This window comes from Chlamydotis macqueenii, chromosome 1 (genome assembly GCF_036417535.1).
Source record: "Chlamydotis macqueenii isolate bChlMac1 chromosome 1, bChlMac1.mat, whole genome shotgun sequence".
Taxonomy (NCBI): domain Eukaryota; kingdom Metazoa; phylum Chordata; class Aves; order Otidiformes; family Otididae; genus Chlamydotis; species Chlamydotis macqueenii.
Genome location: NC_141556.1, coordinates 125681431 through 125753519, shown reverse-complemented (window position 1 = coordinate 125753519; position 72089 = coordinate 125681431). Strand labels below are relative to the sequence as shown.

The window sequence follows — 72089 nt, the reverse complement described above, 5'->3', positions numbered from 1 at the left end:
TCAACTAGATCAGCTTGCTCAGAGCCCCGTCCAACCTGCCCTTGAATGTTTCCAGGGATGAGGCATCAACCATCTCTCTGGGCAACCTGTGCCAGTCCTTCACCACCCTCATAGTAAGTAATTTCTTCCTTATATCTAATCTGAATCTGCCTCCTTCTATTTTAAAACCATTGCCTCTTGTCCTTTCACAACAGGCCTTGCTAAAAAGTTTCTCCCCATTTTTCTTACAAGCCCCATTTAAGTGTTGGAAGACTGCTATAAGGTTGTCCTGGAGGCTTCTCTTCTCCAGGCTGAACAGCCCCAACTATCTCAGCCTGTGCTCACAGGAGAAGTGCTCCAGCCCTCTGATCATTTCCGTGGCCCTCCTCTGGACTTCCTCCAAGAAGTCCATGCCCTTCTTATGTTGGGGTCTCCAGAGCTGGATGCAGTACTCCAGGTAGGGTCTCATGAGAACAGAGTAGAGGGGCAGAATCACCTTCCTTGACCTGCTGGCCATGCTCCTCTTGATGCAGCCCAGGATGTGACTGGCTTTCTGGGCTGCAAGTGCACATTGATGGCTCATGTTGAGCTTCTTATCCACCAGTACGCCCAAGTCCTTCTCCTCAGGGCTGCTCTCGATCCATTCTCCGCCCAGCCTGCATTTGCTCTTGGGATTGCCCTGACCCATGTCCAGGACCTTGCACTTAGCCTGGCTGAATTTCATGAGGTTCCCATGGGCCCACCTCTCCAGCCTGTCAAGGTCCTTCTGGATGGCATCCCTCCCCTCTAGCATGTTGACCGCACCACACAGCTTGGTGAAGTTGGTGAATTTGCTGAGGGTGCACTCTATCCCACTGTCCATGTTGCTGATAAAGATGTTAAACAGCACTGGTCCCAGTACTGACCCATAAGGAACACCACTCATCACCCGTCTGCACTTGGACATTGAGCCATTGACCACAACTCTTTCAGTGCAGCCACCCAGACAATTCCTTATCCACTGAGTGGTCCATCTGTCAAATCCATATATCCAGTTTAGAGACAAGGATGTCATGCGTGACAGTGTCAAATTCTTTGCACAATTCCAGGTAGATGACACCACTCGGTCGTCCCTTGTCCATCAATGCTGGAACCCCGTCATAAAAGGCTACCAAATTGGTTCAGGAACAATTTGCCCTTGTTGAAGCCATGTTGGCTGTCACCAATCACTTCCCTATTTTCCATGTGTGTTAGCATGGTTTCCAGGCAGATCTTCTCCATGACCTTGTCAGACACAGAGGTGAGACTGATTGGCCTGTAGTTCCCTGGGTCTTCCTTGTTTCCCTTTTTAAAAATGGGGGTTATGTTACCCCTTTTCCAGTTGGTGGGAACTTCACCAGACTACCACAGCTTCTAAAATATGATGGACAGTGGCTTGGCAACTTCATCCGCCAGTTCCCTCAGGACACACGGATGCATCTCATCAGGTCCCATGGGCTTGTGTACCTTCAGATTCCTTGGATGGTCTTGAACCTGGTGGGCAGTGCTTCATTCTCCCAGTCCCTGCTTTTGCCTTCCACAACTTGGGTGACGTGGCTAGACCCTTCGCTAGTGAAGACTGAGGTAAAAAAGTCATTGAGTACCTCAGCCTTCTCCATGTCCCAGGTAATGAGGACTCCCGTTTCCTTCCAGAGAGGGCCTACATTCTCTGTGATCTTCCTTTTATCTCCAATGTTTCAGAATTTCAGAATCTCTGAGGTAACAGAGAATTTCATAAATGTGATCTTGAAGCCATTTAAAATCCTTCTAGTCACTGCCAGAGTCAAATATAAAATTTTAATAAAGTTTTTCTAAAGAGGGAAGAAGTAGCTGCTTTTAGTAAAACCGTAAACATTGAACAAATTTTTGTTAATGTTTTGTGTGTGAAAATTATGGTAGCCTTGAAATGTTCTTCTGCTTGCCTTTGAGGATAATAAAAAGCACTACAGCAATTGCAGAGTACTTGAGGTATTCTCTCTTTGCTCTGTGATATTTCATTTCACAGACACTTAAGGAATTACCACAGTTATTTCACGGCTTCAGTACCTGTCCTCAAAAACATTACAGAAGTAATATAATTTCTAACTCCTCTGGTATCATGGTGGGTGTGCACTTAGAGGGAAGGGGGTTCTAGATATTCCTTGATATAGTGGTGTAGGGTTAACGTGAAGTACAAAAGAGTTTGAAAAACTATTCGTATATGATGATGCAGCACACCAGTAGAGGTCATCTTTCTCATCAGAAGTGGGGAAGTGTCAGACTCTAACCCAGAAATACCATAATAAAAGTATTTCTTCTCAAGATAACCCAGTCAACTAGGTCACTACAGAAGCCTGTTGATGAAATTCAGCTGGAATAAATGGGCAGGATCTACCACAATGCACTTCTCCTGGTTTTTGCCCTCAGCAGTGGGCCTGGCTCTCATTTCTAGATTAATGTTATATTGTGTAATCAAATGTTTTTTATGAGGTAATCTTTTACCCAAAGTGAATGAATAAATCTCACCGTACAGCACTGCCACAAGGAGAAAAAAAATTCGTCCCATAATATCTCAATCAGAACACAAGCATACCTGCACTAAGAGCAGGAGGGAGTACACAGTAGGATGATACACAAAAAGGAGTATTGCTAAGACTAGATTTCTGCCCAGGATTCAGTTCTTCTAAATGAATGTATTGTAACAAAGCAGAAAGAAAGACTCACTCATGTATTTGCAAGAATTTCTTTTTAATCTATGACCGGGGAGCCAATGGCCAAGTACCTTTCCACCAGTCTATATAAGGGGTTTTGGTAGCTCTGAAATTAGAGACTGTCTGAGGGGAGGGAGCAGGAAGAGAACTATTCACCAGTGCTGGTTAAGTGGAGACCCAAGAGCATGCTTTAGCTCACATGATGGAGTTTGTGGAGCTGCTCTTTTATTAGCTAGGATATCAATAAACCAAAACATATTCTGACTCAGAGGCCTTCTTAATGCTTGGAAGTTGTTTTCTCAGATGAATCTAACATTCAAGAAAATGTAACCAACACCATGGCATATGAAATTTGTATTTTCAAAATGCTTAAATGACTTTTATTTCTTCTAGTGGACCAGATGGACAGACCTTTTCCTTTGGCTTCACTGCATTGTTCCTGTTATCAGTAATGGAACAGGTCTTTAGTTAAATCTTTTTAACAAGGTCTTTTCTTAGTCAGTCTTCTGTTAAAATTAGCATAGATGGTTTAAGGCAGCCATTTCCTTTGAAGGTAAGCAAAAATGCTCCTAAATCTTTATTTTATACAGAGCTCACAGTAATTATATCTGAGTTCTTATTTGGTGAAAAATAGTTTTGGGAATTTGATAGCTTAGGGAATACTCTTAGGTCTTCATTTAACCAGCACTAGTTAATATACCTTCTGCTTCCACCACCTCAGCCAACCTCTGATTTCAGAGCTACAAAAGACCTTATGTGGATTGGTGAAAATATACTGGATCATTGACTCACTAGCCACAAAGACAAAAAAAAAAATTTCTGCATAAACTGTTTGTGAATGACTAGTGTGATGATACTTTTGCAAGAGACACCTGCAACTTCACAGTTGTGGAAAAAAAAAAAAAAAAGAAAAATACTGATAGAAGTCAGGGAAACTTCCACCAATACACAGATGTGCTACATGAGTGTAGTTTTATAGAGTTAAAATAAGTATTTTTCATCTGCATTGTTTTGAAACAGGTTTTACTTAAAAGTCATCAGGACAGAGATTCCTAATTCTTGAAAAGAATGAGAAGTTAAAAAATTACAAAACCTAAGAGAAAGGTAAGAAATACCTAAAGCAAACAGTAAAATTCATGAAGCAATTAAAGCTTTCTGCCTATGCCAAATTATACGCCAAGTTGAGAGAATAAGATCTCGTTTGTAATACAGAAAAATGGGCACCCTGAAGCAAAGACAATGGATTTTAGTCAGTTAATTGGAGCAAAGATTCCCATAGAGCATTTTTTGTTTCCTGAGATTTCTTTATGAAAAGATTCTGGAGCTAAAAATCTTTGTATGGCATATCAAATTCAACTTTAGTAGGTATTGCCTGAGAATGGACCACTTGAGAAACATTTACCCCACATTTGAATGAAGCTCATGAGAATGTTTGTTCATTAAAAGCTCAATTAATTCAGTAAAATATGACTTTTGCTTCAAAAGCACAGCTACTTGCTCTGGAATGAACAAGATGGCAATTAAGCCGTCACACCTTTGTAAATACAATGGTAGATTCTTTTTTTCATTTTCTAACAAAGGGATATTTTCAATAAATACGGAAATATCATACTAAGTACTATGAGGAGAACATAATTCTGGAGAAAATTATTTAATAGGTAATTATCACAGCTAATTTTCTTTCCTGAACATAAACTCCACATACATTTCTAGCTACAAAAAGGCAGCTGATTTGTACCAAAGCCTGAAAATTTTGAAGGCAAGTCTCTTTTGATGATACAACTTCTTTCTCTATCTAAGGTCTGATGATTTCCTGCTGGAAAAGACTGGGCCATGCTGATTCCCCAAAACACTTTTCTAGAACTGGAGGTGTAGCGACTGTGAAGAAATTTTCATATTAAAACATAGACCATGGAAAAGGGGCAGGGAGGGGGCATTCACATTCCTCTTCCTTCTCCTTTTCCACACTGACATCACTTTCTGATCTTCTCAAAGAAAGAACACCACACAAAAAATGTCATCAGGGAAGCCACAGTGAACAGCTGGCAAACTAAAAGGCAGCTATCATATCAATTACAGACTCTGGCTAAATCTCTACTACCAACCATTAGCAGCCAAACAATCAGCTGAGTAACAGATACAGACAGGGGAAATATGAAAGTGCAGGTTGTTTCTCTGCTTGTTTTTACTATTAATGTGCATATGGGAACCAACTTTTTAGTAGTCTCCTAAAAGAAAACACCAAATTGTGAGTGCTAAGGTAGACTGTGCCATCAATTTAAATTATAGAAGCAAAGATGCCTGGGTTTTCACTAGTTAATATTTTGTTCAATACAAAGCTGAGCACAAGAACATCTGCTGTCTAGAAACTGGCATCAGTCAGTGAACCTTGAAGATATGCAATGACATGCAAATGACAGATAAGGCAAAGGAGGAAAAATTATGGTGGAAATTGGCACCACTTCATGGCACTGACATTGCACATTTTAGGGTAAGAAGAAGCAGTCTGCTGCAGTAGCCAAACAGATCCATTTTTCTCCATTTGGATAGTCACCTCAACATGGCTATACTCCCATGGGAAACAGGTGATGTACCAGAACAGGAGATAAAGGGCAACAAGTTTAACATTTTTGCCTGCAGATAACCTCAGGCTGGCAAGAAGTAATGGTTGTTGGTGTCCTGGAGAAGTTGGCAGTCTCATGCTAGTCACACAGTGTCACCTTCTGCTTCTTTCATTTTTTTTTTTCACAATATCTGGTCACACCAGATCCACTCAACATTACTATTACCGTTATACAGGCATGGCTAGAAAAAGGATGTGTGCTTAGCAGGTGAGAACAATTCTTGGGCTGAGTTCAACTCAGGTGTCAAACCCATAAAACAAACTCCTTGCTTTGGAATATTTTCTGTGCAACCTGTGGCTCACTTCAAGACCATATCAATATCTAAATCATAATAGCCAAACTTCCAAAATTAACTAGTGTTTTTTTTCAAGTTTTATGACATTCCCAAGCTCTTTACCAAAACCAGCGAACAATAATTGTTTGGAAAAAAAAAGGATACAATGGTTTGGGGAGGGTAAAACTGAAATGTCTCTTGATACTAAATAATGTAACTTGACATGTTATAATTTGAAGAATTCAGTGCTATGACAGAAGTCTGATGTAAAGAAGGGGAAAAGTTTCCTCTTTTGCCTCACCCTCACTAGACTAGATTGCCAGTCTTGCTCTTGTTCTGTGCCCCTAATGACCTAAGCAAGGCAGGTGAACGAAAGAGTGAAGTATCTCCAGCAGACAAAAGTTGGCTTGGTGAATAGTTTCAGGCCTAAGTGAATTATTTATCAGTGACTCAGCACATCTATTCTATCAGAAGGAACAGTGCAGCAATTACAACAGGTACTGGCTTATTTTTGCATCCAGGAAAAAATACCCAATTAAGATAAACAAGTAAGAAACAAAGTTTACCGCTTACCTCCAAAGCTATAAATAACATCTGCAAATGAATATCTACTGGCACTGTTCCTTGAATATATTTCTAAATGCTTTACACTATCTGATTTAATCTGAAATGCATTATACAGCAGTCAAAAATACAAAAGGGTTAATAGCATTAACTTTAGCTTCCCTTAAGTTTCCTGATACCCTATTTGTACTTCTGGGTAAGGGTAGGAATATCCCGTATAATGTTTAGTATGTTGCAGAAATAGCATGGATAATCCCAAAATAAAAGGTACTTTGAATTTTGCTTTCCTTTCCCCCATAACACCCAGGCTGTTGGAACACAGGGCAGCATAGAAGGATACATATACTCCAAGAGAAGTCATTCCTTGTCTGTGTTAAAAAGGAAGTTTTACTGTTAAGAATGAGGGAGGCTTTTAACCGTGGATCATACATGTTTTTATCTTCTGTGACTAAATAAAAATATTCCCTAGGTACTCAGATACAGTACTTGGCCTTCTAGACCTAGAATTTGTATGAGGTTTCCTTTAAAATAAGCAAAGCTTCCTCTGTTATACCATTTGTTTCAAGAGCAAAGCAAAAAAAAAAAGCTCGAGGCATTGGCTTTGAATTTTTTCAATTGTATAACATAGGTACAGGTCAGTTAAATAAGAGCTCCAAGAGCCTTTTATGCTATGGAATGGCAAGTAAGGAAGTTTCCTGCACTCAGACCAGTTTGCGCTACAGTAGTACTTTTCCATGGGCTGGGTAGTCAAGCAATGACTAGGAGAAGCTAGGAGAAGACAGCCCATTTCTGCTGTCTTACCTCAGCAGGTGTTCAGACGAATTCACACAGCGGTACAAAAAGGACTGGGCCATATTTAGGAATGTTTGCTGAAGGGATCCCAAAGTTGTATGAAATACTGATTAACAAATAAGCTGCCCTGTGCTTAAAGGCTGAAGGGCCAACTTTACTCCCCTCAATGCGACGGTGGATGTACACAGTACTGCCATCACACCCTTGACTGTAGCTAACTAACACTGCTGCTGGTCTCCTCTAAGCCCCAGAAATGCGGAGCTCGGCACTGGCTGCTAAATCTGCATGCAAAAAAGTGTTAAATCAGGCAGCAATAAACCTCATGTTGTCAGGGCTAGGATTATTACCATATCCAATCAACCCATTTAACTGGTGGGATTGCAATGTACACATGCTTTTGTTTTTTCTCCATGCTCAGCAATCCAAGATCAGAAATTACGCAGCCAAGAGCAAGAAACCTCCAGCAGTGCTTCTGACCACACATTGTCATTCCAAACTGATCATTTGACCAGCATGGACAGATGGAAAATTCACTCAAAAGACCCAGGTGATGGCTGGTGCTCTAAGCAAGACTCAGACATTTTGTATTTCCACCTAGCCTCTGGTACCAGCTGCAGACATACCAAACAAGCTCCTGTTCACAGGGAAGGTGAAGGGAGGTGCCCACATCCTTTGTCACCACTCAAGAACAGCACTTCCTTGTGATAGGTTATACAAACATATAGGAAAAGAATACATCTTTTTCCTGAAAAGTTCATAATCTATAAAGCCAAGATAAAGACAAGGAGAACAAAAAGATGCAGAGAGAGGTGAACTGATTTGTGCAAGGAAGTACTAGCAGTGTTGTTCCAAACATATTTTAAGCATTCTGGTTTTGTTTTAGACCCAAGGAAACACTTGTATATCCATAGCTTGCCCCTTTTCTGGTCTAATAAAATCTATTTCTGTACATATATGTAGAGTTTTCCATATCAACCTTGCTCTAACCAAATAGCTAAAGCAATACAATAACATCAGGAAGGGATCAACCGTTTTTTTTTTGCTTACAATCTAACACTGTTTCCATAGCTTCCCACATTAATCAAGTGTCTTTTAATACTCTGGACAGATAATACCAGGGAATGAATTTATACTGGGACTGTAACCTTTTTTTCAAACAAAATCAACCATTCAAGGAACTCTGGGTGTAGAGGCATGGGTTGTTTACAAGTGCTAGTGTCTGAATTGTAGTGAATTATATGCCTAAAACTACAAAAAAATAGGAGTTAACTGTGGACATAAAAGAAAGCAGAGTCAAGCTCTCATGTAAAAAACAAGTATACTAGTACGACATGCTCAAAGCAGCCAATGATTACAATCTGTTTTCAGTCTGGGTTTTCTCTCCCTACTGCAGTGCATGGTGGTCCCACAGCCACTGTAGTGATGGAGATTGTGTAGGTACACTTCAAACTGGGCACTTGTTGGCATCCTAACCACAGCAGTACAGAGCTCAGCATGAGCTAATCTCCTCAGCATTTACCCAGGTTCTCAGGTGGGTTTTACAGCTAACTGTGCTCCTTGTTCTAGAGGCACAGAGCTATTAGCAGCAGGGAACCTAGTTTAAAGCTAGCTGAGCTATATCACCTGGTACTGCTGTCGTTGCTTCAGAGAGGTAACTTGAGACAAGCTTAAGTGCAAGAGGTGTTCAGCAAAGTGTTGTGAAAATCAGAGACCTTTCAGGAGCTCCCAATCAGTTCTAAAAAACCTGGAGTATTGCAAATAAACAAGTTAGGATCCCAGTAAGCAAAAGAATTGTGCAGAGAAATTGCTGGTGGGCTTTTGTGGAATTTGTTTAAAGTACCAAACCCCAAAATTGTTGTTCATGACAATAATAAAGTAAAAGCAACAGAAGAGTTGAACCATCCAGACAAAAACTGTGGCATACTACTGTAAATGCAAGGATTAAACCAGTGAACCACTAACTTTGTGGGTTACTTTGCACAACCTAAAGAAAAATGAGAATAATAGAGAGAAATCACTACATTTATTTTTAAGTAATATTAGGGGACAGAGTTGGTGAGGCAAGTATCCATAATTAGACCAGCTCTTTAAAGAGGAGACCATTAAGCCTTGCTAGCAGAAATACAAGACTGATAATTTAACACAGTAAATTTCACAAGAATTACTGGGTAAAAATTGAATTAAGGCAATCAATGGTGAACAGGGGATTTCTAGGGCAAATAGGGTTTGGGGGTGGTTTATTCATTGTTGTTTTTTAAACTCAGGAGAAGCAACACACATCGGGATAGGGAGAGGGGAAAGCCTATTAAGTGATCACAACAAGTACCACTGGCTTGGAGGACAACATTGTGTTCATATGCTGTATATTACCTTTTGGTTTATGAGCCAGTTTAAAAAGAGCTTTGCACAAAATGCTTTAGGATCTACACTGGATTAGGATTGATTTGTTTAATGGCCACAGTAGAGCAGGAAAAAAGAATGAGTCAGACAAACGGAGGACCACACAACCAGCATTACATTTTACAATACTGTTTTGTACCCGTAGAGTACTCCAACTTGCAGGCGATGCCAGTATTAGGTTTCAATTGACTTTTTACACACTGGCATGACACTTAGCTACTAAGGGCACCAGACTGCACTGTACCAGACATATTCCCCTACGTGAGATTTGTAACGCTCCCAAATAAGTGAACTGTACTGTGTAGAAAACTTCTGAGAAGTCATCACAAATCACTCATAAGTCAGAAGACTTGAACAGTAAAGATGATCTTTTCAAGATCATTCACTATGAGACATTAATTTACACAAAAAAAAAATGTCTAGCATCATTAAGGAACAAACATTTGGTAGAGACAAACAACTCGCTTCATTTGGCAAGCGACAAAAAACCTACACCATAATTCTGGAATACATTTCCACATTCTCTCCTAAATCCCGTTAAGTAGACAGGTGTTACAGGATGACTGGAAGATAAAATATTCAAGGACATGCAAGAAAATAATTAATTTTTAAAAGAGAGAGGCAGAAAAGAGCTTCTCTTTTAGAAGAAGAGTTAGACAGAAAGGGAGCTGGACAAAGCTGAGTTCACTCTGTTGCATTCCACAGCCACTGGCTGCAATCTTTCAAAATAATCATCTCCTCTGTTTGGGGATTAAAAGGAGGAAAAAGTAAGTAAATGCACTTCTTTCAGGCAAGTGATGTTTGTTCAGCATTTAGAAAGACTGCATTAGATAGGATCTGTCTTCTCTAGATCCAAATAAGTGTCCCAAGAATGAAATTTTATCCCTGCAATCTCATAGAAATGAGAAAAAAAAAGGTGGTAAAAGGAAAATGCACCTCAAGAAAAACCAAACCAAAACAAAACAAAACAAAAAACAACAACAAAAAACCCAACTTCTGCCTGAGTATCTTGTTTGAGACAATGGAAGTTTTATCACTGTCTTCAAGGAAACCTGAAGCAAGTGTGCCCTGTGGCATGAAAGCAGGAGTCCATACAACTCTTAGAACACACTGGAAGACCACAGTCAACACATTTTCTGCAACTGAGATGACACAGAGCATGCTGGAGGGATTGTAAGGACTACAGTGGTGGAAGGCACAGGGAGGACAAGTGATAGAGAGGAGTATAAGTGACATATAAAGGTGTTCACAATGGAAATTTATACTACCTAGCAAAGGTCCCTCTACACCTATGCTACTACATTCATCTTAAAACAAAAATAGAGCTGGAAGCTACACATTTAAATAAATTGACACAGAGTACTTCATCAAGTTGTCTCATAAGCAGCTATGTAGTTTTGTTTGTGGTTTTAATCTGATTGTACAGACAACCCACATTCTTCTAGCAATACATAATTATGCCTTATGTAGTTCTGATCTTTCAAAAAGATCTCAGAATTCACAGTGTTAAACTACTGCAGAATGACCAGAAGACTTTTATCAGCAGTCATAAACATAAGAAAGAAGCTTCATAGTTCCTGAAGCAGCTGTAAAACTTCACCTGATGCATAGAGAAGCTTTTAGTAAATAATGACCAGGTGTGTTCATTTTCAGCTCATTAGAGGAGTTTTCACTTTCCACACTAGAGCTTTGCTAATGGTTTGTCAAGGTGGAGTGTTATTCTTGGATATTACATCAGCAGTAGTACTTGTATAGATCACCACTTCTGTAAAATACTTTACAACAAAACAAAGATTTTTCACAGTGACTAGTCCTAGTACATCTATGCTATTTTTGATACCCTGCTTGAGACCAGTTGGAGAGTTTCAGAGAAAACCACCTGTCACTTTCTAAAGAAGGGATTTTCTTCAGATCTTTTCAGTTTGGCTTCCCAGCTTTTATATCTGGAGCCACTTATGAAAAATTGTCATCTAAAATTTTCAAGAATGGGTACTCACAGAAAGAATCTACCTGTATTAACAGATTTAGATGAGCAAATCTAGGAACTTTGTTGTTAATTCCTTAGACACAAAGAAAATTCACTCTCTTACAGGAGCAGACCATCACACCAGCCACCATAGCTTAACAGTGGCCAAGAAACACTCGCTGCACTTCTGGGAGGAAGGTGCATGGTCCATGCTCCTGGATTGCTTTCCTTGCTAAAATGTCTCTCATTGCAGTCAAAGAAGAGGAAGGGAAAACAAGGAGATAGTATTTGCAGTTGTGGCAACAATTTAGTAAATTAACATCTGTTCACTGGAAACTAGGCAGTAGATGCATTTGTTTTGCTCTGGCCACCGCACAGCCATATGAATGTTTTTCACCACCCCTGAGTTGGATCCGGTATAAATGGGTGACCTAGAACTGAATGGCTCTTCTTTACATTAACAAACCTTTGAAACATACAGATGCCTCATGCTTGCAATTCCTTTCACTAAGTGAGCGTTGGCATTCACAGTGGCATTTATTTATGGTAACAAAGGTGTCACAGAAGATTAAGGATTTTCTACCTGGAGATGCTTAAAGAGATAGTAGCAGAGTTATTTCTACTTAAGAGAAATTCTAAAAATACATTAGGAAAAAAGAAACAGCAACTTAAAAAAAAATTAATTTTCCAATAATGAAAGGAAACAATTGCTCCCTAACTACACATGCCTTTCTTATGAAAGGGCAGTGAGACTGTTCTCTGCTATTTCCTAGGCAACAACTGTATAAACAGAAAGAAATCCTACTGAATTCTTGTGAATTAGCCTTAAAAAAAAATAGGTTAAACATTAATACAATCCATAGCATAAGTCATGAGTAAAAGGAGTTTTACAGGAGTAAAACTGCAGTGCAAAAAGATGAAGGAATTAATAAGGTGTTCTTAGTAGTTGATAAGGTGCAGCTGACAGCAGCCTGCACCACCTCAGCAACTTAAAGGGAAAAGGAAAGGTTTTGCCTTCCACTCAGTCTCCTTCAAATACACTTGCTGCAGAAAGTGGGACTTGTTAACATTATAACACTGACATTTAAAATGTAGAGATAATTATAAATAAGGTGAGCAAATCCTACCAAGCAAATGGGTTTAAGTGGAATACTTATAAGGTCTTTTTCTTTTCTTTTCTTTTCTTTTCATAAAAAATAGCTAGTATGTGCTAGACAACTTTAATAAGGCAGCACAAACAGGAATTATCTCAAAAGACATTCACCCTGAGATAACACTATCCAATTTCTATGTGGTTCAGGATTTCACTCACAGTAGCAAATACTTATCCTGTTTAATTAAAAGAAACATTCATATAAGGAACATGAGGTTCCTGATTATGAATTTAAATATAACAGTCTAAGGAAGCAGTTAAGATTAAGGATGGATTGTAATTCTAAATGAAATTATCTGCAGTCCCTACACTTCAGAAAGTTCAACAGCTGTACAAACATCATAAGCTTTGAATTCAAGGTGTCAGATCTCAGCTAACATAATCTGTTCAGATCAGTCAATAGGATGGCCATAACTATGTGTACATAAGGAGCCTAAACTTCTTCATATTGGAGTTGTTGCCAAAGCCTTCAGCTACATTTGTGATTATGTGACTCCTTCCACTATAAGACAGCATGCAGTGTTTTGTTGGGTTTTTTTGTTTTGTTGGTTTTTTGTTTTTTGGTTTTTTTTAAATGCTGGATGGATAAGCCTGGGCAATGCTGAAAGCAAAATATAGTTCTACTCTGAAATAGCTTGGTAGATTTGTTCCATCAATATTCAGCCAGATTTTATCACTTCAATATCAGTTTCTCAGATTTCACTAAAATTAAGGTGTAAAGCTTAAATTTCTTGTTTTCTTCCAAACACATCAAGATCAAGAAGGTGACTGGGAACAGGCAGATGGAGTTATCAAGAAGGAATCATGCTTGACCAACCGGATTGCCTTCTACCAGTCATCTACGAGTTGTGATGACTGCTAGCATGGTTGACAGGAGAGCTGTGGGTGTTGTTTATCTATCTTGGCTTTAGTAAAGTCTTTGATGTGTTTTCCCACAGTAGCCTTATAGCCAAATTAGGGAAATATAGATGAGAAAACAGACAGTAAATAGGGTTGAAAATTGACTGGACAACCTGGCTTAAACGTTCATCACCAGGGTCAGCAGTACAAAGTCTATCTAGTGACCAGTAACCAGTGGCATCCCTCAGGAACCAGCACTGGAACTAATAATGTTTAGTGTTTCTATCAATTACCTGGAGTATAGGACAGAAAGTAGTCTCAGCAAGTGTGCAAATGACACAAACTGGGAAGAACAGTAAAATACACTACAGGGCAGAGCTTCAATTCATAAGGACCTCAATAGGCTGGAGAATCTCATCAAGTTCAACAAAATCAAAAGCAAATCCCTACACCTGGAATGGGACAGGCTGTTGCATGGGCTTACAGGATGGGGAATGACTGATCAGGGAGTGGCTTTGCTGAAAAAGACTTTTGAGACCTGGTGAAGAAATTCAGCATGAGGCAGCAATGGGCCCTTGAAGGCCAACAGCATCCTGGGCTAGTGGAAGTGCAACCAGCAGGTCCAGGATAGTGATCCTTCACCTCTGCTTGGCACTTGTGGGACCACATCTGGAGCATTGTGCGGTTTTGGGCTCCCCAGTACAAGAAAGACATAGACATACCAGAGTAAGTCCAGCACAGGACAACCAGGGTTGTCCAGGGGCTGCAGCACCTGGCATATGGGGACAAGCTGAGAGATCTGAGTTTGTTAAGCCTAGAGAGAAGATAGGTCAAGGGTTATACTGCAGTCTACAAATATTTAATGGTAGGGTGTAGAGAAGATAGATAGAATCATCTCGAATATGCACAGTGGAAAGATGAGAACAAGGGACAAGGTGGAACATAGGAAACCAGATACAAGGAAAATGGGAGGTCAGACACTGGAGCAAGGATCCAGAGAGGCTGTGGGAACTCCATCCTTGGAGTTATTAAAATCTCAACGGGGAAGCCTTCTCTAGATGACCCTTTTTTGAGTAAGGACTGGGCCAGCTGGCCTCCAGAGGACCCTCCAAACCACATGATGACTATGATTCTGTGATTCTAGCTCTGCAGATTCAGCAAACTTAAAAGAGGTAAATAAGGTACCTCTCTGGGGATCTCCCACGTGCCTTGGTGTTTCCGTCTAATTCTGGTTGACTTTACCCTTAGAAATGGACTCCATCTACTGAAATGATCATTGGATCCTCTTCAGTATGTTTATCTGACCATGTGGTGTGTTTCTTCTTACTGCTGGCTTCTAATCCTGTCAAGTAGAAAGGTACCAAACCATCACCCCATCATAAGAATAAGGAAGACTAATATGAAAATATTCAGGCATGCTCCCAGTATCACACAAGAAATTCTGGAGAAACCTGGGAATTCCATGTATGCTCCCTGAATCTTAGAGCAGCCCTAAACTTGAAGGTGTTCTTCCTTCTTTGTACTGAAGGAAGCAGGCATAATTTTACAAAAGTAAAGCAACTTCTGAAAAACCCACAGCTCTCTCAAATTACCCAATAAGAGGTAATCTGGTGGCAGATTGGTAATTGTTGCAAGTGGCAGCATGTGACTGCCATGGCCAGGGTGAAGGGCTATAAAATGGAAGGTAGGAATAAAAGTAATGCATAAGCAAAGTGAAGGAGTGACATATAACACTGCAAATGTGGAAAGTCCCCATACTATGCTTTTATAGAATTAGTTTCCAGGCTCTAGCCTCATTTTAAGCATTATATGTTGAATCAGCCAATCAGCCAAGGGTACAATAGACTGAGTGTAACTGTTTTCAAAAGGAGCTGTGGTTTTTGATTCTGCTTTTCAGAGAGATGAGCTGGCCTAGCCAAATGCACACACAGCACCACGCACAAGGCCACATCCCTTTCACTACACAATATTATGTGAAAAGCTCTTTAACATATAATACAATAAGCTCCTAGCTGTTAACTAGCAATGATAAAAGTTTTGAGTGCATCACCTGAAACATATTATCACTACTTTCCAATTCCCACAATAAATTAAAAACTGGATATATTTGAATTGCATGTGTGTGGGGACAAAGCTCAAAATCAGCAAAGTGTGACTATATTGTGAAGTTAAATGTGGAGACAGTTTTAATCTTAAAGTTTTACGGGCTTGCAAAGATTAGACAATATGTCAAAACAGTTAGGAGGGGATTGGGAATCCTATTTGCAGTTCTTCTCCAGTAGGCTCACTTCTCAGGCTGACCTTCTAATAAAGGCAGCCCCTGGACCATGGAGAGAACTACCGAAGCAGTGCAAGGTCTAATGGCCAGATGCAGTATTAATATCAATTGTGAGTTACATATTATTTAGGCCAAGTAGTTATATACAACAGGATATTTCCAGTGCTGGCTAAATGAAGAGAGAGAGAGGAGGAAATTGCTGACTTGGTATGCTGAAGGAATGTTTCTCTTCCTAAGAACAACAGGAAAAAAATACACATTTCTCACTTTAACTTATTTATATGAAACAGGCAGACCAAGATCTCAATAAATATCAGGGTGATACATCAAAGACTGGTGAATTATTTCAAAAAAGATGATGTTTTACTGGAAATTCAAGTAAACCAAGAGAAAGACAAGGAATGGTGGGAAGTGGAATCAGGAAAATGAGGGCGAAGCTTAGAGCTGTAAATACCTCATTTAAACACCTGTAGCATCTGTAAACCACATGTACCAGGTATGTGTGACGTTAAAGTTAGTGACCAGTGTGGGGCCTTGTAATGAGTCCCTTGGCATTTATAGAGGGACCTGGCCTGCCCAGCTCGTGGCTGGAGGCAAATGAAATGTCAAATGGCAAATGAAATGGCAAATAAAACAAGGCAATTCACCTTCGTATACTTCAGTGCTTCACTTTATCCAGGAAATTTAAGGCTCCTTTAAAGAGTATGGTCTTTGTACTATGCAGTATTAGTAAACTTACGAGGCTCTACCCGTGCACAAAAAGGAATTTGCATCAGACCTTTATGAAAAAATATTTTCAGCTCTAAGCAAGCAAGATAGCAGAAAAGCTATGGGATAAAGATTTGAAATAGTGCACAAAGCAGCAAAAGCTATAAAATCCTTGTTAATATACATGAGAAAATAATTAGTATGCATTGAAGCCTTGGGAAGAAAGCAGATGCACAAGCATTTTTACTGTAGATAAATGCAGTGTGGCTGCTGCTGAATATAAAATAGAGAAGACAACTTTTTTCTTTTTATTCTTTGTCATGCTTGATAATCATGCAGCAGTTTGGGATAGTAATTAAGTAGCGAACTCATGGAAATTAATGTTTTACCTAGTCCATTTAGTCTCATTTCCAGGATGTGACCGTATGGGTTGGAGTCAAGTATCCCTGTTGTATTCCTGTTTTCTGAAGGATTCTATTGCTGTATGCTGAGAAAAGATGCAGGCATAATAATTCTCCAAATTTAGGATATGAGAAATTCATGGGAAGAGTGTGGAGATGCTCTGTACTAAAGACCAGTAACTAGCTCTGACAGTTATCAGTATCATCATAAAAAATAATAATGATAATTTTCTTTGCTTTGCTGTTTTCTTTGCTTTTACTGCTCCATTGTACACATTGTTCACTAGCACACTCTTTTGAGGATAGTTCAAGATCTCACAGTCTTATCCTTTTGCAAGAAAAGTGGACAAATCATTCTGGCACCATAAAAACCTATGGTGAAGACAACTTTCTTTCCCATTCCCAGAAAATTAATGTGCAGACTACACCAGGAATAGATATTCTGAGCAACTGCCGACATCTTGGTATTTGAGCTTGCCATAGATACTCACAGTATCTGGAGTCAATTATCTTTCCCACTCTCTTCACAGTAACTATTGGATCTATAACTAAAAAGTGAATAAGCCATAGTAGCCGCCTTCTCCTCTGGAATTTATGTTATAGAATATCACAAGCAGAAGTAGGATTTGGCTTGTTTCAAGACTTTCAAAAAACTCATTGTGTGCTGTAGTAGTGGGAAATTTTAAAGTAGGTATAGATCCAAAGATGAAACCTGGAACACGATGAAATACTCAAGAGCTATTTAAGGCTGACTTTTCTGATACATCACGTAAAAGGGGACTGAAGATTTGGTCTGTTCTTTGTCATTGTTGAAAAGGTACTAAAGAGAAAGCAAATTTAGAGCCAGACTGTAGCCTATACTGGAATTATGGTGATTGTTTTATGTCACTTGTAAGTGTTTATGTTTGAACCCCAAATTAAATCTTGAGGTGAGGGTCTTTCATTGACTCTCTTCTTGTCCAATGAGGCTATCCAGGATCTAGCACATCAAGAGCTCTGCTTTCCCCCTGTTTGACTGATGGCAGTGTGATGGAAGAAGGATACAAGCCAGCACAGGAAGAGGGCATCTTTGTGGAGAAAATCGAGTGATAAAATGCAGTTCTCTGGCAGTCGTATAAATCAGACCTGGTGAGAGGAGAAGCATCAGAATCTGAACAGAGGATATTCCCCAGTCTTCCTGTGAAAAGCTTTGCCAGTGCCACCCACAGTTCCTCTGAAAACCAGCTCTGAAACACACTCACCCATTTTGCCAAAAGCATCCTTTTCTCTGCAGTAGACCAAACCTTCCTTTTCTCTCTCCTTGTCATTAAGTGAGCATTACAAGCCCATTCTGCACTTTCTACTGCTCCCAGAAGTGCATTTCTACTACTGAATTATACAGCAGAAGAAGTACAAGTAGCCACATGTTTATCAACCATCCTAATTTACACTCCCTCCAAAAATAGCACATATCTGAAATCTCGTGAGTTTCTAAAACAAATTACACATCACTTCTGACGTACATCAAAACTGAAGCAAAGCTCAGCAGGACTCATCAATTCTCAGCAAAGACTAAATAGAGTAGTGAGAGACTTATAATACCTGTTTAAAGGGTTTTTTAAAAATACGCACATGGACAGCTTTAATTAGCATATTTAGTCATGAGTAAGTACAGGTAAACTACAGTTGTCAAAATCAGAGAACAAAGAACACCTTTGTGATGTATTAATGTTTTGTGGTAAATTTGTCACTAGCACACAGCATATTGTATCTATCTTATCTTTCTGATATTTCAGGCCAAATTGTACCATACAGAAGCTGAGCTCCACTATCATTCTTTGTGCCTCTTTAAGTATAAGGAGAAAACTGTCCTGCTACTCGAGGGTACAAAAAATTTTACAGTACCTTGAAATAAAGTGAAAAAAAAAGAGGAAAGAGGAAAAGAGCTCTCTCACGGTCTTTGTTCATGTATTGCAAAGAAGAATCTAGAATTTTGATTCAAGTTACTGCCTGTCAGAATCAGATGCAATTGAGACTGAAGTTCAGTAGCTCTTCCAAACCTTAGCTACTGTGCATTTGCTCTTTAAAAAAAAAAAAATCTACTTTAAAACACCAATGGAACAAAAATATATAGAGCACAAATATTTAAAACTAGTGTCTTTGCAGTCAGCGTCCATTCCCCACTATCTATACTTTGATGTGGGAGGTCTCTATTTTCCTTCAGTTTCAGAGTCCCTTTAGACTCATCAAACATTGATGGAGGAGGCTCAGAAGAAGAAATTTCTGCCCATTGGAGACGTTTCAACCTGACTCAGTCACAGGGAGAAAGGATACCCCTTCTGATGGCCCAGCAACCGGTGCTTGGTGTCCCCAAAAGGATGTTTTTCTCTTCAACTATACCCCTGAACACTTCTACTTCCAGGCACAACCCATTGGGTACAATTCAGATTACCATTTAAGGTTACAATAATTTTAGGGTTACATCCATATCTGTGAAGTGTCCTTCTAAGATGGTGGACAAAATTCCCATCTAGCATCTAACCATTTCTGCCCAAAACATAGGTTTTTAAGCCCATATTCTATAGGCAGCCCTGAAAGTCAAAATGGGAGGATTCATGCACACATGTGCCTCTATAGGCACATAGACTGGATGTAACCTCTCCTGTCTGAGATGATCTGTTAAATTAAATATTGTAGTTTTGTTCTGTGTGATTAGGTTCATAGAAGAACAGGTTAGGAAGTAGCTACGGTTCATTTGGGCCAGACAGAAAATATTCTTCACTTTGGTCCAGGATTATGTAACCAATTTACAGTCACTGTGCAATGTATACTTCACAGAGGTAAGCTGCTCTAAAACCCCTGAAGTCAAAAGAAATCTTTCCATTGACTTTAGTGGCTTTGAATCCAGTTCACACTCTACAGTACAATCTGTATTTCCCTCTAAGATCAATAAAACACAAAACAAAATATTCACTATATAGTGTAATCCATCCTGCTCCAGCCCCGTAGCAGACAAATGAGATGCCCTTTATTGAAGCTCACAAGGAATAAATGAGACTTTCTGCAAGTTTTATATGTTCATCAATGTTCATTACTTCTCAATTGATTTTCTAAGGTCTGAAATATTCTTCTACCTGCATTTAATATATGTCCTTACTTTAGTTTCTTTGACTGCAACTGAAAGTCTCCTGGTTCTGATTCCAGGCTGAAAGTTCCCCATTTTTTTATAAGACAAAATAGTGCCAATTACACCCTTCACTAAAGAAGGGTGGATACCTTGTAACTCACCAAGAATGAACAGGCCAATGAATTAGTTTACGGAATTGAATAGCTCTAGCAACAAAAAATTTCAAATTAATATTACAGAATATTCACAGAAAACAAAACTTGAATCCAACCTTAGGGCTGCATTTTAGAAATCCTGCTCTCCTAATTAGGTGCATTTCATCAGGGAATGAAAATGGCAAGACTATGAGTCACACAGATAATTTAAATTATCTTGAAATTTCAAAGCCAAACATTCAGGATGGCTATCTGACTTGTGCTTTTCAGACCAACATTTAATTGCAAGAAATATTAATTTATTATTTTGAAAGATAAGCTAGTTTCCACATTTTCATCCACTGTACAGTTTGTGGAGGCCACTGATGCAACAGGATATCGGTAAGGAAAATGACAGGTTTCCATATGAAGTATATGAACATTTTAGGAGAGTATGTGGTGGCCTGCAGACAGTTAAGACAGTCACAACAGGTCTCGAAACATGTGGCACACACAGCCGTTCCTGCCACAAGTTGAAATATCTGCAGAAGTCTTACAAACTTCCAATCCTGCTGCTTGCTGAGGATTGTGTTTCAGCCAGTCGTGCTCCAGTGTGTGTGCACAGAGTTTGTGCCTGACGGAACTACCTGTAAAATACCGTGTTCCTCGTCCACCAGTACACTGCTGCCCCTGGTTCTCCTTTCGTTTGACTGTGACAAAGCTCAAACCTTTAAGACACCTGGGAATGGTTTCACGCTGGCTCCAGGCCTTGCCTCATCCTAAACAGGAGCCCTGCTGAAATCTAACGGCTCTGGGTTTCATTTGCTCTGGGATTAGCTGCCGCAACCTCCCAAGCACACAGCAGCATGGATGTGAAAATGTGGGCACAGGAGAAGATGACTGAACACATGGCCACAGCTTGATGGGAACTGACCCTTTGGCAGCAAATGAAAATTTAAGCTGGTCAGAAGACTACAAGCAAGAAAGACGTTACAAGGTGGAGCCAAAGCCAGCAGGAGCAATGAGGACGCTGGAGGTACTACTCAAACATAATTTAATCAATTGCTGCAGAAATTATTGGAGGAGCCTTCTGGGCCTGTTAGAAGGTCAGACCATATCAGAATAGCTGGTTTTTGCTTCAGACTCTCTAATTTTTGCTTTTGAACATTTTCCAGGCCTTCTGATTCATCTGACCTGGAAAGTAGATATTATTCAGGACTGGCAACAGCAGCAATGAAGAGAATCTCTATCCTCTTAAGTAAGGGGTCATAATACAGAGACTGAGAGCGTGATAATACGATGCATTGGCTGCAGCAATGCAGCTGGTGCCAGTACTCCCGCGCACGCTTGCTGGTCCTCACCCCTTGCTGATCTGTTGCTGAAATGGTCTGGGCTGAAAATACTCAGTTCCCAACTGATTCACTGTGTAGTGGATCACTTCAATGACTCAAATTTATCGTGCAGTCCTGGAAAAAATATTGTATTAGAAGAACTGATGTTGTGAACATCGGTATGGTGAGCAGGAACAAGAAGCCAAAAGTAAAGGGAGAACTATATGTCATTACAACCTTGGAAACAAAATCCGCCTCAAGAAATCAAGGAAGACCAGAGCTTCATTTTTATATTTTCTCTTTTAGCCTGAAAGGAATTTTTCTCTCCAGATGGTAACTTATTAATACCAAAAAAAAAGGTCAATAGAGGTAGCTCTACTGCTTTTTGGAGCAGTCAATCCACAGGCAAGTCACCGTTTTCTCTTCATCCAGCACTGTTCTACTTAGAGAGGAAATCTCACTGCAATCTTAATTACGAAGCTTTGACTGGAAACTCCATAGTATAGAGGGACTGGAAACTTTCAAGGGCTCGCCTTTAGTGTTGGCGCAGTGCTAGCACACTGGATTCCGAGTCTCGGTTGGAACTCCTAGCTATGATGAATATAAAAGTAACTATAAAAATATTCATTTCAGTAATAATAGTACCCTTATTCTGATTGACCTCAATTCAAGAATACAAGTCCCAAAGATACCAGAGGAAAATTTAAACACTCTTTTTTGAACAGTGCTGTTTTGTCCTGAAAATAGATTCACACAGATCCTAAAAATACATTCGACATAAGGCTGTGGCATAATGGTCAACAGATTCTAAATATTGCATTGTGAATCATTTTAGCTATGCTGCTGACTCCTAAAAGTGAAACCAAATTAATTTTAATTTTACTTAATTTTCTTTGGAAAAATTTTTCAATATAAGGTTTGGGGTTTTTCTTTTTTTTGCTTTTTCTCTTTTTTTTTTTTTAAAGCACTGCTGTTTCAGGTTTTGCTGGCAAATAGTGCTGAACTCATTCAGTCTGTTTGCCGAGTTAAGGTCACTGCAGCTTTAGTTTTACAAAGAACACCATTTTTCTGCTTCTCTGTTAATCTTGGCCTGAAAAGACCACACATTACCCTTCCCAACTGAACAGTTTAGCCTTTGTTCCTTTGTTTGGGTTATACTATTAATCTGCTAGGTCCATAGCAAAAATGTGTGAACTGCTAGTGTGCCAAATGATTGACAGGCAATTAGCAGCTTCTAGAGAACCATGCTTTGAATTCCGCAGATATGTGACTGCATTGGGAGGCAGAGGCTGCTGATCTGACTTTTGTTTTGTAAACTTTCACTGCAATACTAAAAATGAGATCTTTAAAAGAACTAGTGTAACTATTCTCAGGAACTTTAGCTACAGGAGACCAACAAAATTGAATTAGAGGTGTAAAGAACTTTACTGTAAGCAAACTAACCTGTATCTATTCAGATCCCTCAGAAAATAAGGTTTGCAAAGCAGCGCTAACTTTAAACTTTACCTGATGAGTAAGAAAACTCCTTATTAAAATATAAACTTGAGAAAACATTCTTCTTCAATTGCCAGTTTTTGTGGGAAAGATGTGTAGCCCATGAATAATGAAACTTTTATGCTTGCCAGTTTTTTGTGAGGTTCTCATTTTTTATTCCCTGTTCTTAATCTCTTACTAAGATGGCCACCTACTTTGTCTTCTGTTAAGCTCTGCTAAAAAGTAATATTTGAACAGCATCCTAGAATGGTGCCCCTGTACTCTCCATTGATATATATTCTGATTTTTTAAGTTTATACATTGAAAGCATGTATATGTATTTGACGGTATTCAATTTCTCTGTATATATAGAATAAGTCTAGGATATGAGAGTCACATATTCTTCCCTACCAAGATGATAATATATTTTATTTCCTGAGAAGATTTTGCCTGTGCAAAAAGCTTCATCGTTTTCAGTGTGCAAGTGTAGGTCATTGAATATAAACACACATGTGCGTCAGAGCGCTACTCAGTGTATTTTAAATTTCAGTGTTTTTTAAAGAGGTTGGGACTTGGTCAGCCACTACCAGGATAGTTGGTTATACCTTTACTTATTCAGATTTTATGCACACAGATCTTCACCAACTCAGGCAAGGAAAAATCAGATACTTCTTAGTCCACCGTTGCTTTGACAGTGTGAGAGCAGCTGGCCAAAGCCCTCCAGTAGCAGCGGTGCTGGAATGCGCACCCCTCTGATTTGGAGATTCGTTGCCCACAGACACGCACAGGTCTGAGTATAACTGCAGGGAGAGAGGGAGAATTTATGAGAAAATTTAAATGGCTCCCTCCCAGCCCCACTTCCCACATCTGCTGCAAAGATTTCTTTTGTACAGACACAAAACAGTCAAAATTTTGAGGGTTTAGCTTTTGTACAAAAGCCTCAAAGACTGCAAGCTGCAAATAGCATGAAATGCACTTTGCCAGGATGAAGGCATTAGCTGAGTGTAGTTTGGATTTACACCTTTAGTTCCCAAGAGAACTGGGATTTTAAAACCTGAGGCCTAAACCACCATGTTGTCACACTCTTACAGCTTTAAAAACAGCCGTAAAAATAAGTGTGTTAGAATTACAAGATGTTTGCTAGGGAGTATAATGGCATTGCACTTCAGTCAGGTAAGGGTTGTTTTCAAACAAATGGAGTGCAATCTGTTCACACTTAAGCTTCTCAGCTTTTCTTTGCCTGTTCCTTTTGCAAATTGCATGATCTTTTATGTTAACATCCATGTGTTAAAAAAAATCAGAATAATGCAGTAGTTCTTCTCTTAATCCAACAGCTGCAAAGCTTTTCAGATTTTCTGCAGCGAAAATAATTTTCTCCAGCTAGGGCTTCTTATTTCATTACATGAGTCCCTTTTGGCTTCCCCTCAAGCAAATTTTATTGATCTAATAATTTCAGTTGCTTCCAATTAGGCCTTGGAAATTAGGTATTCTAAACATTTCCATTAGAAATTCTTAATATTAGTTTAACAAGTACTTTGTTATACACCTTTATAGTGGGCATACTTACTTGAAAAGAGGATAACCAGGACAAATCCTGAAATAAATGTTTCTTTTCTTGTAGCATCAAGGGAAGAAATGGGAACAGATAGAAACAAAGTTCGTGTGTGTAGGAAAGAGGGGCCATATTTCTCAGTTGCTATTCATCTAACTTTTTCTCAGACATTTTCATTACTGAGCTATCAGCTGATAGAGCTGAAATTAGCCCCCCTCAGTCCTGTTATTCCAAGATAAGTGTAATGTTCAGCCTTGCTTTCCTATTCTCTTAACTTCCAAGTGGCTCAAATGCTTTAGCTTTCTTTTTCCTATTGATGAGAAAAATAGATAAGCAGTTGAAGGGAAAAAAATAAACCAAACTCTAAAATAGACAAAGCAGCTCTTTTAAAAGAGTTGAAGTTTCACAACCTGAATACATATAATAATACAAATAATACGATACAAATACAAATAATTCTAATATTATAAAATTCTCTGAGAAAAAAAAAATTACTTGTTCCCAATGAAAAGAATTTGAGATAATGGCTCTGATTCTGCCTCCTGCAACAGCTCTTCGAACAGCAACCTGGAAATAAAGGTAAGTATTTAGGCCCACAGTAGCTCTGAGTCACTCAGAAAATATTCCTCTTATTAAGAAGGCATTTATGAATCCATTCATCATTATTATATACCAAGGCTTGTCTGCTACTGCAGAACTTCTTTCGTACGCTGCTGTACTGTTACAATTTGTCTCAGTTACAGCTAGTTTCATATTCACCAAGAGACACCCAGTCTTGAACTGTGGCAGGACTGAGGACCATCCCAAATCCCACTGTGTCCTGACCAGATAAGTTTCATTGCACAGTGGGCCACATCCCCCTTCAGGACAGGGCTTTAGTTATGGTGGACAGTACAGCAGACAGAGATGCTCAGAAGGTACATAGTGACCAAAGGCACCTACAAGGGCAAAAGCATCACAGGAAGTTTACATTTGGTGGGAATGTGTTAAGGGCTTGAGCTGACAAAAGCCTCCAAACCTGCTTTTCAGTCTAGCACCTCTCAGGGAATTGAAACTAACTCTACAGATTTTTTGGGAGTCTTGTAGTATTTGTCACCCTTGAAGCTTGGCTCTGGGCCTGTTTCTTCTCCAGGGAGGAAAGTCACTTAATGCTCCCAGGTGTCTCTCACCTTGACATGGGACAAGGGGCTCCTTGCTTACTGCTCACTCGTGCTCTCACTCTTTCTTTGTTCATTTTACCCTGAAGTCCAAAATCTCATCCTTGTCAAGCATGCCTGGCCAACTCCAGGGAAGGGCAGTCTCTCCTCTTCAAAAGAGGATTAGATCCCATCCAGAATGCAAAGGTAAACAGACAGCTCCGCTCTCTGCTGCCCTGTTGTATAGCTTCTTCAGTGTGACATAACATAAATGGTACTACTACAGTAACCACAATCAGATACACAAAACAGTTCTGCTCCCTGTCCCAATACTCACACTTTAAGTGTTTCAGCCATATCATTCTTCAGCATTTTCGACAGAAAAGGTGCTGAATTATTACTTTCCCTCTCGTAGCTGAGGGGGAGGAAGTTGCAAGGCAGAGGACCTGCAGTGCAGTCAGGAACCGAAGCCAACTCAGATACCATTCCTGAAACACAGAAGTCACTATTCATCTGTCCTAGGATACACTGCTTCCACCAAGATGAACACATCATTAGCAATAACATGCTTCTGGCTCCCATCCGCCATGAACACCTGCTGCCTAGCTGTATGTATTTAGATGTTCACTTGCAGTGGCAGGTCTAACATACTTACTCATTTATGTATCAAATCTTACAGTTCAATAGTATGATATCATGGGTCTGAAAAAGAACAAAGATGGACCAAGAAAGGAAGGCAAGAGAAATAAAGTAAGCAATAGAAGAAATTATTGAATATACCTTTTGTGATTTTGCTATTACAATTCAAAACTTAGTTGAATGCTTGTATTTCACTCAGTAACAATTAATACATTCCTCATAGAAATTATGAGTTTCTATATAGCAATCAAAGCAGTCTTTCTAAGAGTAGGCAACGACCTACTGGATTGAAGATCGATTTGGTTTATTGTGGGGGAACTATGTACAAATCATACTCTTAATAAGATACTGAAATACTGCTTTCCACCTGGTTGCCTGCATCCAATGTTCCTCCTCATAAATCAAAAAACTTGGTGTATGTCATAGTTTAGCCCCGCTCGTGACCAAACTACACAGTCTCTTACTCACTCTTCTCAGCCTCCAAGGGAGTGCAGGAGAGATAATATAACAAAAAGGAACGAGGTTTGAGATGAGGACAGAAAGATCCTTAAAGTTATCATTACAGACAAAACAGACTTGACTTGGGGAAAACTATTTCAATTTATTATTAATAAACCAAAGTAGGATAATAAGAGAGACCAGAAAACAACTTCTCCCCACCCTCACCTCTTCCTGGGCTTAACTTCATTTCAAATTCTCTCTACCTCCCTCCTCCCACCCCCAAGCGGCGCAGGGGGAATAGGGAGTGGGGACTATGGTCAGTTCACCACTTGTTGCTTTCTGCCACACCTTCCTCCTCGGGGGAAGAACTCGCATTCCTCCCCTGCTCCAGCGTGGGCTCCCACCCACAGGCTACAGTCCTTCGTGAAACTGCTCTGGCATGGGTAATTTCTTCCACGCGGTGCAGTCCCTCCAGAACAGCTGCCCCAGCATGGGCCCTCCACAGGACACAGCCTCCTTCAGGCATCCACCTGGCCTGACATGGGGTCTTCCACGGGCTGCAGGTGGATCTCTGCTCCTCCGTGGGTCTCCATGGGCTGCAGGGGGACAACCTGCTCCACCACGGTCATCACCACAGGCTGCAGGGGAATCTCTGCTGAGAGCAGCATTACTCCTCCCCCTCCTTCTTCACTGACCTTGGTATCTGCAGCCATTCCTCTCACAAGAAATACTTCACAATTGGCTCAGGCAGATGTCTCTCAGGTTCTCTTCACATCTCCTCTCTCAACTTCTCTCAGCTGGGCCAGGCCGAGTCAGGCCCAGACGGTCACCTGGCAGGAGGCCAGAGGGTGAGGTCCACAAGGCTCGCGCCTCCCGTTCTCTGCCCTCCACTTCTGCTTCTTCACATCTTCTTTTCTTTATTTTTATTTTTCCCCTTCTTAAATACATTATCACAGAGGACTTATCACTGTCACCAGCTGGCTTGGCCCTGGCCAGTGGCAAGTCCGCCCTAAACCCAGCTGGGTCTACCAGACAAAGGGGAAACTTCTATCAGCTTCTCGCAGAAGGTGCCACTGTAGCCCCCTCACTAAACAAAACCAGCACAAAGTATTAACTCAACAAAAGAAAAATCACAAAACTCAGCTTTCCTGTAGGTTGCAATGCTTGTTGCATCAAATTCTAGACAAACATTCAGCTTTTTTGGATACCTGGAAGATTTACAGTCCTGTAAATCAGTCTGAAGCTACTGCCTGTTGGAAAAGCCCAAGAGCACTGCTTTCCATCAAGAGAGTGCCAGGAAGTCACTAACACCGTGGAAAAATTGTCTGTATCTCCAAAGTCCCGCTGCACCTATATATTTAACACAAAAACATTGACTTGGCAAGTACTCCTTCAAGGTACAGAAACAAACCACCAAAATAGCAACTTAAAAGGTGAAGTTCTGAAGAGTTTTGCTTTTGCTCTGTTTGCCGAGTTTGTACACTGGAGTTTTCAGCGTCACTTGCAGATCTCAAACCATTTATTTCCACCAAGTGCTCTGTGGCTTGCTCATGTTCAAACTGCATTTTGGTAGGAACAAACTTGGGCTCATACACCATCTTCCACACATTTTCTCTTCTTCACCACATGCCATACATCCAGCCACACTTCATCTGGTTCAGCAGCAGAATGCTATGGTGGATATACTTTGTGAGACGCCACTCAAGACTGTCAAGCTTGCTGGGATGTTTTTGGTACACTGAAGGCATGCCAATTCATGCCAGGCCAGTGCTCCCATCATTCAGCATGTTTGGATAGACAAGGTTTGAGTAAGAGAGCCTCACCCCACACTTAATTCCTTAAGCTTAATTCCTTCCCCTGGTAAGCCAGTGGGCCCCTCAGACCTTGTGCCAACATGTAGGCACACAGATGACCTAAAATTCTGGGCATTAAGCCCAGGTCAAACCCTCGGGCAATAAGCCCCCTAAAGCCACACGCACTACAACCAGAATTTTAATGCCGATTTTAAGAAATACACCGTTCACCTCTGTCTTGCTCCCTCACTCCCCAGTAGCTGTGAGTTCATAGTTCCCTATGAACTTCCTCCCTCATTGTACTTGTAGTTCAAACGAAAATGAATCTTCAGACATCCCCATCATACTCAGTCCCTGCTCTGAACTCCTTTTCCATTACTTGATTTCCATTCTGTGCACCCCACCCTTGTGCTTGTACTTGCTCATTGCAACAGTCCACTGAAATCAAGTCTTCTCCTCTCATTTCTCCTGTCGCTTTCTGCTGGCAGCCTCTTCTTCACACTGCTGCCTGCTCACATCAGAGGTACCCAGTCTTGTAGAGGACTACAGCACATTAACAAACAGTAGAAATAACACAGTATCACAGCCTTTAGTGTTTTAAACATGCTTTTACATTTTTGCAACACCATGTTTCAGGTTCAAAAATCTGCTTTTTTTCAAGGTGAAAAGTAACTCGGCTTTCAGAATCAAAATGGAAAAACTTATTAGTTTTTCAAAATATGAAAAAGAAACCTTTATATAATGAATACATTCCCTGACTGGAAGAAGGCGCTCATACAGATTCCCATTTCAACACATGGCCTTGCTATTTACCACATTAAAAGCAATTTGGTTTTTCTGATGTAATAATACTTGCATTTTTATAAAGGTAGTACAGGCTCTGTGACACCCAAACACCTACCCTGTGCTACTTGTTCTATGGCCAGGTGAGATGGAGAGGTGGAATCAGCAAAATCCTGCATCTCTCCCTCTCTCCCCCTGTGTATTTTGAGAAGACCTTTAGTATGGTAACTGAATACCAAGCATATTCATTAGCCTAAGCAGACTGTTCCTTCTTTGCCTACTCAGCAGAAAATCAGGCCAGTTTCAGCTGCATACATATAGATTCCACTCGGAGCAAAACAGGCACATTTGGTTAGTGTAACAATTTTTTTTTATTTCAGTTACTTTTTCACATATAACTTTATGTAAGCTACAAAAATCGTGAAATGCAGAAATGGTATTAAAACTGCAAACTTAAAAGTTTTGATTTAAAAAAAATGTGTCTTTACCTGCTAACGACGACCATTTAAACTATATTTTGATGGATTCATTTAATAAACATACCATACACTTCTCAAAAATAAATAAAGAACAACATCAGAAAAACCATCAACAACATGAAGCATTTAGTTGTCTTTTTTTTTTTTTCTCCTTTAAAGACAGAAAAGAAATTTCTAGGCACAGTTTTAGGCATTATAGAGGACACAGAGGCAATAGGTTAGTGTGTACTGCTCTGTACAAAAATACAGTCTGAATAAATTACATTGCTAGCCATAAGATTAGACTTCACTTACCAATCAGTTCATTGCATGTTTAATAATATACAATTACATGCTAATCCATATATATCATTTATATTTTAAACACATAGGTCTTTCTATACTTGTTTTTAAAATTTACAAAAGCTAAACGAAGTTGTGCAAGAAATCCAGAAGAGGTGCTAGGTACTTGTCAGCACCGGACGGTATACTTTAAGCTTAAAAAATACAAATAACTAGCCCTGCTTGCAAGTTTGATATATATATATATATATTCATATATATTTGGAAGAAAAACAATGGATTTTTTGTGTGAGAGAATCATCCTGCCAGTCAGATAAATCCAAACAACTGAAATAATGGTGGCTTGACACAACCACAACATACAAGATGATTCATTTGTCATACATACAAGCAAGACACAGATACGTATCTTTTTTGTGGCTACAAAAATAAATAAATCAGCATCATGTTGTATTTACTTTTAGTTCAGTGCTGAGAAACAGATTGCTTGCCAAAATTGTCAATAGTATGGGGGAAAAAAAAAAAAGAAACAGCAGTAACAACAAAAACTAAAGGTAGGTACCTAAACCCATACACTAGATGCCCAAACACAAAGGACCTGAGGAGTCTGAGAGGTGCGTCCTAATAGATTGCATTGTCTTCAAGAGGAAAAGCAGGTGTTGAGATTGAAAATCAGATCTCTGACTCAAATACGAATGAAAAACCTTGTCCTTAGGCATTCACGTTTGTAGATTTTTTTGCCTGAATGTCTTTTGTATTAAGAGACAGGTGACTTTCAGAGCACATATCATTAATTTGCATATGCCTTAGGCCTGATGTTTGGTTTTGCTCAAATTTTATGTAAAGAAAAATGACTTGATAAATTAGTAGATACAATATGGGTTCAGCACTGGACCTTCTTGTCAGCATAGACAAAGTTCCACGCAACGTCAGCACCAAAACACCATTCTCCTAGAAAGGTATGGAAATCTTCTCACAGTGTGCTTCTCTACATTAACCTAATTCCCATGCCAAACTACAACGTTCTCCATGCTGCTAAACAAAAGCAGAATTACACAGTTCAGAAAGACACAGAGTTAACTATATACTGAATATCTGTCTGAAGTCAGTCTCAGGAAAAAAGCAGAATTACAAATGCTCTCTGGCACCTGCGAAACAAGTGGACATATTTTTCCTCCCATCCTTTTTGTTCTCCAGGCATTGCCATGCAACCCCTTCCAAGTCAAGCTATCATTTTGCTCCGTCTAATCTAATTAATCACCACTGGTCCCAGAAAGACTGCTGATACAGAATATTCTGCCATGGCAGTAAAGATTTAACTCGAGAGCCCCAGAGTTTTATAAACCATCTCCGTGCGTCAGCAATACTTTCACAACAACCTCCTCAAGGCAGCCGTGTGGTCCCACGGTCACCGCAGAACCTCTGTGCCCTGTGAACGGCGGCACAAGCATTAACACTGTAGATGCTGTCTTAACATCAAGTAATTCAGCAGTCTTTTCTGTGGCACCAGCAAAACCATTTGTACAGAGGTGGATGTGCAACCCCAGCATACCTGCTTTTGCAGAATTCCACATAGAATATATTTTAAATTTCTCCATTAAAAAAAATAATTACTTCTAAAGATTAGAATTGTATAAAAATACGTTCATAATTAATTGAAAATATCCAGATAAGCAAAACATAAACAAAAATAAAAGTGATGCGGATTAAATTCATGTAAAAGTTCTTCCTATTTTATCTTGGGTTTCATTTCATGTGTACAGTCTCTGGATGTTTTAAGTGGGAAACATACTAAGCAAGGAGTAATTAGATGTACATAATCATCAGCCAGTCCATTATAAACTCAGCTTTTAAAAGCAAGAGATTACCTCCTGCAGTGCTAATGTTTTAAGAATTACATGATGGGGTCTCAGCTGTATCTTGATGATCAGACACACTTGCGACCTAACCAGATTTTTTTTTAAATGGCAGTTTTTTTCTTTACATTAGCCTTAGAAAATAACTTTTAGTAAGTACTAGATTACACATGGAAAAGCAAGTAGTCATTTCATCCAGTTCTACCTTAACTTGATGTGAACTTTAAAGCATTTCCCATAACACAGAGTCTGTACGAGGGCATATACAGAAGACAAATCATTTGATGTTTATTTTGTAACAGCAGCCATAATTGGGGACTCTCAAGAATGTGTACAAAGTTAGTATTTTAACCACTGCATCACAGCTCATATTACAATTTTAAGACGAATCGTCTCTCTCCCTCTGCATTTATATCTGTATTATATATATTCATTTATACTAACAAATATCTTTCAAAAATATAACTGAACTTGTTCCATATGCATTCTTCTCATGAGTTAATGGGTACTTAGGACAACTAAAATTCATTCATGCATTTTAGATGCCTCAGGGACAGACAAGGTCTTTTTCTACTCCCTCTAACCTCCACCCTCCCAGCAAAATGCTCAGAGCTGAGACAACTTCCAACTACACAGTCAGAAGCACATGTCTTCACATTTGGACTTCCTTCAACAATCTGCTACAGCTGGCACAGTGATGTCAATTATCAATTCATGAAATCCTGTGCAGTTGGTGGCTTGGTTTTTTTTATTTTTTTTTTATTTTTCTCCCAGAAGACTGTTGAATGCACATATTAGACAAGTCATTAACCAGTTACATTCACTGCCCTCAACAGTCACTTGCAACTAATTCCTTAAGAGCTTTTTTGAGCAAGTAACAAGGGGCCAACACAGCCTATTGTACAAGATGCCATTGCCTGCTTATCAGACATCTGAATCCTCTATGATACAGAGAAACTTCTAAATGGAGCCTGTACCAGCTGCTCCCCTGAAGGCAATAGCAGATGCTGGGATTGCATTCTCATTCCAACTAGTTTTCTCACAATGATCGCTGTCACGTAGATCCTTTTGCTTGTTGTCAGGAAAAATGAAGCTTATGTATCAGCAGCTTGCAGCATCTGCCTATGTAAGATCAGCAATCCTAGTGTTTGCAGTTCTTTTAAATGGTTGTAAAAGCTGGTTATAGTGTTCACACCCAAAAGGCAAAGGCTATTTTATCAACAGAGCAGACTGTTTGGTGCTCCACAAGTGTTCTAAAAAAACTGTGAGTTAGAAAAGATGCGGTAATCCTTTTGTTATTTTTCTTTTCATTAATTTATTCTAGTAATAGTCTTCATAGTTCTTAGGGTTCAGGCAATAAAGAATGGCACCCCCAAATGAAAATATAGTTGCACCCCAGGCCAGGCCATAGCCCCAGTTGAACTCATGGTATATTTTCAAGCTGACCGTTTCGATGAACTTGATTGGGTAAAGGACTAAGCTGCACACCTGAAGAACAACTGAAAGAGAAAAAAAAAATGTCAGAAGAAGCCTTACTTCATTTCCATATGACAGGGAAAACATCACATAACTGAAATTCACACTTAAAATGCTCTCGGTGCATTTTTAGCTTGTAAGTACTGCTCTTTTGGAAAAAAATATATCACCTTCATTTTATCCACAGAGAAAAGAGCAGTTCTTCCATATTTCCTCATTGATGAACAAATGTTATTGCTATGGTACAATGACGATCCTTCAGATGTCCAAGAAATAAACAGTGAAAGCAATCTGTTGCCAATTCTTTTCTGTCTCTCCTTTGTATTTTACTTTGCAGTTATTCTTCCTTCCATAACAACAAAACTAAGATCACTTTTTCTATAGCTATTATAAATAAGTCAAAACAATGAGGAGCAAGAGTGACTATTTAGAAATATAGCTCAGAATCAAATCATTTACTTAGCCTAGAAATAATTCATTGTAGTAGGTGATATATATTTATGTTCAGTAGAGACTCAGTGAATTACATATTTCATATGCATTACTGTGTACTGTAATCAGAATTAATGATATTGTTACAGAGAATACCAAGGAATCTATAAAGTTTCATCAATCACTAAACTGCCAACTGGCAAAACATTACCTTGTATTACAAATTTAGAGGGTGGGTCAGAAATGCTTCACAATGAAAAAAAGCTAATAAAACAGACCAAATCCAAGGCAGTAAAAAGCTTAAAAATAACTACTTTCTACAGCACTGTCTCTGAGAGCCAGATGTCCTGCAGCCTGATCTACACATCTGCAGTGGAATTCAGCAAACCTGTTAATTATTCTGCAACATCAAAATACCCCACATACAGTAACCTGAAAAGGAAGATACACAGATGAAGAAACCCAATTTTCAAAGAAGACTTCAGTATCATCAGCATCAATTCTCCTTTAAATTCAGGTGCACTGTTAACAGAAAACTGGGACAACCGTTTCCATGGTAAGCAGGTGAAAATTACACTTGGTTTGAAGACAAGAACAAGCCGTATGATGCAGTGATGAACTGATTCTTCAGGCCTCTAGTTCTGCCACCCACAAAAGTCTAAACATCACAGCAGTGTACAAAACAACCTTTTTGACCCTCAAATAATGATATGGCCTTATAGCAGTGCTCCCTTCCAGCATTTAACACTAGCAATTTTTAAACACTTCAGCACGTGACTGCCTCTGCAAACTACTCCAGCCCCCTTATTAGAGGCAAGGTGGGCACATCCACAAAGTTAAGCATGTGCTTAAGTATTCAGAGGCCTGAGGCATACTTTGATGAAAGTTTAATGGTATGCAATGTAATGTCGTAATAACTACTTTCTTTAACACTGACTGAGTCATTTTTTAGTTTATTAGATATTGTAAGAAGAACAAACACTAACCAATTGTTATAAAGCCAGCATCAATATAAAATGTCAGTGGATAATAGAAAGGAAGACTACTTTGCACTACAGAAGCCCTTCTGAAATTACACTGAGAAATTACAGGAAAAATAAAATAATGTTAATTATATTCTCCTACTGCTTGAACACTTTGCACACTCAAAATCTGTCATTTGCCTTTTCAGTCCCGCATGTACTTTTCACTGTTGTCAAATTGGCACCTTTCATTAGCCCTGGGGACTAATGCTCTCCTGACCTCTGGATGGGGACTGGTATATGAAGATGATTCCCAAAGTTCATTATACCCTTGAGTTGTTTAAAAAACAGTGACTGGAAATTTCTCCCCCCGCCTTCCCATTCACGTAGCCTACAGACTAGTCTTTGGACTCTTACTAGAGACTGACAATCTGAATAATTTTTGGATAGTGTATTTTTAAATGTGGATACCAAAATCCATGGGATTTTTTTAATCCTAAAGTTATTGAAGTGTTACTTTGTGTTATTCCATTTTAATATAATTTTTGTCTACCAGCTCACAAAACACTGCACAACACTGGAGAAATTTTGACAGGGTACACTAGGGGAAGCACCTACTCTTATGAAAGGATTATGCATGCCAATTCTGTATAATGAGAGCATCATTATACCCTAAAACACCTGAACATATGCTCAGCTTTCAGACACATCTTTAAGACCATTCAAAGTCAAAAAGGACTTCCTAAGACAAATGGACAAAGTCCAACTGCTCAGTTGATGTTGGGTGAGCAGTGGACATTGTCTACCTGGACTTCTCCAAGGCTTTCAATGCAGTTTCTCACAGCCTCCTCCTGGAGAAACTGATGCATTACGATTTAGACAAGTGGTCCATGCGGTGGGTGGGGAACTGCCTGACAGGCTGCACCCAGAGGGTGGTGGTAAATAGCTCTTTTTCAAACTGTCCATCTGTCACAAGTGGGGTCCCCCAGGGAGCAATATGGGGTCCAATGCTGTTTAATAACTTCATAAGCAATCTGGATTATGGGATCAAGTGTACCCTGATGAAGTTTGCCAATAATACTAAACTGAGTGAGGAAGCAGACACTTTGGAAGGGAGGGCCAGCCTGCAGGAAGGCCTGGATGGGCTGAAAGACTGGGCTAACAGGAACCTTATGAAGTTCAACAAGGACAAGTGTAAGGTCCTGCACCTGGGAAAGTATAATCCAGGAGCGCAGCACAGGCTGGGATCTACCCGGCTGGGGAGTAGAGCTCTGTCAAAAGGAACCTGGAGATCCTGGCAGACAACAAGCTCAATATGAGCAAACAGTGTGCTGCTGCGTCATTATCCCACTCTACTCACCACTTCTCAGGGCACATTTGGAATACTGTATTCAGTTTTGGTCCCCACTACACAAAAAAAAAAGATGTGGACAGGCTGGAGAGGGTCCAGAAAAAGGCCACAAATATGATCAAAGGACTGGGAAGCCTGTTGTATGAGGAATGGTTGAGAGAACTGGGTTTGTTCAGCCTTGAGAAAAGAAAGCTTAGAGGAGACTTTATCACCATAGATGATGGGTAATGGGTACAAGTTTCTCCTGGGGAATATTCCAATTGGACATCAGAGGACAATTTTTCACAATATGAACAATCAGCCATGGGAATAATCCCGCCAGGAAAAGTGGTGGATCCCCCAACATTGGACACTTTTAAGATTGAGCTGAACAGGGTGCTAGGCCATCTTGTCTAGACCATGCTTTTGACAAGAAACGTTAGGCGAGATGATCCTTGAGGTCCCTTCCAACTTGGTGTTCTATGATTAAGCAAGTTTTTTAGTGGCTTTCTGAACTAGGGATGCAGCATCTCTGCTGAGTCAACACAGAAACTGCTCTGTGTATGTGTGTGTGTGTGTGTCTGCACCTGTGTCAAGTGCCAATCAAGAAAGCTCTCCACCTTCCCTCAATCTAACACGAAGTATGCTGAACTTTAATCTACAGATTGGACTTGTCAAAACAAAACAAAAAAGTGATTCTTCTGGAAGAGGAACGTGTGGCTGAAGCAGCAACATCCACAACAGGTATTTCAGACATTTTTCTAGTGAAGGTTCCTGCTTTTGCTACTACTGGTCCAGCTATGGTATTGTAAAACCCAAAGGAAGCCACTGCCAGCAGCTGGCCAGTGGGAATAGCCACAGTGCATAACACTGCCACCACTTTGCACCGTTTTTGCCTCCTGCGATTGTTTCTCCCTGTAGAGTGGGAAGGGATGTGTGTAGGCTAGAAACAACAGTTAGTGAAGTTATGAAAAATGACCAGTATGACCCAAAAATATGTTAAAACCGATTTTTGCAACTACTGATCTGCTTCAAATGAATTTAAAGGAACTGCATGCTATGTCGACCTGCTTCTGGGAAGTGTATGTACTACCCTTCTTCAGAAGTGCTAGTCTTTTCCTGCAGGAAAAAAGGCTGCAAAAGAAAACTTAAAAAAAAAAAATTCATCTTCAAAATGCTAGTCAAAAAAGACTAGTCATATCAAACTAGACTACTCACTTCAAGAATAGACCCGTTTTTATGTATAGCACTATGATGCTTGCAAGCCAACTGCATAGGAACACGAATACTAGTTTTGTTCTGTTTACATGAAATATATGCAATTATATGTGCTCAGCATATTAAACATGCAAAAATCACAACAAGAGCTTTAAAACTTGGAAAATATAATCTTTTTTTTTCTTGTTCAAATGTTTGACTGTAACAGTTTTGCTGTCCAAAAAAAAAAAACTTATAATGTGACTTTCTAATTAGTCTATATTTACGAAAATGGTGGTGCTGGCTAGTAAGTTCCGTACTTCTGTTCCCTACACCATTCCTCCTGCTCATTCGCATGAGTAAAGCACTTCATTAATAACCAGTGTGTGTTGCAGTTTCAAAGATTAACACACATGCAGCTGCAATCTAGGAAGTTGTTTGTACTTAATACAACCTGTCCAATTAATTGGGAAGCAGCATGAAGAGAAAGGGGGTCCATGCTGATTTTTAAAACATTGCAAGCTCAAGAACAGACCACCCTGCTACACAGACCAGGAATTACAACAGAAGGCTGGCCCAGTTGGCCAAACAAGGATTTTCTCAATCAATGTGCAAGAAAGAGGCACACAAGAACAGGAAACAAGGACAGACAATGAGAGGAGAGTATAAATGCACTATTTTTATACTTTGGTACAAAATCAGGAAGGCTGAAGCCCAACTTTAGCCCCACATTAAGCTAGGAAATGGCAAAAAGACTAGTAAAGATGACTTTCCACGGGTGCATTAGTTGCAAAATGAAGTTCAAAAAACGTTTATACAGTGATGGGCAGGAAAGCCAGCATCTGTATCTATGGGGACAGATAGGATTGACCCAAAGGCAATGAAAGAACTGACCAATGTGATTGCAAGCCTTCTATTATCTATGAAGAACTAGAGTGATCAGGACATATTCAGATGACTGGAAAAAGGTTAATGTTGTGTCAATCTTTAAAAAGGCGTGAAGTGAAAAATCCACAGAATTATAGGCTGGTCAGTCTCAGATCAATTCCTGGAAACATTGTGGACTACATCCTCTTGCAGTCCACCTCCAAGCACAAGCAGAACAAAGCAGCAATCAGTAGTGAACATGGATTCACCAACTAAGCACAAGGGTCCAGGGAGCTGCCAAGGTAAGGATGATTTACTCCAGGATTCTGATTAAGAGGAGAATGAGGGAGCTAGGTTTACTTAGACTCACAAAGAGGCAGCTAAGGAGCAATATCAAACCAGCCTACAGTTACCTGACAACATAGTTGCAACATTGATAGGAAAAAGCCCTCTTTGTAGTGCCAGGCAACTTAAGATAATGGCAATGGAAACAAATATCAGTTTCAGTGATTCATGATGGACATCAGGAAAGAAAAAATATCATAAGGAGGGTAGTATGGCATCAGGACAATACGCTTGGAAAGGTTGTGGAATCTTCATCCTTGGAGTTCTTCAAGGCTGGTCCAGACAAAGTTGCAGCTGATTGACCTAGTGGTAGCAATTGTCCTGCCTCAACAAGTAAGCTGGACTACATGACCTACAGAGTATCCTTTCTACCAACATTTCTTTGATGCTATAACTCTTCTTTCCACCCTGTAGCAAGAAGTCAGTCCTACTTTTTCAGACCATTCTATCAATTTCTCAAAATCAAATTTCTGTCCTCTAATGTATCTGCAATATTTTCTAGCTTCACTGTAAAATTAAACAAGTACACTTTTATTCTGTCTTCCACATCATTATGAAAATAGGTAATAGCACAGAACTCAGGACTCAATCCAGCTGGACTGTGCTCTGACTCTCTGTCAGAACAGAAAGATACATCCTCTAACTATTCTCCAAATATTACCTGTTGTCATTTATTTTACTTTCTCACCCATGATACTTTCACTTAGCCACTTTTCACTTCCCTAATTTACACATAAGAGCATCCCGTGAAATGTGTTAAAAGCTTGCTAACCTCAACAGGTTGTTCTTCTAAACATTGTTAAAACACAGCCCCAGAAGGCAAACATTTTTAAATTACCTTTTTTTTTTTTGTTTGCTTTTATGGCCTTTCAGCAATTACACTCTCTCTTTTAACCCCTAAATTAAGACTTGGTTAGCACTCAGTTAAATGGTAACCATATCATGAGACTCCTTACACTGACAAGTTTGAGAGCTTGTACTTTGAGGATGCAGCTTTCAGGTCCAGTTTGGTTCATCAGTACTAAGAGATCCCAGTAAGTACATAAGCTAGTGATCTCTACTAGACCAAAAATGCTGGGAAAAGCTGTATGAGCCAAGGTAGCTTTACGCAAGAGTATCCTGTAACTACCTCTCTGTATGCTCCATCTTTTTCCATTACCTGAGATATCCCTCTTCCTCTCCCAAAAAAACAGAGCTGACAGTATGTATTTTAAACACATTCACATCTGTTGATCACTTCCTGGCTTATTCTCAGTATCTAGGTTAAATTTTTATTTTTGTCCCTTTGCTTTCTCATCTCTTCCAGTCCTAGTCAGTCAATCTTCTTCCTCACCTACAGAGTTGCTAATTGAAACTTGATGCTGAGAAAAAAAAAAGATAAATAAATCAAAATAAATCAAAACTAGAAGAAAAAACTGCCTGGATCCAACTCTTTGGACTCTAAAGTGCCTGGAAACCATTTCTGCCTTTTGTCTTTCTCTCGCACAGTGATGTTTTCTACCTCACATCCACAAAGATAATTAAATGCCTCTGAGCAATTAATCCTCTGTCCTTCTTCCAGAAGCAGCTGACAGACTCCTAACCAGAGTCATACAGAATACTTAGTCTCGTCAGCAGATTCACAGGTTGTAGCAGGGTTTATCCTCAAAGATCCATGAAATCCACAGGTGAAGGTTTGAATCCATGAACAGTTGAATAAGGCAGAAATTCCACTGTACTGCCTTCTCAACTTGCCCATCTTCAGCAAGGGACTCTATCCATAATTCCTTCAAGATATGCCAGTCCACATTCACTTCTAAAAATAGCTAACATCAAACACAATATCTGTAGGAAATGACACTAACAATGTCAGAGTCATATCCCAAAGGGATTCTCCTCAGATTTGCCAGATAATGAAGAAGAATAGGACAGACTGTTTCAGCCGCATCATCTCTCTTATATGTTTCAGGTCATGGCTATTTAAAATGCACGTGCATACACACAAGCAGATGCAAAGGAAAGAGGTGAACACAGCTAATGAGCTAAAGCACCAATATATTTTCCTTTTTGATGCAAGCAAGCATTAAATCCCCCTTCCTCCCCAACTTTTGTAGTAAAGATTAGAACTAATTTTATGCAGAGAAGAATACATTAAGCTTTAAGTCAAACAGCAGGATTTAGGGAAGTTTTTTCTTGGGGAAATTTGTTTCTTTTTTTTTTTTAGGTATAAAATTAACTAGATAGTAAATGAGCAATACGGCAAGATAGGTAGTGTATGGCTGAACAATTACTAACTTAATTTCTCTTAACATTGTGCAGTAAGTCAAAAGCCAAATACAGAAATTCAATAGTCCCATTTCCTTCAAAGGTAACTGCCCAGCATGCTTTATAATCTCAGAATTAATACTAAACTTTAAAATAATGGCACCAGTGCCTTTATTCATTCAACCAAGCAAGCACTGCGACACAAAGAACAAAAAGATACAATTTCCACTCAGGAAATCTGATCCTAGGTTGCATTCATTTCCTACAAGCATATTAAATATAACCTACCAATATCTCTTGAGCAAATAAAAATGGATCTTAAAGCACAGCAGCTCAAACAAGGCATTGTTAACAGCAGGGGGCAGCAGGAGCCTTCCCTGGAGCTTTGTTTCACTCCTGCAAATTCTGCACTCTTATCTTCTCATACCCGTGTAAGTGGCTTTTTTTAATATATTCCAAGGACTAGGTTCTGCCATCCTCTTCATCATGGGTTATCAGAATGGGCTTAAGCTGCTGGCTCCAGTGCAGATATGAGTGACAGGATGAAGGCAAACCGTGCTTGGTGAATCTCAGGAGAAACAAAAACATCCGTGCTGACTAACCCCCAAAACACTAGAATGTACAAAAGGAGATGATTTGATATTGTAATTATACCTCACTGGACCAGTCTTACAGACAATTCAGATTCAAAGGTCTCCCTTAAGATTTTGTGATACTCTACATAAACTGTTCCATTTTCATGGTTTTAAAACCAAACAGGGACTGCAGTGTGACAGCTTGTTAAATTAATAACTAAGTAAGCAGGCTGACACAATGAAATTAATTCTTCATGGCACAGGGGTATATATAAACACCTTGCAACATAATCCTATTTATTTTCACACGTAGGGCTGCAAGGCTTCACATTTGAGCATTAATTATCCTGCTCCAAAATTGTAAAAGGAAGAACATTAAAATAACAGAAATGGCTTTGCGCGAAGAACAAAAATGGGGACATCAAGCAGCACAAGGCCACAGACTAAAAATGGTATTTTGAGATTTATCCTCTGTAGTTGCCTCTGCTTCATGTACTTCACAAAACAATAAATATAATGCAAATAAATAATTGTCTATGAATCAATAATAACACAATTGCAAAAATGATTAATGCTGTGCAGAACCGGTATCCTGAAAAAACTCACTGGAGTTAACACTGAAGTAAACCAAATGCTTCTGAATTAGTATGCAGAACAGAGCATGTCTTCCTTCACAAAACTGAAGCTGCTGTCATGAAATTTTCAGAATGGCGCTGGTAATCTGCTTACCTGCAGCGAAGAGCATGACTGCAACTGGTCTGTAGAACCGCCTCCGAGATCCCACGCAGATAGAGATCAACCCAATCAGGAAAGCGATGAGAATGATGGCAGCACCACCCAACAGCAAAGCAAGAGTAGCTATCTGCCAGTCTAGCAGGAAAAAGAGAAGGAAAAAAAAATAATAATATAATTTCAGTAAAACAAGCCCATAGGCTTGACAGAAACAGCAGAATACAAGGAACACAGAGGCTGCATCAAGGCTTGGGTAAATAAACAACTGGGCGCTGTATTTCTTTTCTCCTAATTAGCAAAACACCTTTACACAATAGATGCAACCCAGAAACAAAGCGCCGCAACCTCCCACGCTTTTTCAAGGCTTAGCTGGTCTCGTTGGGATCTTGGCTTGAACAAGACTGAATAATTTGGTCCCCTGGTTTTGTCCAATTTAGAATGAGAAATTGAGGCTGAGTCAGGACTAGCTGACTGTCTGTCATAGAAGAAAGTGAAAGCCAAACCTCTGCTTGAGCTGATTAGGGTGATATAGGAAGGGAAATGCATGGAGGCTCATCATACACACATCACCTGGGAAGTACCAAGGCCACAATATATGAATGGCAAAACTAAGGTAAAGGAAGGAGAGGCTCAAAGGAACAAAAATTAAATCATTTTCAACCTAAAAAAGGTGGAAGTTAAGCCCTTCTAAAGGCAGTAATGACGATCAGATGCAGACTGAGTCAAATCTGAAGTCCATTTTAAAACACCAGTTATGCTAACGTGTCAGTTTTTATTTTCTTCCCCCAGAAGCAACTTCTGGATTTGGCCCAGTGTATTTTCTAGTTATTTTCATACATAACAGATAGTTACAAACAACATCCTTGCTGTCTTAAATCATATAAAACAAAATTCATTTGCAAGCTGATGGCCATCATGGGTCTATACAGCATCCAAGATCTAAGTGTCTGTAGGATTTAGAAAGGCATGCACTTTGTCCTGTCTCTCTTTGCAAAACAGTATTTAAGACCTTGCCTCTCTGCAGTAATGACCATCAAGAAAAAGATCCGGATCACTATTTAGAGTTTATCAATACTACTTAGTAGTTCAAGGAAGATGATCTGAAGTCAGCTTGTGGGAAAAGGACCTATGGATCCAGTGCATCTCATTACTTTGAAAATACCAGCACTCATAAGATATTCAGAATAAAGTGGCCAAATGTGTTACATAGTTCAAAGAAAATGTTGTTTGTCACTAAACTATGACAAAAATAAGATTAATTATTTCCAAAATAAATTTAGAGAACTTAAGGTTACTAAAATAAGAACAATAAGAAAAATCCACATTCTCTTTTTGAAAACAGTACATCTAGTTTCAAGATGGATCTAATCTGCTGAAGATACCGATAGGGCAGCTGTGGAGAGTTTGGGAATGGAAGACTGGCAACCATTATCACCAAAAAAGCCTTCATATATTATATGAAAAAGGACGAAGGAGATTAAAAGAAGACAGTGAACAGAAGAGCTATAAAAGCATTGCTAAAAGATAAAGTTATTTTAAAGGTGTATTTGTGCAAGTACATACATTTATTTTCATTCCTTTTAGAAATCCAGGTGAGTTGTTTACTAATACTTTAATTACTACCTACTCAACCTTCTAAGCTCTTTTACTCCTTGTTTTCTTACTGGACCAAACAGCAAGGCTGGGAACAGTCTCTTATTCTCCTGCCTTCAGCATGCAATCTCTAACGTCAGTTTGCTGTGTGTCCCACTGCTTTACTATTACTGGGATAGAAATACGATTTTAGTTATGGATGGGAATGTTATGAAGAGTGGTTTTTAATGTTGATGTGATCCTTCAGAAACACCAAATGGTTAGTGTACTGATGATTTAGAAAGTATTCTTCCAATATCAGAGTGCATTACAGATATAAAATACAGAAATAAATAAACAGAATGGACCACTTTGGAACAACATGAAAGGAATCCTTGCACTAGAAAATTACACAGATACAAAGACTAGACACATAAATCCATATCACCCCAAAGTTAAAAGACATACAAAAGTGATAAAATAAATCAGAGTGCCAGATGGAAAAACTCAGAAACTAAGATTTTTGAAAGCCACTACAAATAACAAAATATTCAATATGGATGTCTGATCAACATGAAGATAAAGTCTAACGCAAACAAAGAGCATGCAACATTGGAGTAGCAACTAAATGGAAAAAAAAAAAGTAGAGTACTCTATTGCTTTCCAAAACCACACTGGCAAGACCATCAAACAAGTGAAAATAACAAGGCAAAGATGATATAAGCGTGAGGTTAGAATGCAGTTTCACTTCCAGGACAGATATATCTATGGAGGTTGGAAAGGTTAAAAAATAAACAAGCTACCTTACTATAGTACTGATGTGGGAGGTAGAAGGACAAATCAGTGTTGGAAGACACCTACATGCGCAACTAAAAAAGAACTGACTTAGTTAAACAAAATAAATTTATTGAGTAAGAGAACCTACTCAGTGATGTGGACAGTAGGACAGATCTGAGGCTCTCGACGTTTCTCACTACTACCTGAGGATCAGGTATTGAATGTTGTGCTCCGGGCCACAATGTCTGGAATTGTCTCTATTTTAGCTCCAGCCTCCATTTACAGGAGCATACAATGCCACCAGCCTTTACCACGAGCTACAGCCGAGAGGGATTGTGGTTAAAGAATAATGTGAAGGTCAGACATTAGTGCATGAAGAATACTGAATTTTCCTATATTGCCTACCATGAAAACTACAAGTTTAAATCTCCTTGTCATCTTAGAAAAACCTTAACTTTCAATTCTGAAAGCCACTTGATCTGGTGACAAAATAAAGCTTACGTCGGATTAAGGAAGTAAAACCTCACGCATGAGCCTTTTACTAAATAGCAATTATTTTTAAGATAAAATCCAGGCCACTGGATTTTATACAGAAGAAAAGAAACATCCAAAGAAAACTGAATCACTACCTCTGAAGGAAGAACACTCTGTAAGTTAGATAGTTGCAACAATATAACCACACAGCAAACACAGTTTTCTATAATAAAAAAAAAAAATGCAGTTTTCCTCAGACTACCCAGGAGTGATTTATAACACAAGGCATCAAAATGGGAAGAGCAGATTGCTCTGTTACACAGTGTTGCTGTTACACAGAACATAAACATCATAAGCCTACTTTGGAGCATCCAAAAAAGACTTGCACCATTTCTAGGCATGCACCAATCTTGCAGACAAGTTGCTATACTCAGTTCAGGAGCCTCAGCAGTTCAGTGACATTGCTTCTTCTCATAAAGATAGAAATATGCATAAACATGAGCAAAATGGGACCTTACAAATGATCATTATTAGCTTCCTGGACTCAAAACACAATTTGGTTACACTTTAAGAACACACATCAGTATTTTTTTTCACTACATCACTACAGTTTATTTACACTGCACATCCACTATCTAAGAAAAATGTTAGGAACTGGTAAAATCACACTCACACAAATCTTAATAAACTTTTAGATTTTAAAAAGCCCCATCGTCTCAAAGTCAAGTCCAAATTAAGTGGCTTTGTTAGTTTAGAACTGTAGAGTCAACAGAAAGCACAAATTCAGATTTTTTTTCAATGTTCATAATCTTAGCAATATATTAACAACTACAGTGGTAATGCTACCTGTCCCATCTGAACAACTAGAATTAATACACTGACGATCGTTAAGTAACTCCGGACAGATTTCTTAAAAATGCCTCACTTAATGCATACTGGTTTTAAGTCTGAAAATCCAAATGTGTTTTTGTACTGCACAAGAAGCATCACAATGTCTATAACCATGGGAAATACATACGGCAGCTCTGGTGGTGATGCTAGTGTCTGCATAATTTTTATTATAACAATCTGCCTATTAGCTGAGGGATGTGGATTTCCATATTTGCAAATGCATATAAATACGAACCTAGGTACTTAGCACATATTTTCAAAATATATACGGTGTAAAATTTATAAAAATTACCATCTCCAGTAAAAAAATAAACAAACCCCCAAACCATTATGATAATGCTTCTTTTCAGTTAATTCCTCATACATAAGTCAGTGCCTTTTTGTAAGGACAGCTTGGTCTCATTGCTCTTTGGAAATTCTGTCTGTTTCTCAATGATACAGAATCAGAGTGCTAATCGCACATTGAAACGTGTGACTCTCCTCCCTTTCTCCCCGCCCTCCCCCCCAAAATGAAATGACCTAAGGCTGTAAGCTGTATATTTTTTTTTAATTAAGAGCAGCTCTACCTGCTCTATTTCTTGGGCAAAATAATACTTCAGTACTAGGATAAATTCAGGAAAAGCCATAAAAAGAAGAAAAGACCTCAAAGTTCTGAAGTGTTTATTTTAATAATTAGGTCATTTGTTAACACAAGAAAGAGCAATGTGAAAAAGGCTAGTGTCATAGATTTCATGTTTTCAGCAAGTTCCCCCAAAATTAAATGTTTTACCTACACGGTACTCTACAGTAGAAGAAGTGGACATAAAAACATATTGCAGAATATGTGAAACATTTGTTTATATGGCTCTTTCAGATAATACAAGTGAACCAAATTAATCTCTTAAGAAACAATCAAGTATTCCTTCCTTTCATGCAATGGTTTTCCACTGAGTCCTCTTGTACAGACAGAAGTAAGAAAATGCGTGCAGCTGTTAGATGATGAAGGTAATGACTGACCTTTTTCTAGCATTAAATAAAGCCTTAGTAAGAAGCAAAACAGAAAAACACTCTTAGGTAAGTTTTTCCAATTCATTGCAAAGCTTCCACTCCTCAGTGAGTAAATATTCTTAGAAATTGTAATATACCATTTATATTCAAGAATAATTCATCTGAAACAATGTGTCAAGTAAAGCATAGAAAGTTGAGGCACCCACGCATAAGAAATTAAATATAACTCACTGAATGTCATAACAATCAACTAAGATAAATAAGATAGAGAAACTCCTAATTGCTTCATATTCAAAACTAAGTTTATAAGCACTCATCAACTTAGCCATCAAATAACCAACAAAAGTTTAGTAAGCGTAGTGATTACGTAAAAACACAAAGGTAGAGTGTAATTTCCAGAAGTACATTTGCCACATGATCAGTACAATTTCCTTTCTTCAGCATGATGAGATGCCCAGACCTGTGTGGAAGGCTAAACTCCACTGAATTCAGTGGAAATACTGGACTAAAATAAGTACTGCAGTCACCATTAAGTTCTCACATAAAAATATTCCACAGAGAAGTCAGTCTTTTGGAACCCCATCTCAGCCAAAACGATGGGGTTTTAAGGAGCTGCTCAGATGAATTCTGCTCTGGATGAAGGGGATTTTGGCTAAAGCTGGGAAGCCCAGCATCCATAAGTTACTCCTCTGCTCTTGTACAGCTGGCACCACAAATACGGCCTTTTGAGACTCCATAGTGTACAGCTCTGCACACTTCAGAGAGAAGCACTTTCTGGCAGGATCCGTACCAAACCTCCAGTAAGTTATTCTAGCCACAGCATTCTACAGCGGAGTCTTATACATAAATGACAACAAATATTTTCTGCTCGTTATCTGTTTGTATAGTATGCTCATTACCGCTAGTTGCTGCATACACGCACTCTGGCTTCTACATTTTATTTTATAGACTGAGAATAAGATTTTTCTAAAGTATGAAAATAACTTGTGCATGTGGATCCTCAAGTCACTTAGACACTTTAAAAGTGTTAACAGAGCTGTGGGAACCAGCCAGCTGTGGCTGAATGCATAATTTCCTTAAGACAGAATTCAAACATCAAGGCTTTCTCCTGAAAGCCATGAATTTGAACACATGAAGTAACTATGTGAGGTCACAAATATGTTAAAAAGCTGTTCATGGAAGAGACAAACAATTTTCTGCTGCTTTTTAAACAAGAGATTTATGTCCTGATTTACCCATTCCCTAAGAAATGGGTCTTCATCCACACACAGCAGCCCTTGATAACCCAAGTCTTGCACAAGACAGGTGAGGCTTTCTCACAGCTCTAATTCACCAGGATTTTGACAACACCCAAGAAGAAATTTGAGCATTTTATGCTGGGTGCCAAAATCCGTAAGTGCCCCTAAGGATAATTCAGAGGCTCCACATAAGGCATCAGTCACTTTCCATTTACTGTACAAGATGCTTGTAGAATAATTTAGTCTTCCTGATGCTGAGTGGAGAGTCATTTAGAGCCAGTCAAAGAAAAAGAGAAAAAGTACAGAGACGTGTCCAAAAACCAGCTAACTGAAGCAAACCCAGGTACACCTGGGTATTGCTGAGATGCAAAACGCTAATGGATAACAACGGCAGCCAACTAATGAAGGAGGAAAGGCAGGTGCCTCCTTAGATGCAATATACTGGGGGCTAGAGCACTTCTCAGAAATGGCAAGGTCTTAGCTTCCCAGCTCTGTCTCCAGACTTGAACTTCTGCTCCTATTTCCCAGAAGAATTTCTTAATCCCTAGGGTAGACTGAAACTGTTCTCCTCTTCTGCTTGACACAAGCTGGAAAAAGATAAGCATGAGATCTACGGGGTCTTGTGAACAAATAGGTAGGAGGGAATCCAAATCCAAGTGTTGCTTTGAAGTGTCTCTTATTAACTGCTCCTTTCAACTTTTGAGTACTGTTTAGGCACCGGTCCACTGACATACAAAAATGCTGAGCATTATCGTAAGGCGGCCCAGACTCACGGCTCTCTCAAGTTTGAGGGGAAAAGTCCTCAGCAGTCACCTACAGAGTTGTGTCCTTCTTGCTCAGGCTCCTCCTACAGCTTTCCTTTACTCCACAGAAAGACAACCATGACCAGAGGGAAAAAGGCCAGCTCTGTTCCAGGCAAGATAACAGCCCACTGGCAGGACACTCTGGGCAGTGCTCTACCACCTACCCTCCTCAGCCTGGGAAGGATGCGCTTGCATCGGACTCGTTCGGAGCAGACTCTGCTCACCTTTCAGCCACAAGCAGAGCTCCTCTGCCTTTCACCCAAAGATGCCACTGAGCATGTGAGGGACAATTCGGTTACCACAGAAGTAAGTAGCACAGAAAGAAGAAATAGTCTCAGTCTCTCAGGATGATCTCTATGGCTGTCTTGCATAACATAAGGACTGCATTAATCTGCCTGATGTCTCTGTTTTCAGCTGACATGTTCATCAGACTATGTATGGCCCCAAAACTGCCGGACTCAAACTTTCTCTGTGCTTCAACACCACCGCAAGTTTTATCTCCCGTCTCTACAGGACACCAAGCGGAACAACAAAAGCAACAAAAATATGGTAAGCAACTCTGCTGTTGTGCAAAGGAGACAGATTTTGCAAGACAACAAGACGGTCTAATGCCTGAGGGGGCTACAGATGCACCAGCAACTTGAAAGATAGCAGGTGTTTGCTCATCTGCCCATGACACACATCTCTCCTGAAGATTAAAGCTTATATTCCTTATTTATACAAAATACATATACTTTGGGGTTTTTTTTGTACAGCTGCTCTCTGAGCTGTGGCCTGCCTGTATTTCTAAAATCACGAAGTCAAATCCTTTAAATGAAATGCATCTTCAAATAAAGAGTAAAGTGCTGCCATTGTATAGATCTTTATTTTATTATTTAAAGACAACATGCATTGCATGTCACTGTTGCCAACAGAGGACTTCAAGACAAGCACAGCATTACAGAAAGTCATGTAATCTATAATTCATTCACAGAATAGGACAACACGTACTCAGGCATTTCCTTCATTGGATACAGAGCATTCTTTTGAGATTAGCTCACTACTATGCCATTTTAATTACTGGATATTTATTCATTCAATTAAAAAAAAAAACAAAAACAAAAACCACCAAAATGTACACACCCACAACTCCAGGAACCTCACAAAAACCTGGAAATCTTAGAATTGTGTCATTAGGAGAGAAGTGTGGGAGATGTGTTATAAAAGCTTTTCAAGAAAAGCTCACCTTTTCTGACCTCTTCTATATATCCTACTACATTTTAGCAATCTGAAGAAGGCAGAAGTACGCTTCGCATTGGAACGGGAATGTAATTATTTCCCACAGTTAATTATGTTCTTCAAGCAAACTAGCAATCTTTTGCAATTTTCAAAACTCATTCCATTGTTCCTTGAGAAAAAGAATTAGCATTTAAAATAGTTCAAGGAGTACTTCCCACCAAAATTATGGCCTTTATATTACAGAAATGAGGCAAGTGAAAACACAAAGTAATACAGCTGGATAGACTTTACTCAACCTCCTGCTTGTTGCTTTGAATTTTATGTGGTCATCCTTGGCCACAAATCAGTAACAGAGGCAAGGTTACTCTCTACGTGATTCTAAAGATGAAATCTCATCAAATATTTAAACCATTTATATTATCCCTAACACAAGGAGCGTCTTTTACCTTACTGGTACAAGACTTAAAGCAACAGGATATACTACTGATTTTAAAATTGCAATGAACAACAGCAGTAACAATAACCCACTAAGGCTAGAAGCCTTCCTTTATTTATTTTTAAATAGTATTATCAATGACGAGGTATATGGTGGTCTTGATCTGATCAGATAAACTCAAAACATCATGCGCTTACACGTGAATGCACTGTAACCATGTCTGTTAGCTGGCTGGAGAAGAGTGGCTGAAATTGTAGTCTCCATCATACTAAAAGGTCCAAACTACTGAAGAGGAGTCCTAGATCTGCTGCTCCCACAGAGCATGGCCTTGGAAAGTCTGAGGCTAAAATAACTGGTCCATTTGTAAAAGGAGAAGTATGTCTTAAAGTATTCTATCTGGGACTACTGTGAGGAGTAGTTAACAAATTCAAGGCATTTTGAACACATTGAAGGAGCCAGGTAGACATCAGGCATAAACAGAGTATCAGTCATCATAAAATCACAGAATAATTAAGGCTGGGCAGGACCTCTGGAGGTCATCTAGTCCAGCTCCCCATGGAAAGGAGGGCCAACCTCCAAGTCATGCTCAACTCCGAAGTTCAATCGGCTTGCTCGGGGTTTTAGATGGTGAGGTTTGAAGTAGTATGGCCTTTGATTTTATATGCACCTTCAGATAAAGTGTTGGAGATTATTATTAAAGAGAGTAATATGCAAAACAACAGACTACAGTTTTCAAAACCAGAAGGAATGTTTTATTAATGGCTCCTTACATTGTATGAGCCACTTTTCTTCAGACTTAGTAAAATTACATTTGTTGTTCTTATGTTATTTTACAGCAAACTATCAGTCTTGCTGAGCTTTTTACAGATATGTGTCAACATCAACTCTGAGCAATGATCCAGATCTTTTAATGAGGAAGCTGCTTTTGAGCTAGCAATTTCCCCTTGGAACAACCCCTTAGATTCAAAACAAGCAGATACCATCCACGACTATCGAGCCATGTCAATTCAGATAGCTGCATCTAATGTATAATTAAGGTTAAACCCTTTCAAGTGCTACCAAATGAGCAGCCTCTGGTGCTTTTCTTATTTTAAGAACAAATTAGAACAGAATTATAAGCACAAAACTAGACTCAAGTTGGTTTATTGCACTATGCTATAAGTTAAGCTTACTTTTATGGTTTGTTCACCACTAAGTTTAAACGTGTACAGAGATCCTGTTGCACTTATTTCCCTGAGATTGGTTTGTCTTTCAAACGGCAGTTCTTAGAGTATAATGATCTTACAGAAAACTGAACATTGCATAAACAAATACACAGGTTGAGAATTAACCAAGCCATATGCCCCCCATAAAACAGAATGAGTACAGTTAACTGGTATGAAACCATTGAAACGTATTTTTACATAGTGTTTTACAATAAACTGAAATGTTGCGAAGGAGCCATTGTTTTCTATGAACAGCATATACACATATTGAAGCCAAAACACATAATGTTTACTTGCAGATCAGATTCTATGGAACCATTTACGTCTTCCACATCATATTTGCATTTCTTTCCAACCAGCGTGGTTCTTTAAATCAGTGTATTGCACAAATTCAAATTTACTGTAATTAATTCTGCAGGAAAATGACAACTACCTGTACAGCTACAGACACGTCATGCAGTTGTACATAAGATGCATTTAATTTCAGGCAGACGCTGTGATAGAAATAAATATTCATACATAACTCTTAACTCCTGATAAATCTGCAAATGAACCATCACAAATTAGACGTAATTCACTTCAAATGAGGTCTAAAATGTTTTGTTTAAAGACACCAAAGAAACACTCCAAACCCTGTAAGTTGTTGGGGGTTTTCTGGTTGGTGTTTTTTGAGGGTTTTTTTGTTTGTTTGTTTGTTTTTTTTTTTTTTAGTGTAGCACATAAGTTTAAAACACAGCTGAATTAAAGACAACTTGTGCACCAGCCAAGTTAAGCTTTGATCATAGAAAATAATTTTATGCTCAGACAGCTGGTGAAACTGTAAAGCAGCATTGCTGGATCTCAAGATTTTATCATGAAGCTTTTCATACTGGTAACTTTGTTAGTTTTTCCGCTCCTGAAGTTGCTATTAGTGGGAATTTTAGAATTTCATCAAGGGAAGCAGGAGATGAGGGATACATAAGAATACCGTTCTAGCTCCTGCAATTAGAGGAAAAAAAAACTGAACAGGCTATTTACATAGACCCTAAACACTCAAAAAGATGAAAATCAAATTAAGATCAGAGATTTTACAATAATCAGAATTCTAAAAATTAATTTGACTCACTATTTTACATACTTGAACCAGAAATATTGTGAAGTACTTATACGACTTTAAAAGCAGTATGAGAGCAAAGGACTGCTTGCAAGCTATAAAAAAAAAAAAGCCCTCAAAACAGTGAATGAATAAATGTAAGAACACTCCAAGCACTATCAATGCTGAAGGAAAACCAAGAAGGATTATTTCCTGCTATAACAGCCAATATATTCATGCTCTGTACATTTCCTTCTGGTCTCCACTACTAAGTTGCCCTTTTGATAGCAGTTAGGGGTCCTACATCTAATTACAACAAAGGTGTTTAATTAAACCTTGACTATGCTTTAACAGCTTCTAGCATGAGCTTGCCCTTGATGGTGCCACTTGAGGTGCTCTCCTTCAAGGCATGATGAAGTAAATCTCTTAAAACCATGAGTGAAGATGCCTTTTTCCTGTGCGTACTACCGCTTTTCACAGCTAGCTAGCTAGCTACAAAGCCGCTTGCACCGGTATCAAGCTAAAAGAGCTTTCCCTGTGGGAGCTCTCCAGTATCTCCAAAATACACCACTTGCTAGATTCTTAATGTAAGCAGGGAAGTGCACTTAAAATATTAAGGCAAGCACACAAAATGGTCTCGAATATGAGCCAAAAATCCACCTTGGTTAATTTACTGGGAGCCTTCCCATTGACTGTAAAGGGAATTGTAACACACTAGCAAAAGGCGAAGGGAGAACAGCACAGTTTCTCGTATTTCAGGTCTCCTCAGAGTGCAGCATTGTGTGCCAAACACAAGGAAAATGAAGGGTTTATTCTAGTCACCTCAAATAAAACAATCATTCACTTCTTCCCTGGTAGCTTGTGAAACCTGGCTCCACTAGACAGGAAAGTATCTACGGAAAATGAGTAAAGCTCATTCAAAGAACTTGAATAAAACTAGACAGGCAGGAATTTTTACACGAGGTAGCAGAAAGCACCAGGAGAGGGCAAATTTGCAACACACGGTACTCTGCATCTCATTCCTATCCTTCCTCACCCATTCATCTCCACCTTTCCACAACCAGACAGGTGACCAATAAAGCAATGAGAGGGATTAGCGTCCTTATATGCTGTTCCGTAAACTGCCCTGCTTTTCTTGACGTCCCACTTTTGTGTCTGTGTATACACGCATGCGTGGGGGGGAACTGGATTGAGGAGGGAGCCAAATAAAGTGTGGGCAAAGGTGGGGGGGGGGGGACCTGAAGTATGTTCTCATTCAAGTCATCTGAAAAGTCTTTCTGCAATCGAGGGGATACTATTTCAGGAGACAGAGAGAAGGGGCAAAGGATTCACGTTGCTAAGGAGACACGTAGAAGCTGACATTCCTACATAAATTTCCATTTATACCGGGGAAGGAAAAGAAAGCTCTTCAAAGTTTGTGTAGACACCCTGGTAACTGATTGAAATTGACTTTTCTTTGCAAGTTGTTTTGGCATTACCTGATTTAAAACAACCCCAAACAACATTAAAATCCTCAAATATTACTCTGCACAATGACAGTAAGAAAAAAAAAAAAAAAGAAGAAGAAAAAAGGCACAGCACAAAGGAACCTGTGCAATTTCTACTCAAGCAGAGATCAGTTATTTCCCAGAATCTATACAAGGATTTCAGAGAAGCTAGGAAAAAGGAAAGCATCTGGAATATACAGTCAGTCCCTTGCCTTCTTTCCCAAAACAAACACCTTGTCCCTGTATGGTTTACCCAACCAGAGAGCACAGCGATACAAATGGATGATTTAGCAATGTAAGCATTGCGGGGTGGGGCGTGGGGGGTGAGGATGAAAACGGGGCGGCAGCAGGGAAGAGGCTGGCTTCATTTGTCAGTGTTTCTATTAGGACTCCAGAAGTTGCTATCAGGCAGAAAGTAAATAAGACAACTCAGGAAAACCGAAATGATTATGGTACTACAAAAGAATTTACTGACAAACATTCAACAGGCAGATTGTTTATATCATTCACATCCTGTTTTTTAAGTATTCCAAGCAATAGTGAAATGACATTAAAAAAATAAAATAAAATAAGTAAGATCAATGACCAAAGACCTAGAAAGCCAGAGAACGAATGAACATCAAGAAATCAAAACAGGGAATATGGCAGGAAGGCAAAGAAGCATGAAAGGCGATGGGAAGATCCGTACCTGCTAGGGAGAGACACAGACACCCAGAGGGACGGAGGGCCAGAGCCCAAGCCTCCTCACCCGGGACACAGTAACAGTCGGGTTTGGTTTAGGAAGCCCCAACTTTCCAAGACTAATGACTTCGGGGGATGGAGGCGGCGGGGGAGAGGGGAGACACTTACAAGATCCTTGATCCCCAACAGCTTCTCACTGCATGAGAACAACCGCCATATGGAAAAAGAAAAAAATAACCAAAACTAGTCCAAGCGCGGGATCTTTTGTGAAAGCACAAAGGCAGGGACAGAATCAGCCACCCCTCTCGCTCACAGAAGACGAACTCCCGTCTCTCCAGCACCCTTCACCATCTCTCAGGCAGAGGTGGGCGAGCCGAGACCCGCACTCTCCCCGCTCCAGCCCACGCCGTTCACGGAGGCCGCCGTCGCCGCCGCCCCCGCCCCAGTCCGCAAAACAGGGGGAAGCGGGGTCGGGGGCCGCGTAGCCCGGGGAGGGCGAGCGCGGGGATCGGGAAGGCAGGGCGGGGGATAAGGGGGATGGGAATGGACGGGAGCGGGAGGACAAAGGTGCCGGGGACTTTTGTCCAGCAGCGGTCAGAGCGGGGAGCCCGGAGGGGAGCAGGGGCAGCAGCGGGCGAGGCGCGGAGCCTGGAGAGGGAGCGGGGAATGCAGGGGCAGGGCCCCGGGCACTGCTCCGTGGTAGGGGAGCGGGTCGGGCGCCGAGAAGAGGCTGGGAGACGGTCCTGAAGGAGATATGGGTGAAGGAGAGGCAGCTCGGGGGATGCTGGCGGGGCAGCCAGGGCACCGGGGGGGCGGGGGGCACAGGCGGGGGAGGAGGAGGGCGGTAAATCTCAGCGGCGGGGGGAGCGGGAGGCGGCCGAGGTGGAGAGGGGGAGGCAGAAAGGGCCGAAGGAGGAACGGGGCAGGGGCCAGGCAGAGGGTGGCTGGGGGGTTGGGGTGCCATCGGCGGGAGGTTCGGAGAAGGTGGGGGGGAGGGGAGGGGAGCGAAGCCGGGAGGGTGGCCCCGGGGCAGCCTTATTATCTCACCACTGTGCAGCGTCGACTCGCAGAGCCAGCTGTCCAAGTTGCCGGGCTTGCGGCAGGACTCCCAGAGGGACAGGTAGTACTGGTGGTCTGCCGTCACCCAGGCGGGGCTCAGCACGGCGCCCAAGTCCAGGCATAGCGCCAGGAAGATGCACACCAGCCCCACCAGCTTCAGCGGGGTCAGCACCGAGACCCGCACCTCCTCCATGCCGCTGCCGGACGAAGCCATGGGGCCCGGGAGGAAGAAGGAGGAGGAAAAGGAGAGCGCGCTACCGCCAGCCCCGAGGGGAACGGGAGCGAGAGCCCAGCTCGGCGCAGAGGGGGCGGGCGGAGGGGGAAGCAGCGAGACCAGCGCTGACTAACGGCGGGGAGAGGCTTCCGCAGGCGGCGGGCAGCGCCGCTCGCTCCCGCCCCGCTGTATCAGGTGCAGCAGCCCCCCCGAGTCCCCCCGGCGCCGCCCGGCCCGGCGCGACGCGCTCCTCCCCCTGCCCGCCCCTGCCGGGGGAGGCGGTGGCCGCAGGCTCCAGCCCGGCCCGGCCCTCTCTCCGCCGGAGGAGGAGCGGGGCCCCCCACCGGCTCCGCTCCGCCCCGCCGGGGCGAAGTTTGGGGAACTTTTCCTCCCAACGGCCGCCCCTGCCTCGCCGCCGTCTTCCGCCGATCCCGGGCGGGGGGTTCGGCCCATCCAGCGGACCCCTGATCGTGCAAGCCGTAACCCTGCGCGCGTGGCCCGGCGTCACGCGTGGAAAAGAAGGGTGTTGCGAGAGGGGGACGAGCGAAGGGTGTTGCGGGGGGGGGGGGGGGCTCAGCAGCCCCGGCTCCCCCCCGCCAGCTCCGTCTTAACGCGCCGCTGCGGCGGGGAACGAGGAGAAGCGGAAGGGTGCCTGGGCTGCGGGGTCAGCGGTGTCCGGCCCCGGTTCCTTTTCTGAAGCGGCCTTTAAATCGCAAGTTTAGGGGAAGGCTGAAAAAATCATTCAGCCTTTCGTTGTTCGTACGCGGGCGGACCTTCAATTCCCGCTTCCCTTTCCGATCTGATCCCAAATTAAATCTTGAGGAAGGATGAGTACTTTGCCCGGTTTTCATTTAATCTGTTTATTTTGCCTAATTAGCAGTAGCGGTGCTGAAAATGTCAAGGGCAAATGCTTTGGTTAGTTATTAAACATGGGTACTGGTATAATGCACTGTCTAAAGCAGCTGCCCCTCATGAGATAGAAATACACACAGACACGAAAGAAGGAGCGTGATGTCCATTTAGGACTGTCAGAAAAGGAAAGGAGGAAGATTTAGCCCGCAGATTTGAAAGCAAATGCTGCTACTTATGCTTGAAGCAGAACTGTAAAATGGGAAGAGAGACATCAATCCAGCAAAGTCATCATCTAGCGAAGAAATAGAAAAAAAAATCTGTCCCATAAGTGAGAATTATGATATCCCTATTAATATTATTTAGCTTTTTCCCAAAAAAACCCTTCAGTTTTCTTTATAAGATCTCCATCTTTCTTTCTTTCTTCTAACTAGAGCAATGTTCTCATAAATTTCAGAAGATGCAGCAATAAATTCTAATGGTTTACACAACTTTCTTCCAAGTTTCATCTCACTCTGTTCATAGACCTCTAAGGCAGAAACAGAAAGAACTAATATTCTTTACATTGCCAACTCCTTGGAGCTCAAACAGCTTTGCTCTTACGGTTGTTTATAGGAGTTCGTGTACGAGATCTAGTCCTGCTTTCCCAGTGGCATTACGTTAGAGAACACTTAAATGTATTGCAACAATTTATCCTTTTCTTAAGTATTTATGTGCCTCTGTTAAAAACACAACCACCAAAGCTCAGAGCCCTGATACCGTAGCAGGTGTATCAGAGTGCATCCACAAACAGTGTGATGCCAGCACAAGTTAGGTGTTTCTAAGGGCTCTAAGCCATAGGTGTTTGTGAATCAACTAATGCCAGTCTGTCATTAATCCTAAAGAAGAAATGCATTTTCTTGACCTATTACTGCTAGAATTTGGAAGCAAATTAGATGTTTGGGCTTGGGGTTTTGTGGGGTTTTTCTGTTTTTTTTTTTTTTTAAATATCTGCTATTACTTCAGTAGGTATCTGAAGTAATAAGTAGGTACTAGACATCAATGTGTTAGGCATACAATTAGTTTGTTTGAGTCATGTTTCTATTACCTCCCGATCGTAAAATGTTAATTATTGAAAGAAAATAGCAAATACAATTTTAAAAATGAGAAAGGATTTAAAAATTGATGAAGAGCATAGGTGTGTGAAGCTAAACGCACTGTGGATGAAATGCAGAATTATGGTTCTGTTCTAGTATTTCATAAAAAGGAGGAGAAAATGTCAACAGTTTACTAGTATGTATGAAAACTTGGATATTATATACAGAAATAGCACTGGTGCCTATAGTTAATGTAGCCAGCACTTTCTGTACAGGACTCAATTTGTCTTTACTTTATTAAACCTTTGCTGTTTGGGCTGGAGTTGTCTCAGGAAGAGATCTGCCTCAGGTTGATTTTTTATTTTTTTTTTTACAGTTCCAGCTAAAGTTCAGTTATATGTAGTCTGAAAAATAAGTGTTGTTTTCACTGTACAAAACCAAACCAAAACAAAACAAAAACCTAACTTCAACAGGTTTCTCACTGAGAAGAAAAAGCTGACATACAGCCCCACCAAAATACAAACCCAACCACAACCTGCACACCGCACTGCAGAGATATGTGTTTGCATCTTAAATTCTCCAGGGATTTCATCTGTAGTGAACGTGCTGCATCCATTTACAGCTCCTGTGTCTGAATCAATGGTGTATCAGCAAATGGATGCTTGGGCATGCTCCAGCCTCCGCTTTCTGGCCACCCACTGTGCCTGAAAGTACCTGGGAGCGTCCGCTGTGGGAAGAGAGATGTCCCCCCGTCTCAGAGATGTTCTGCTCAGGGAGCACGGGAGAAACAGTTTCATCCTAAGGCACCATCAGACGTCAAGGGTTCAAGGGTTAGGACGGCAGCCAAGGCTTCACGGAGGGCTGGAAAGAGACAGTGCAAATGTACGAGCGAAGATAAAGTGAATAGAGGCAAAATGGGAAAAACCAACATAGCAGAGTTTGTAACAAAGTAAGAAGAACCATTGCCTCAGAAATTTGTCTTTCACTTAAGGAGTACTGTGATCATCTTTTTTTTTCCTTTAGTGAATGGATATGAAATCAACTGGAAAAGTCTCTGCCCTGCCTCCACGGGGGGCCAGTCCATGGAAGGAACAGCTACTGAAACTATTAGTTGAAGTGATAAGGATCTCCTCTGTGTCACTACAAAGCTCTGACCTTTGCTGATGATAAAAGTGGCCAGTCAGTGTGATTTCACCCAATGTGCATTTCCACTGCAGAAATTACTAATTTTTTAAATATCTGAATGACTTACCTGGATTCAGGCTTGGAGCTCATGTTGACAAATGAAATAAATTACAAGCTTATTAAATATTCCCAAATATCAGGTGCAAAGCACCCACATTTCTCTTACCGTCAGTGGGTGGTTTTGATGATTCTTGATCAGTCTGTGCAGGAGATCCTTCTTAGGAAACAGAAAAAAATATACCATCTCCAAATCTGACAAAGATGTTCATTACTGCTCATGAGAACCCATATGCTAAAGTCACAAAGATCATAGAAGTCTCCCTACAGAATTAATACTGTAATAAGTCAATATGGAGGTAAAATGCAATAAATGAACAGTAAAGCTTCTAAGAAGTACTGACTGACTTCATTACCTTGGAGAGGCAGGGATCCTCTGGAAACATAGCTCATGCTCATTTGTTAAGTTCATATGCCACCATTAACATTATTCAGTACATCTGTAGAAACAGCTGGATTAAATCAGTCTAAATCTCGTCATTTCCAGACTTCCAAGTGCTACACTTTGGAACAACAACATATTTTAAGATACAATATATTATTCTACATGTAATTTAAAATAGAATAATTCCAATTTAAAGCACTTCCAATGTGTAGTATTTTTCTAAGATACTTAAGGATGTTATAAAAGTAGACATTGTAGTATTTCATTTCTAAAATGACACCCCATTTCTCAACAGGAGTATTTTTTTCTTAGGATATCACCACAGCATCAGCATTTACTCCAGTTTTTTCTCCAGTTTGTGTTTTGATTATTACAACTATTTTTTTTTTCCTTTCTCTCTGACTTCTCTGCTTTTCTTTTGGCACTCTCTCTGTCTCGTACATCATACCACTATATACATAGGCCATAAACTCAAAGAATAATTTAGTCTTGAAAGGGACCTTCAGATGTCATCTAGCCCAACCCACTGCTCAAAATCAGATCTACTCAGATGAGGTTGCTCAGGGCCACGTCCACTCAAGGCTTGAACATTTCCAAGGATGTTCAAGGACCACAGCTTCTCTGGACCCTGGTGCCACAGTGTTTGAATGCCCTCCTGGTAAAAAAAAAAAAAAGCTTTTCCTAATATCTAATCAGAATCTACTGTGTTCCAGCTTTTCCCCATCACCATGCACCTCTGAAAAGAGTCTGGTGCCATAATTTTTGGGTCCTCTGGTCAGGAAGTGATAAGATCTCCTTGAGCCTTTACTCCTCTGGACTGAACAAACCTATTTCTCTCAATATCTTCGCATACATTGAGTGCTCTTACCATCCTCATGGCCCTGTTCAGGACTCACTCCAGTATGTCAACATCTTTCCTATACTGGGGAGCCAAAATTCTGGACAGAGCACTCCAGAAATGGTCTCACAATGCTGAACAGACGTGGAGGATCACCCTCATGGACCTGCTAGATACATTCTTGCTCAGACAGCCCAAGATACTGTTGACTGCCCTACTGCAAGGGCTCATTGCTGGCTCTTGTGCAACTTGCTGCCCACCTTGACCACCAGGTCTTCTAGTGCAGAGCTACTTCTTAGCTAGGCACCTCACAGCCTGTACTGGTGTCATGGGATAATCCTCACCAATGCGCAAGATTTGCCTTTGCATTTTTGAACTTCGTGAGGTTCCTGCCAGACCATTACTCCAGCCTGACCAAGTCCTTCAGAATCACAGTCCTGCCCTCCAGTGCATTGGCTGCTCCCCCTCCAGCTCAGTGTCTTCTGCTAATTTGCAGAGAGTACTCCTTGTGTGGTCGTAAGTCACAGTTGCAACAACTGTGTACCTAGTAAAAGGTCCTTCCAAGTCAAAGAGCTGAAGAGGTTGATTTGAACATGATAGACACTGCACAAGGAAGACTGAGTGACAAAATTTTTCCCCCTTCAGTCACAAACAAGACTTACATGAGAGCAATAACAAGCAGTTGAAGCCCAGCCCCATACATACCAAGCTGCCTTGTAGCTCTATTCTCCATTCTTTGCAGAGTCAATAGGAAGAGCTGTGTGGCAGAGGTCCTCTGGGAAGGTTCCAGCCCTGCAACCTTTAAACAAGTATCCGCGCAAGCAAGATGTTGATTTCTGTGGGACTTCTTCCATTATGCATAGTATCTTAGGACTAGACCCTGCGATAATAGCAATAGCACTGAGGTGGCAGTTCAGTTCTCTTGCTCTGAAGTGGATTAGAGTCTGAATTATGCATAGGTTGAGGTTGCTGCTGCTAGCATGCTTGATTTAAAATTAGATTCTAAAGCCAAATAGCACCCAAACTGGGAAGTACATCACCACCTAAGAGCTACTGCATTTTCCTTAACCACAGCGAACCTGTCCCTATGCAGGAGAAGAAAACCTTCAGTTTCTCAGTAGGGTTTAGTCCTGGCTGTGCCACAAAGTGCACAGTCACTGAGAAAAAAAAATGAGGCAGATACTGAAAAAGGATGGGAAAAGTTTATCCTTAATAGGAATAGAAAATAGTGTTATTTCTATACAAGAACACAAAATATCATTTGAAGACTGTGATGGAGCTGAACATGACATATTAAAGAAAATAAAAAAGACAAGTAGCAACTACTCTTTGCAACAGGTGGTAGATATACCAAGGGAAAATGTATGGTTAAGCTAGTGACACACAGAAAATTCAATGTGACTGATTTATCCAAAACCGAGAAGATGAGCATCATTACTGCAAGTTTTAATATCCTTTTTTTTTCTGCAGAGGCTGGGATTTTAAAAATGTTATCTCCTGATATATCGTCACCTCGTATGGTCAAATGAGCTACTGCGAAGCCTCCCAGACATCTGAGAAAGTGTATTTGTTCTGCTTGTTGATGCCTGTTGGAATTTCTTTCACAATGTTTTGAATCTTTCCCCAAATCGTTGTCATTTGTACACCTGACTGAGTGCATTTCCGCACTCATATATTTTAACACTTCTCTCATGCCCTCGAGCATCAACAGAAATGCATTTTTCATTGACTGGATTGATGTTGCTGGTTTTTTCATTGCATTTGTAACGTGACATTTGTTTTTGTTTTGTTTTGTGTGTTTTGTTTTCTCCTGGTACTGCACTTAAAATGGGAAAGTATTCAGAGAGAGCAAGCTGCTTCATTTTATTGTGCTGTATTAAGAGAATGCCTCTAACTGCACTGTTACAGCTACCTAATTAAAATTAATGACGAAAATCAGTGTTTGAAAAAAAGGGATATATGAGAATTTACAAAACATAGCAAGAAGTCAAGATTTGCACTGTATCTGTGCACCTTGATTAGCGTGGTTAACGTGAAGGTCACCTGAAAAGCCATTCCTACCCAGTGTCCATACTGCAGATCTAGCTCCCCTGCTAGCAGGAAGAACAGCCAAGGCTGGAAGTTTCCTTGCTATTCCAGGTGTGAGGCCGATCCCAGGTCTGTGCTCCCTCAGGCTTTTACCTTCCTGTGGTCCATTTGGCACAGCACATACCAGGCACAAGACATCCCCCAGCAGCCGTCCTGCAGTTCCCTCTTCCTGTACTCCAGCCCTTTTGTCTCCTTACATTTCCTCTCTTTCTGCATCGCCCTTAAGTAGAAATGCAGATGAGGAAGGGCAGCTAATTCTTCTTGAGGACAATCCTGGAGGCTAATTCTAAATATCCCCCCACCCCCCTGCCTCCCATTAGTAGCCTAGTAAGGCTATTGTTTTACTATTATATGGAAGAATTAGTCATACTCTTTGCACTGCCTTCAAGCAAATTGTTCAGATCTTTCTCCTCAATGAGGGAAAGGACAGTCTCCTGGCTGGTTTTTTTGGATACTCTGAGAATCCATAACACGTGATTTAGATCCATCCTATTTCTTGTAATCTCCTCTTCTATCAGATTGACTCCATGCATGTTTAACATTTAAGAAAAAGAAAAATGAGACCTAGCAGTTCTCTCTCCTCCTGCTCCCACCTCCACATTGTATACTCACCACTTGTTTTAAGCCAAGAAGTGGTGCTCTACCACTCCAGTTGCTATGTTGTTCATATTGAAACTGCCAGTAAAAGATTGTCATTTGGCTTCTCTCAGTAATATAAGGAACAGTAAAAATAAAAGTAAAGGGAAGCTTGCAGCCAGAAATACAGCCAAGACAGGCTTGCAGTGAGCAGTCTTAAGAACTTAAAATAAATTCTTAAGAGAATCGAATACAAAGCTTCAGCTAACAGAGCAAATTTTTAGAAGATTGAGAAAATAGTGGATGTTAATTAGGATGTTCCTCTATATTTATTTTTAAGAGTTTTGTTCGTCAAAATCCTTCATTTTCATAAACAAAATGAACACAAAATCAAGTTTCAAAATTACATTAAAACCAGAAAAACTTATTTAAGTTTGAGCCAAAGGAAAAAACAATCTCATGGAAGATGACTGTTACACTTTCTTTTGAAAGTGTGCATCTCTCTGCTAGCTGGTTAGGTAAATTGCTCAATCCCCTGGTCCTCTTAATCTGAGCAATCAAAATCCACTGGTAACATCACTGAAAAAACAGCGAGTCACTTTTCCTAAGTCTGTTTACCAAAGTCCTGTGTTTCTTCCTTCACTGGATGTCTCCAAATTAAGAAATATGGAGAATGAAGGAGGCTGTCATGGTCTATTGAGAGATGTCAAGGCACTTCTCATGTCTTCAAGATCCTTGTTCACTTGAAGTAAAACATTAGTTACGAAATGAGAGACCAGAGAGCTCGTGTAGAATGTGAAATTAGTAGAAACAATAGAACAATACAACTTAGAAAAAATAAATTTGTCATTCAAAAGACAAAAATAGCTTACACAGATGTCCAGTGTATTAAATCTACCTTCACTGGAGCATAGAGCACGTACGAGTCAATTATTGATTGAGAAAAAAGCCATATGTCAAGTAGAGAATATGATAGATTGAAGAAAAATCACTTTGACTAGCATGAAAATTAAACCCAGTCCCAGATTCTTTACATACCCCAAATTCTTATTGATTTGAGTCAATGAATACATTAGGAATGCAGACTAGGTGCAGAACAAGCACTGGAAATAAATAACCCATACCTTTTTGAAATATAATTTAATTTCTCTTTCTCCCCTTTGGAGCCTCTTGAAACATTTGTGTTTTGGTATAGCTTCTTAAAAATAAATTAAAAAAAAAAATCAAGTTCCTTTTCAATTTCAGGAGTGCAGGGGTGCGCTGAGGTTTTATCCCTTACAGAAACATTATGTAATTCCCACAGCTTTATGTCCTTCTGGGACCACAGTGGGATGACAGCCAACTGCTGGCACCAGCGCTGCTGGTTTTGTCCTGCTGCTGGAATCTTGGCTGTAGGCAGCGTATGCAGAGGCACACTGAGAACAGATGTCTGCGGTACTCCGCACGTTCTGAGATGAGCCGTTACAGACCTTTTGCACTGCGCACCCCTACATCTCCAAAATGTGAGTTAGAAACTGCTTTTCTATTTTGAGTAGGATTCAGCTGTTTGAAGAGCCCCATCAGTTTGAAGAATGAAGGAACCAATTCACAAATGGATGCAGCCTGAGTGCACAAGGAGTGTTAGGAAGCAGAGGAGCCACGTGCTGAGTGCTGGTCTTTGCATGAAGACAACTGCAGGTTGGCAGTGAAGGTCTGGGGTCTGAGACGAACAGATTCATTGGCTGTGTTGCATCTTATGTCTGGCTTTTTAAAAATGGCATTTGGGATCCAAAAACTGACTAGAAACAGTGGCACTATACCGAAAACAAATTATTTCGCAGCACTGTGAAAGGAGGGCACGAGACAGGAGTTGGTTGGAAGAGTTCGTTCTTCTTTTAACCTACATCAACTCATATTCCACTACCCAGCCTCCCCCCGAAATAGTGTGCCTGACAGGGAAGTTCTCAGTGTGAATGTCAGTGGTTTTACAGCAGTGTTTGGGTCAGCCTCTCATCTATAGCGGTTCACTTTACATTGTTTTGGTGGAGTGTAGTGACATAAAGGTATCTTGACACAAAAGAACATAATGTCTGGCCTCTTTTATGCTTAAGAGCACCAATTCCCACTCTGGAAGGAGTATTCACATACTTCAGGTTAGACGTGTCTTCAGTGCCCTGGCAGACGGAGGCAGATGTTTCCCTCTTTGCGCTCCATCTGGCAGAGAACAGGGCTGGAACTAGCCTCACAGGCTGCCAGAAGGAAGTTAGCAATGAGCACAAACTTTTAAACACTGCAGAATTTGGCCTGACTATTACCAATGAAAATAGAAATTAATTTCAAAGTCTTTACCCATAATTCTCCACTCCTTGCTATTTTAAGTGAGTTACTCAGTTCTGTTGTCTACAACTACCCAAAGCTTTAAATTTATGGTGGGGGTTTTTGGGTTGGTTTCTTTTTTTTTTTTTTTTTTTTTAAAGTTTCAGCTTCATGGAAATTGTGTGACATTCTTGAGGATTGGGATCACATCCAAACTGTCTGTGGCATAATTATTTTCAAACCTTGCTGAATTGTGTGACAACTTTAGCTTAACGCCAGTGTTTCTGTTTAGCACATAAGCATCAGATGGTGCTGTGTATGAACAAGTGTATGTGGACATGATAAACTAGCATCTCCATATTGACTTGGAGTGACTCCATGTCCCTGGCTTCAAAACTATGCAAATTAAGGTTTGTCATACTGAATTTGTCTCCTCTTCCCACTCCAAGAAAGACGCAAGAAGAATGTGAACTTCAAAACGTAGTAGCAAAATGCGTTGTTTTTTCAAATTGATTCCTTAATTAAAATTAATTAATTCTGTGGCAAGAATAGTACTTCCAAGTGGAGGGAGGACACAAAGGACTGTTTTGAGAATTAGAAATAGCCATGCAATTTGGAGATGATAATTTCTGTCAAATATTCAGTGGCCTTCCTCTATCTCAAAGCACTTTAAAGTGATGGCTCTGAATTCCACTCTATACATTGGTTTATTTCTTCTATTAATGAGGAATATGAATTTGTCCTTGCTTTTGGTGGCTGTTACATTTGCATTTGGGAACTTTAAAAGACAATGTAATGTGTAGCAGGAGTCTGATAAGGTTTCCTGAAAGCTCCTGGATCAGGCTTTCATACTTTGGTGGTTGGGAACTCTGCCTTTTCCTTGCTTCAGAACTATGTGGTTTTTCTTCAGAAAGAGAGTACAGAGAAATTTAAAAAAATAATAATAATACAACAGCCTTCCAAATCCCTTTGCACTCCTAGCTGTGAGGAAAGCTGATGAAAAGTTGGGGAAGGAAGAGGGAGAAATGCAATGGAAAGTTAAGAAGGCTGGAGTGGAAGCTGAAGAAGAGTGGGGATTAAATGTCAAGAATCTTGAACAAAAATTGTAAAAATTTAAAAAATAAAAGACCACGAAGGCCTACAAAATGATGAAAATAACAATTATGTACGACAAGGTGTTCAGAATGTGCAGGAAGTAGCAGCAAGGTTGAACTGCTAAACTGAAACTGCAGAAATGTGAATGCAATATAATGGGATTTGCAATCCCTATGACAATGTTAAGAGTAATCAGTTGTGGAAACCCAGTTACACTCATAGGTTACTGAATTCAAAGGTCTGGATACCTGATAGTCTATATGCTATCTGTGACTGACATGAAAAAATGGATTATGCATAAAGAAGCAAAAAAAAATTGATGCTCATTTAATAGGCATATTGTATTTAAAAGGTAACATTTGAAGGAGAATGGAAAGAGCAAAAGGAAACACATGAAATTTATTTTTCATGCAGTTCATAGTGTGATCAAACTGTGAATATAGGGCTTTAAGAAGAGTATAGCCTAGAGTAGGTAATAGATGCAAGGCAACCTAAGTTGTTAGAGCAAACTCTAATACTGGTGAAAGCTGTAACTCAATTGAAAGCATAAAAAAATACCCCTCATAAAAAAGCAGCAGTAGAATGTATATGTTAGCACCAGAGGAGATACCATATCCAATAACACCGATACTGTAAATATGAGAATGACAAAACTGAGAGAAGCAATGAGACTAAGCTCATATCATGACAATGAAGAGCCATGAAGTGAGAAGGCAAGGAATATTTATAGGAGGAAATACATCAAAAACTGCAAAAGATATGGGAAGACACCAACCTACTGTTTAAATAATGTGTATGTTGAGCAAAAGAGGCAGAATGAAGGAGATTAAATATCATGCAATAACACATCCAGGTCACCTAGAAACCCACTGAGCAGTCTTGAATAAAATGCTGTTACTGAGGGATTATTCCATATTTCTTGGTGTGGTATCAGCAATAAAGGATGACAAAATTGAGTCTGCCTTTAGGTAAAGGTGTTTAAATTTATTTTTAAATATAAAATTGCAGTCAGAACAGCTGTTACCACTATTAAAAATACCAGCACAAAAAAAGGAAAATATTCAAAAACCCAGTGTGACTATTCACTAGCCTATTAACACATTCCATTTTTTTTGGTCAAGCTTTCAGAATACTAGCAATGTGACATTGTCTATAGGATTATCAGACATATGAATTATCCACCAAAGAATCTAAAATACAGTATAAAGCAAGCTATTCAGGTGATTTATTTGCAAATCTTTCAAGGCTCTTAAAACAGGAAGTACAAAACAGAGGTAATGTTACCAGCACAGTCTTTGCTTTAAACTTCCTTGATGTTTAGAATAAAGGTGCTTAGAATAGCAGTTTAATAGTAAAAAAAAACCAACTAATTAAAAATTTAAAATTATTATTTTAATAAATTTGCATACCCAAGAACTTTTAGAAAAGGTAAAAATGTACGTGGGATTAAGATGAAATTATAAAATTCAAGGGTCTTCAGGTCCTTGGAAGATAATTTAGTATTTATAGACATTGATAGAGTGGGGGACAGGAAGGAACCCATTCCAAAAATAGGAAGTTTATTTCTCAGGGGAGCAACAGCTACAGACTATTTCCAGTAACATCTTACAAGAATGAGGCCAATAAATAAGGACCAATATCTTACCAGAAGAATCATCTCATTATTTGAAGCAGCCAAAGAAGACAAAAAGAAAGCAGAATAGCAAGAAGTGAGGACTATTAGTAATAGCATTCTGTATGTTGCATATGCCAAATTTCTGGAAGGCACATTTAGGCTCCCTTTCTATATGCTGAAGAGATCAATGTAATGAATATTTGATTTCCTTTTGGAGGGACTATGAACTCTAAATTACATTTTTACCCATCTCATATCTCAAGTTCATAAAGTTTCTGACATTAGCTATCTAGAAGATGATGAATTGATAGCTTCCAAAATATTGTAATTGAAACAATATACATTTTATACAGCCAGAGAAGAGGATAATGCAGCAGAAACTTTTAATTAGGATTATTTTATATTATAATAACAACATAGTTGACTAATTATGAGTTCTTATATTTCATAAAATAAGACTGCTGTATTATCCGTATTTGCTATATTACCCATTTTATCACTGTCACAGAAATACAGCCAATGCTGGTTTGTTGGTCCAAAGTCTTACCACAGCAGATCATAATACACTGTTCCTAAGAGCTGGATGTTGACTCTGGTCTAAAAATAGACTTGCAAAAATCCTCAGTAATTAGGTATTTCTCCTACTGACTATATGCTCTAAGAAGCTGTTGTAGTTCAGCCCCTATCAGGACCAGACTACGCAGTCTCTCTCTCACTCCCCCCACCCTCCGAGAGAACAGGGGGAGATGATATAAGGAAAACGGCTCAGGCTTTGAGATAAGAACGGGGAGAAATCCTTAAAGTTACCATCACGGGCAAAACAGACTTGACTTGGGGAAAACTATTCATTTATTTCTAAAACTAGCAGGATAATGAGACAGGGAACAAGATAACCTCCCCCCACCCCTCCATCTTCCTGGGCTTAACATTATCTCTACTACCTTCTCCCCACTCCCCAAGTGGCACGGGGAGGGGAAGAGGGAATGGAGGTCGTGCTCAGTTCATCATGCATAGTTTTATGCCGCTGTGTCATCGTCGGGGGAAGAACTCCTTGCATTCCTCCTCTGCTCCATCATGGGGTCCCTCCCACGGGCCACAGTTCTTCGTGAAACTGCTCCGGCGTGGGTCGTCTCTTCCATGGGGTGCAGTCCCTCCAGAACGGCTGTCCCAGCGGGCCCTCCACAGGACACAGCCTCCTTCAGGCCTCCACCTGCTCTGGCATGTGGTCCTCCATGGGCTGCAGGTGAATCTTTGCCCCTCCATGGACCTCCATGGGCTGCAGGGGGACAACCTGCTCCACCATGGTCGTCACCACAGGCTGCAGGGGAATCTTAGCCAGGAGCCGCATTACTCCTCCTCCTCCTTCTGAACTGACCTTGGCGTCTGCAGCCGTTCCTCACAACAGGCTGGCAGACGCCTCTCAGGATCCTTTCTACATCTTATTCACTTCTCATCTCCTCTGCACTTCTTGCAGCCAGGCTAGGCCCAGTTGGGCCCAGTTGGCTGCCCGGCGGGAGGCCAGAGGGTGAGGCCTGCAAGGCCCACAAGGCTTGCGCCTCCCCCTCTCTGCCCTCGCTCACCTGCTTCACATCTTCTTCTCCATTTTTTTCCTGTTTTCCCCTTCTTAAATACGTTATCACAGAGGCATTATCACGGAACATTCTGCTACCAATTGGCTTGGCCTTGGCCAGCAGCGGGTTCACCCTAGGCCTGGCCGAGTCTACTGAACAAAGGGGAGCGACTTCTAGCAGTTTCCTACAGAAGCTGCCACCTTAGGCCCCCCCTCACTAAACAAAACCAGAACAGAAGCTCATGTTTATTATTTACTGCTACCTGCATACTGTATTGAATAATTACACTCAATAAATTGTTTCCTGCTATGCCTTTCTCAGATGGTTGGATAAGATTTGTCACAGCAGAAGGTACCTTCATCCTTTTAAAAAGGCAATTATTTTTTTTTCCAGAAACATAGGCATTCATTTAGATGAGGGAACTGCTTGATAATCTATTTTGAGTTGCAGTGGTTTCTTAATCACCTTTTCACATACCTGTTAGTTGTGGAAAACAGTGTAAATAAAGGGAAAATTTCTTATTTCATGGTTTTACTTTACCTTTGAATGTATGTATGCACGTGCATATAAACCACATACAACATACATATAATATGTTTAAATATAATGTGCCTATAAATACATATGTATAGCACACATATTTAAGTGGAGGAAGAAAAGAGTAACTGTCAGACATTCATATCCTTCTGTCTTGGTAAAGCCCCAGATGTATGCATAATGTAGAAATAGTATAAATAGCATTGATCCCCACTGTTCTCTTCAATTTACTTTATTGTGATGCAGTATCAAACATTTAGTTTAAATACTGGTAAAAATTAATATCTGCACTTGAGCAAGGAGATTCTAATATAGCAACGTGTATCCAGCAGCAGGACCTGCTGAAGGTTCCTGTTTAACTACATGTCAAATTTTTTATAATTGCATTCAGAGGCAATGAGACTTAGTATAACCCTATTAACCTTGATATAGCTCAGGATAAATAAATAAGAATATGTGAGTCTGTATATAAATGGAAAAACTTTTCACAATTGACTATAAATTCTATAACATTGTATGTTAATATAGAACTCCGAAAACAAGTAAGATCAGCTACCTTAGGCACTTCAAAATGCGTAAGCTCACTCTGAAATGAAAGTAAAATTTAGTCTTCTTGCAAGTGGGATCGTCAGTGGGTTGCTACTATCCTTGCTCATTTAAATGGTGTGGTTTGACAAGCATATCCCATGGGGCAAGGTGAGAGGGTCTTCAGTGCCTTAAATGAATCACTGTTAATATTTCTTCTTGTGAACACCTTGGTATTCTAGTTCTACTCAAATAAGTTTAGCCAGATGCTAATAGTTGTTTAGTACAACTGTTAACAAGAATCCTGGTTTTGCTGTCTTCTCTCAGACTTTGTCAGCCAAATTTATTTTAGAAAAGTGGATCTAACAGTTCTAGACTTGAGCATTGTGCACAGATTGCTATCAAATGGTTACAATAAAGAAACAGATTACAGTGCTTAGCTATGAAATTTGGTGTAAAAAAGGATGAATTGTCATTTATGTTAAGCATTAGTCTCTGAAACAGTTATGTCTCTCAGACCAGAGTACTTTTTAAAAGCTTTTCTGCATGCTAGAATTCAGTAAGTAAAAGATATACAAGAAGTGCTTTGATCAAAGGTAAAGAGATTCACAACATTGGCTCATCAGCTTTTTTTTTTTTTTAATGGCAGTAATTTTGGGCAAATAAGAGGGTGTGCATATGTTTTTATGTACCAGTGGTAGTTACACGTACTAAGCCAACTGTGGGCTTATTAATATATCTTTTCAAGGTTTAAAATGTACTAAATCTTTTAGCAGCTTCACACATCTGCCATATAATTAAAAGCAACCACTTACCAGAGGAATAATTCATTCTTTCATCCCCTGACATTAATGATCTCTTCAGGCATTTACCGTGTCTAAAGCCAAGGTTGGACAATGCCATATCCACCTTCAGTACTGTGCAGTTGGTTTGGGGATTTTTTTTAGGTTTACCGGACATCTGACATCTGCGGCTCATCTGGGTTATTTTATCCAGGTGGCATCAATCCACCCTGCAATTATATGCTTAATGCCTCTGGAAGCAAATTCATTCCCAGTCTTAAGCTAGGTCTGAGCTTGGGAGGTCTCTGGGTATCTCACTTTAAAATTATTTGATTTGGTGTCAAATGCTCACTTGTATAGTTGAAGAGGCATAAAATATTACTTATTTAAATTCTTTCTTGTAGATATGTACAATTAGACTCATGGTAATTAGAGGCCTCAGTGTGCTTGAGATAATTTCAATGGCAAACCCCAATTAACATCAGTGGAAAGAATACAAAGTCCTGGTGGCTTTGCTGGTGCCTATGTATACACACATAGGAATTGCTTCATCCATCACTGACACTCAGCTGTCACTGTCTGTCTGGAATAAGCGTCATCACTGGTAAAATGTCATTTTATTATTTACCTTACAGAACAATCCTCAGAC

The 72089-nt window shown here is 40.1% G+C and overlaps 1 protein-coding gene across 1 annotated transcript; it reads right to left on the bottom strand.

Annotated features, from left to right (window-relative positions):
- Positions 1 to 29419: 29419 nt before the first annotated feature.
- On the bottom strand, positions 29420 to 56148 carry TMEM47 (transmembrane protein 47). The gene is made up of 3 exons (XM_086766599.1): positions 55741 to 56148; positions 41850 to 41990; positions 29420 to 33191 (listed from the first exon to the last, which is right to left on the bottom strand). Exons 1-3 carry the CDS (start codon positions 55964 to 55966, stop codon positions 33013 to 33015), a joined length of 546 nt encoding a protein of 181 aa, XP_086622725.1. The 5' UTR covers positions 55967 to 56148; the 3' UTR covers positions 29420 to 33012.
- Between the last annotated feature and the right edge of the window lie 15941 nt (positions 56149 to 72089).

What these genes read in the sequence shown, in the direction of transcription:
- TMEM47 (XM_086766599.1), bottom strand. Translation starts at nt 55,966, where the DNA reads ATGGCTTCGTCCGGCAGCGGCATGGAGGAGGTGCGGGTCTCGGTGCTG. An exon ending in CGAGTCGACGCTGCACAGTG is followed by an intron (nt 41,991 to 55,740) that starts GTGAGATAATAA and finishes TTTTCCTGCTAG; the next exon opens with ACTGGCAGATAGCTACTCTT. An exon ending in AGTCATGCTCTTCGCTGCAG is followed by an intron (nt 33,192 to 41,849) that starts GTAAGCAGATTA and finishes TTTCTCTTTCAG; the next exon opens with TTGTTCTTCAGGTGTGCAGC.